We start from the raw sequence: 67,017 nt of genomic DNA, 5'->3' as shown, positions 1-67,017 counted from the left end.
TATAGATACACTGAAAATTATGTTACTTTTTAAGCAACACTAAAAGTATCTTCATTTTTGGAAGCTGATTTGTTAGTTATTGAGTTTTTTCCAAAAGAAGAAATGAAAAAATGAGTTACAAAGAATTAACCACTTTTTTTTTTTTTTTTTAGTTCTGAATTTGAAAATAGTGCGCATGTAATGATTCTCCCTTAGGTAATTACTGCTGACTTCCATAAGGGTTCTCAGTAATGAAGGACCATGGGCTTCTGCAGCTGTTAATGGACAAAAATTTACATGTTGACAAACATATTTGTATTTTTTCAGCTGTTTAGGTGTCGTTTGGGTGTTTAAATAGGTGTTCTACATGAACTAGGGAAAGGAAAAAAGCCTAATAAGAATGAACAAACAGGAAAATGTGATTACACTCTTAATACCTACAGAACTTCCTCTGAGACCCATGATGTAACCCGTGCAGGATAATCTCAGCCATTGCACGGAGGACTGTCTTTCATTTCAACCTTGGGTAATTTTTTGTTCTGTTTACTTTGAAATTTTTAAACAAACAGTTAATCACACTGTTGAGGTATACATAATTCTCACTGATTTCAATAAAATAATTTCTCTGTTTGTGGTTATTAGTTCCAATGACTTAATATAAGCCACATACCTATATCTTGTATTTAAATAAGGGATATTTCTGTCAGGCATAGCCATATGTATAACCTATAAAAATCCACAAAAATCCATAATGCATATATTACTCAGCAGGCTCCTAATCTTCATTGATAGTAAAACTGATGTCCTCACTTAACAGAACAATTAAAGAGTAAAATTTAAAGACTATTTCTAGATGTTGCTGTAATATAGGTATTAGGTAGCTATATAATGGTCTTCTCAATGAATATTTATGTAATGGAGCTCATAAAATAATAACAATGGAAATTATTTTGAATTTTAAAATTTCATGTAAGTTTCCAGTTACTAGAAAAACAAATCAACTCTTTTTACCTATATTTTTAAATTAACATCTTTACGAATTGTGCCATTGAAAACTGAAGAGTCAGGAAAGAAAATACTGTGTCATGCAACAGATGTTTGTTTATCTAAGATATAGCTGAATCTGATTTCATCAACATCAGACCTGTATGAAGCCAGTGATGTTTTAAAATGTCCGCTCACACAGTGCCCACAAAATTTCCATATACACTTACTGACTGTACAGAAACTAGTATTTGCATGAGAGATATATAAAATATATTTCCAAATTTAGTAATTGTGTCTGAGGTCATATTTACACATGTAAAGCATCCGTTCTGTGTAAGAAGATTCCTATTTCCTTATGTATATACTCCCATGGAAGAAGTTCCTTCGGGTGTCACAGTGGGATAGTTTAGGTGTCATATTCTTCTACTTACAGGTTAGTTCCTATACATTCTCCATCCTAGAATGAATTTTTCCATTAATATGTTTCTCAGTAAGAAACAAGAAGGAAATTTTTAAAATCCAATGTGCTAAAACCAATTCTTAGCTATTTTTTGTTATAGGATTCTATGACTTAATACACAGTGAATTAATCTAACTGCAGAATTTAATAGTGAAGTGCTGTGGTTTATATTATGTGGTTGCCCAGACTCCTAAACTTCTTGACCTTTTAACATGTTAATCTAGACATATACTTCTCAGATAGTCCACTTATTACTCTTTCCATTACTTTATGATAGAATTTACTTGTATGAGGCAATTTGTTTAAGCTAGTTGTTTCTTTGTTGTTGACTTTGACATCCGTTCCAAAGAAAGAAAATACTAGGAATAGAAACATTTGTAGTTCACTGTAGTTTTAACGGATGCTGGAACTCATTCTAGAATAACCTAGTCATACTCACACAGTGATTACTCAATTTTAATTTACTGTGGATCAAATTCTGAAAGGTCTTAAACAAGAAACTACTATGTGTCATCTCACTATTCTGTTTAAGTCAGAGATACCTGAGGATTTAATGTTGATAGTGAAACCACTGCTGAACCTAATTTCTTTGAAAGAGGAAGAAGTCTGATACATGTGCTTCAGCATGCCATTCAGGATGATTAGGAAAATGGGAGGTTTGAATATCGCATCTGATGTATGGCATCTGCTACATGAGGGCAATTATTGTAGCAGCAGTTAACAGTTAATTATAAATAATACTAGTTTCACTTGACATTTAAATGATAATTTATGCAAAAAGTTTAAAGAATTAAAAAAAAATTAAGATTTTCCAAAATGTAACTCAGATTTCCTTTGGATAATTTATTCCTGTGGGAATGAAAAGTAATTTGCATCGACATAAACTTGTTTAGTTACAGCTGTGCCAAACTTTCTAGCAATTCTGCATTTTTCTTCCTCCTTTACTTTCTCACCCTTTCAACCACTTTACTGTCCTAACCAGCCAATCTACCTATTGGCATCACCTCTGTTTCCCAGGGAACGGAGTACCAGAACAACAGGAATGCCTGACATGACCTCCTTGTCTGAATGCCGGAATCTGACCATATTCTGCCTTTTTCTATCCCTCAGTTTTGATACCAGCATAGCTAGAAAATAAACTACTTTCATTAGACCTTTACTATACCTCTTGACCTAAGTTAAGCCCATAGATCATATCAGAGTCTAGGAAGAAATTAAATCAAATCCTGCAGGTACAGAAAATAGGCATGTTTAAGAGTAGTAGTCCGCAGAGGAGCAAGGCCGTACCAGCAATTCCTTAAACAGAGATTTCTTATGAATCTCTGCCATACAGTTCTGTGCATCTGTGCCTCCTGCAACTTCCACAAGATCACCATCTCTTTTGTTCTTCTCTAAATACTGACTGCAAAGGAGAAAGGATAAGATGTAGGGAATTCTGGACTACTGGTGAACTATTTGAAAGCCTGATGTGGACTTGAGTCTTTTCTCTCAGGGGCAGGAGGAAGGAGAATTGGCTTTTAGGGGTCCTTTCACCTTGCCTTAGCTTCTCTATAACTTGTGGAAAAGTGATTACTTCCAAGTCCTGGTGAAGACTGGGTCAGCATTGGGCCATTAGGAGAAGTCATATGTTTCTCCATATTGGAGAAGTCATATGTTTTCACAAACACATGCAGCATGGCCATATAGTCTTAGGGAGCAAGGCTAAAAGTGATTGCCTGTCAAATGTTATAGATAGTATTATTGGCTTATGCAGTACCTGCAGGTTTTAATCATGGAAGGAATTACTCCAGTTATTTGCTGTAACTTACCCAAAACATTTTATCAGTAAGTAAAATCTTAGTAAGTTACCTTTTAGTAACATCAATTTTAGGGTATTTTAATCAAAAGAAATTCCCGTCTGTATTTGTTTAGCTTACTAAAAAGCTTTCGGAGCAATATGAAAAATTCACATCAATGTTGTGTCACATGGAGAATTTTAAATGTTAACAATGGCTTAAGATCCTAAATTGCTGCAACTCATTGAAAAACAACAATCCTGGTAACATACACTTTAAGCCAGTCACAGGGTACAAGACATCATATTTTAGATGTAAAAAATGCCATATTAAAGCTGTAGGAACTGCCTATCTCCATGTTACTAAATATGCAAATATGCCTTCCAGCAACCCAGAATATAAGCATTCTGTTGGGTGATAGCAATTTGTACAAAGGGCCAACATGGGCCCACACATGGAAGGAGCGTTGCTTAGCTGTGTCATGAAATCCATTAACACTTTTTTCATTGTCAACAGAGGGGGAAGTAGGGAGATGGGAACCATATTTTTCTGAGTTTTATTTTTCTACCTTTGCTTGAATTTTTTTGTCATGTCTTCCTTAGCCTTCCTGAAGAGTGATTTTTTTCCTTTACTGTTTTATTGCATGGATTAGCAAAATATCTCAACATTAAGAATCATGTAGAATGATTAAAAAAACAAGCCTCAGAAGGAAAACTACCCTTAACTTAATGCCATGCTCTAATTATTTTTGAATTGAAAGATGGCACCCAAGATCTGTGCCACCTTTGTTGTTATTATTTTAAATGCAGAACAGCACATCTGTCATCAAATGTGTCCAATATGGCATATAGGCTGTACTCAGCTAATGGCAATATCCCTGATATAGGTGGTTTCACAGCATACTTTTAAAGTACACAGAAAGAGAGGTAGAGAGGGATTTACCTTCATTATTTAAAAACAAACAAATGAAACAAACAAAAGAACCAAGCAACACAAGCAAGGTTCTGGGAAGACAAAAGTTGTGCTAACATTCTTCAGTCTTTAGTGTTATGGAAATTTAATATTGCAGACTGTTGTCCAAATCCTGAAAAGCACTAATGTTAGCTGCAGCTCATTTGTTTTAAAAAGGCAACAGCATAATAAAGGTTAATAGAACTACTGAAAACTTAGAAGAATGTGAAAAGTTAGCTCAGCAATTTATAGAATCATGGACCCACAGAATGGCTAGGGTTAAAAGGGAACTCAAAGACCATCTCATTCCAACTCCTTGCCATGGGGCAGGGACACCTTCCACTAGACCTGGTTGCACTGTCCAACCTGGCCTTGAAAACTTCCAAGGACGAAGCAACCACAGCTTCCCTGGGCAACCTGTTCTAGTGCCTCACCAGCCTCACAGGGTAAAAATTTTTCATAATATTTAATCTAACCCTGTTCACTGACAATTTAAAGCCATTTCCCCTTGTCCTGTCACTCCATGCACTTGACAAAAATCTCTCTCCAGCTCTTTTGGAGCCCCTTTTGGCTCTAAGGTCTCCCAGGAGCCTTCTCTTCTTCAGGGTTTACAATCCTGTCTCAGCCTGCCTCCATAGCAGAGGAGCTCCAGACCCTGACCATCTTTGTGGTCTCCTCTGGACTAGCTCCAACAGGCCCACATCATTCTTAAAAAGGAGACCTCAGAGCTGGACACAGTACTGCAGGTGGGGTCTTGCCAGAGCAGAGTAGGGAGTCAAAGGCTGGTGAGGAGGGGTTTGTCTGATTGGTGCACAAGACTCTCAGGCCTTGATAATGAGGGGAAAGGAAAAAATACGTGACCCACTCGGTCACAGAAAGTGTCTGCTTGTCTCATAAAATTGTTAGCTATGCTGACTATGTTAACAGGGGGTACTGGTGACATGCAAGTAAATACTGGTTTTGGTGTTTGTGGTCCATGGGGCCACATTCCACCATTTTCCTCACTGGAATTCTGATTCAGTCACAGCAGCCTGATAGGCATGTTAACTCTACAGGAAAATGACATAGGAAATAAATGCCATAAATGGACATCACAGAGTAAAATTGTGAATATATTTGAAAAAAAAGTGCTTCTTTTCCGAAGCAGGAACACAGACATGCTCCTGACTGGCCAAGGGAGAACTGCCATAGAAAACAGATTTCAGCTCTGCAAAATTTTCTCCTTTTCTTCTCAGGTGTCACGTGGGACTGATGATGCACATTCTCATTTTTCAAAGAAGGTATTGCTTGCTGCCTTGAGATTCCTGATCACGCTTACTGTTTACCCATCAGTTTCCCAAGAGCATACCCCTCTCTCATGCTGCATCTCATTTTGTGACAGTTAATTCTTTTCCAATCTGATTAAAAGGTTCCGTCTGCCATACTGCTGGAGGACAGGCAAAGAGCTCTGGAATAGTGAAAGGATGCCAACACCATTTGTTTCCAAAGTACAACTTTTGCTGACAACTCAGTCTTTTTCCATTATGGTGAACAGGTGAGAATGCTGTGAAATTTCAAATTACAGAGCTTTTAGGCTGACGAGCAATAATGCTAACGGAACTTATAAAAGCAATGAGGCTTTAGAAGACACTGAAGAATAGTACCTTAGTATAAAAGAGTTCATATATAAACTCAGCTGTTTGGTTGGATTGGGACAGCTAGGATCAAAGGCTGGCGTTAGTGTTCATATTTTTAAATATTCCTCCAAGTATAGTAAGACCTCCAGTGGAAGAAAAAATGGGGAGAAAAAGAAGGGAAAAAAAAATTGAAGTTTTTACTGCATAGAAATACTGTGAATGTTTTAGTTCAGTTAGTATATGCCTATAGTCTCTTTTTAATTGTCAGATTGGAAAATCGACAATTAAAGTAATTTCACTGCCATGCAGTTGGATAAAGTATTAAGATCTCTTCACTGTGAATTATATATAAAGCTGAGTATGTATGCAGAATTCATAGAATTACGTAAACATCTGTGCAATGCTTCAGGTTTATGCACAATGCTTTCAGTAAAGCTCTTTCCATGTGTAAATGGACTGATTCAAATAATCCACAGACCACCAGTCTCAACTGTTTTTCCAGTTTCTTGAAAGTACAGAAAAATGTACAAAAAATGTCACCCTCTCAAGTCACATGTAATCCCGTATAACTCCTTCCACAACAGGAGAAGCAATCATTGTTAAAGAGCTATAGTGCAATTCTTAGAGTTTGAATAATTTAGTTCCTCTAATTTAGAAGTTTGTGTATAAATTACTTAATGACCAAAAGACAATTCTTATAATACTATATATAATATTTCTCAGATGCCAATACACAGCAAATTGGAATAGATTAATTTTGAGCATGAGCTAATACAAAGTGATATGAGCATACAGTAACTTTTAAAAGCTATTTATACTTTTCATGTCTTATTTTTCAAATGTGGTTTATTTTTTCACTGATATAACCAATACTTTACACGTACACAAACTAGTAAAACATATAAAGTGTTGCCTTACTCAGTTCTGTCACCACAGTATGCCATTCAGTGCCAAAGATAAAAGGTATGGTAATGTGTATAAGAAATTCATGTGGGATGATGGCCAATCAGCTATGAAAAAACAGTTCACTAAAATCATATACTTGATGTGGGATTAAACAATAGATGTTTCAATTTAAACACATTTCTAGGCTGTCTCAGCAATTTTAAGATGTAATTTTTTAACCTATTCTAAGCAATCTCTTTTTTCTAGAACTGTTTCACATCATTCATAGAAATGCAAGATGAAGGGTGACCAAGAGACCCAGGTGGGATGTGTCATTCCTTAAAACCTATTAGATAAGATAAGGAACAAAACATTCTAACAGCATTCCAGTACAGACCCATTCAATTTAGAAGAATCATTTCAGTGGAACATCAGAGTTGTGCAAAATGGGCAATACTGACACATTTTAAAAGCCTCTGGGATCACTTTCAAATCTTTAAGCTCTGGAACCAAGGATGGATATTGACTCACCCTGGTTTTGACTGCTCTGTTGCTTTTGAAAAGAAATGTTTGTATTCATTTGAAATAGTTTGGTTCTGTTTTGATTTTCATATTGCATAGCAAATACAACATATCATACTGAAAAGTTTTTATCAGTCTGTTGAATTTTCTTTCTCAGAGAATTTGATAGAGCCAGATTTTCATTCTGACTTCAAGCAAAGCCAACTGTCAAAGCCTCTGTATTTTAAGAAATATTTCAACCTTTTTAGATTTTCACTCACTATAGATAAAAACGGCATCATAGCCTCTCCCTCACATAAGCTGGTGTCAAAATGGTTGTTCAAATGGAGTCTGATCCACTACAGGCTTCTCTGTCTGCTGTAGTGAAAACCACATATAATTTGACTCATGGTTACAGAGGACGTGTTACACAATTGCTAATGCCCTCTGAATGTATAATTATGCCTTTTTTTTTTTTCTTTGCATGAAGATCAGCTTGTCTCTTATGCAGATAACACAAACTGCTTGGAAGTATGCCAATTTGACACATGTCAAATTGGCTGACATTTACATGGAAACAAAAGAAGAGGTAGTTGTGAGAGCAGGGATTGAAATAATTCAAAATATTGTCTGAAATAAAAAATGTACAAATGTTCCATCTGAAGTACTATATCACAGCCTTTTCTTCAAAAAACTGAATTCTTTGAGTGCAAGCATCTGTAGATCTGTAGTCCCTTACTGGATAGAGGTATATATGAACTACAAAAAAAATAGCAAAACAATTTATATGAAAACATTCAAATCCTTTGCAGCGAAACACAACACTAAAATCTATTGAAGTGTGCATCTAGGGGCACGTTAGATTCCCTAAAACCAATACGTAATAGGTCTTGAATAAGTATAGTTATTTGAATAGTTGTGAGTACATTTGAAGCACAGGAGATGAGAAAGTACATGAAAAGGAGATAACGAGAAAGACAAAGAGGAGACTGGATAAACTGCTTTAAATCTATATGCTGCTGTTAGGACAACAACAAAAAAAAGGTCTTATATATCTTAGATGACTAATGTCGAGTTATTTTTCTGCTTGTGGCAGTTACAACTTAATTCTGGTTTTATTAAAAAGCAATACTTCATGTTTAATCAATGTGAAATGTGGGAATAATTTTTTTCAAATTAATAAATGTTACTGCAATTATTTAATATATGTTATAACAGACGTGAAATTTAGTTCTAAGCATTCTCACTCAGGCAAAATCACACTCCACCAAAGGAAGAGTATCTTTGCTTCTCTTTAGATCTTGGCTACACTTTATATATATGTGTATATTCATATACACACTTCATATATATGGTTATACTTGGCCGTACTTCAATACAGCTGTCCCATTGGAGTAAAAAGGGGGAGGCAGGTGAAGCTTTCATGTTCAGAAGGTGGATGGGCTGATAGTAAAAAATAGCAGACCTGTGTATAGTATTTGTTTTAAGATTTTTTTTCAGCTGACTGTCTGTCATTTGTCTGACAGAACCATATCCCACACTGTCCATCTGTAGTTTTAGAGGAAGCCATGACTAAAGACACTGTGTTAACTGATTCCTGTATCTGGGAATGTTCTTAAATCAGCTTTGCAATTCTCAGTAAAAACCCAAAGCCTTCATTAATCAGCTACTGTGCCATTGAACAAAGGCATTATTTTTCACTGAAAACCTCAGTAACTTTTTTTTTTATACTTATATTTCAGAAGAATGCCACTGTGTCTCACTGATGAGAGAATTAGTGTTCTTTATATTTTCTCTCCCACTCGGTTTTAAAGGTAACAGTAAAGGTTTTACATTTGCAGGTGAAAGACTGTAGCTTTTACATGTTTATTTGTTTATATTCTACATTTACTGCAGTACAGGTATATTGTCATTATTTAGTGTTCCATTTGTCCAATAAGAGCTAGCATTATAGAAAGGGGAGATGTTTGTTCACACACATCCTTCTTAAAATAAATATTTGATTGCTAATCAAACAAGATAGTGATTTCTCTTTCCATTTGTTGTCTTTCATGGGTTTAGTTTGGTCTATCTCATTGCTCTTTAAAGGAAAAGCAAAAAGGAAGTGGAAATAAATGTCCTCTCTTCTCACTTGAAGTTCTTTATTAGGTGGATAACATTTATTTTCCTAAGTATGTCTTTTAACCTTTAGTTTTGTTTTACAATATTGAAATATTGAAATATCAGTTCCTACAAAGAGCAAATCTAGCCATTCTGAGTGAAATATACCCAGCTTTTAACAAATGCAAGGGAACACCTAATGCTTCTAATGGAATACAGAGAACCTATTTTCTGGCTTTCGGGAGATTAACCTGAAAGGGAAAAAGCTGTCAAGGGCATAAAAAATGAAGTGCTGTAGCATTAAAGGAGGTTATGTTAATTCTGTTTATTAGAATAAGTCTACTATGTCTTGTATACTGAGCTATATATTTATAATTAATCATTAAAAACTTTTCCTTGTTCTACGTGTCACTAGCAGATTTTACAAACTGGAGCAAAATGCTCCAATGTAATTTTTATATGTAAAATCCCAGAAGGAAGAGGGAAGAAAATGTACAAAGTAGTTAATAACCAACTTCATAACATATATACACATTAAAAAGAAAAAAAAAAGAAAAGAAAAAAATAAAGTTTGGACCATTATTCTCAGTTCTGCCATTTTATGACTCTGGAGTCCTTGCTTTAACAACCTCACTGATGGTCAACTTCTAGTCCAACAGGACCCCTGGGTCCTTCACTGCAGAGCTGCTTTCCAACTAGGTGTCTCCCAGTACGTACTGGTACCTGGGGTTGTTGTTCCCAGGTGCAGGATTTTGCATTTGTTGAACTACACAGTCTTTCTGTCAGCCCATTTCTCCATCCCTCTGGATGACAAAACAACCCTTTGGCATATAAGGCACTCCTCCAAATATCAGCCAGCCCTCCCAGTGTAGTAGCAGCAGCAAGTTGAAGGTGCGCTCTCTCCCACCACACAGATCATTTACAGAGATCTTAACTCCTTTTGTGTGACTTGAGCGTGGGCAAGCACTGAATTAATGAGTTATTACCTCTTCTTGTAAGAATTCAGGTATAAAAATGCAATCTCACAAGACCAGTAATAACTGGCTGGTTTGTCGTTTGATTTTGAGGTTAAATTAAGATGTTTGTATCATACAAAATTCTAAAATAATGTTAGCTTACTAGGGTCTTCCTCCAGAGTCCAACGCCTTTCTAAATGATAGAGAATGATAGAGTCTGACTTTTCTTCTCTAAGTCTATGTGCAAGACAGAATTCAGCAAGTTCTCCATCCATATGAAAGCTGTGAGCTCTAACATTTGAAACCCACCAGGCTGGAGGTTCAACAAAACAACATAAACCATGTCCCATTGCTGTTTTCATTGATCCTGTGTTTATTCAAGCAAATGGTTAGGGGGAGGAATCAAGTCTCATCAGAAGAGTCTGCAACTTCTCCTTTAAAGCCAGAACTTTCTCACTGTGAAGGCTAGTTCAAGGCAAAGAAGGGAAAAGATAATTTTTTGTTGCAGGAGAACTAAGATAAGGTACAAATTTCTTTTCTCCTGCTCCTGCAATGGCAATTTTGAGAAATGTGCTAAGTACTTCGTGCAGTTTTTCTGCAACCATAAGTGATTTCATTAGAGCCCTGAGTATAAATATGGTGCAGTGTCATGTGACAGTTGATATCCTTTCCTTCCCTACAGAAATAACCACTTCCTTTTGAAAGGTAATTCAGAATATCTGAGTCATTAAAGGTCTGTCTCAGAATGAAATTTCCGCCGTGATGCTGTTTCTGTGATTCGCTTAACATGTGAGTTATCTACACCAGACTTTTCAGTTTCCGAATCATGCCATTGTCACCTCTAGAGAAAAACAAAACAAAACAAAACAAAAGAGATAACATTTTGAAGCAAAATATCACAAAATCACAGAATAGTTAGGGTTGGAAGGAAGCTCTGGAGATCATCTAGTCCAACTCCCTTGCCAAGCTATGTTCACAAATGGGTTTTGAATGTCTTCAGAGAGGGAGACTCCACAACTTCCTTAGGCAGCCTGTTCCAGTGCTCTGCCACCCTCAGTGTAAAGAAGTTCTGCCTCATGCTGAGGTGTCATTTGTGTTTTCGTTCATGGCCATTGCTCCTCATCCCACCACTGGGCATCACTGAAAAGTGGATGGCACCATTCTCCTGACACACACCTTTGAGATATTTATATGCATTGATGAGATCCTCTCTCAGTCTTCTCTTCTCCGGACTAAGAGGCCCAGCTCTCACAATCTGTCCTTGTAAGAGACATGCTCCAGATCCCTCATCATCTTTGTGGCCCTCCACTGGACCCTCTCCAGTAACTCCTTGTCTTTCTTGTGCGGTGGAGACCAGAATTGAACATAATACTCAAGATGTGGCCTCACTCAGTACAATATATTATGAATTATTGTAGATATTTGTTCCTCCCCTCCACCCCCCCATATTGTTATCTGACTTACTGGAGTTATATCAGTGATGGAATTGGCACTTTGTCTCCAATTGTTTGACAGGAGGAGGCTGTTCCTTACAGCAGTAGTAAAAGTAATCAACAAGAAACCTGTTGAGTAAATCAGGTAGGATAATTTCAGGATACAATGACTGAACTAGCACTACTAGTTAATCTTCTTTACTAGTAACACTGATAACAATAACAATAATAATAATAAAAACAAAAATTGGAAGGTGTGATAGTAGTACCAACCTTCTTTTAATTTCATCCAGTACCCCTTCTCTCTCTTCTCTTTTACTGTTTTCAGTGTCTTAACTGTCTTTTTTTATATCAAAGGCCCAATAGAATTGAACAAACAAGTAGTGCAGCTTTTGAATCCTCTCTCTGTATAGCTTTCTGCCCAACCTTCCATGTAGACATATAACTTCCTCTTCTAGGAAAGTGTTTCTAGGTAGTTACAGTATTGCTTTAAATGCTGTAGCCTAAAGGTGTAAGAAGTATGAGTAGAAGGTCAGCTATCATTGATGTATATATCCTATGAGCATGTACTCAGCTTAGAGATTTGGGACAGGTATTTTGCAGCTAAACCTGGAAATTTAAGTCAGGACCTGAAGTTCAATAGATTCTTGGAGGTGGCAGAACCTGTGGTGCAATGCATTAAACAGTGAAAGTATAATTCTATTGTGAAACAAACGTGTTAAATCTCCATCAATAAATTATTCTCCACACATAGTACTGTATTTCTTAAAACAAGCAGATAAGCTGAAGTATGATCCCTGTGCTGAAAAGCCATGGAAGCAATTTTCAGAGGTGTATGCCCCCCCAAACAGATTCTAGGAACAGAAATGTTACACAGAGCAGCTCCTTTCTTTGTGAGGAAGAATGTGCATGAGACATTGCACTCTTCATTTGTGCTTCTTCTTACAAGCCTCAAATAAAGAAACAGTAGACCAAAAGAAAAAGCACAAAGAGCTGATACAGCTGCTGCACAATGAAAGCATATTTCAATTCTATGTGTGGCATTCAGAGAGAAGAAAAAAAAGACCTTGTATAGAATTTGATTATATTGGGTAAAAATAATCAGCAATAACTTCCTGAAATTAATAGAGTTCAGTGCTGTGGAGTTTTGTGGGGTATTTTTGTTAATTTGTTTTTGTTCTGGGGAGATTTTTCTGAGTCAAAGAAATATTACTTTTACATTTTAGTAAATACCAAAGTAGTGTTTAGTGCAATGTGAAGTCTGAGATTTTATATAAATATAATTTATGGCATTCATATTTAGCCTTTCCTGTGAAGCTACTTTATTAATGGGACCAAATATATTACATAAACAAAAAATTTAATTTAATTGTTCACCTTCTTGCCACTGTCAGATTAAGATCTATAAAAGTAAAATGCACCTGGTTCTATTTATTTATTTTTAATTTTCCATTATCTGAGATTTTTTTGTTGCAGGTAATGAGTTAGAGCTTGAAGCCTAAAGAACTTGCTCTCAGTTCATTTAATGTTTCTGAAACAGAAAAGATAAAGAAGAACAAAGAAATAATTTCTTCCTGCCACTTGTGCTGAATTGAAGTTAGTTTACCCTTTTTATTTGTATTAAATAATCTGGAAGTCCTGCCTTTTTTTTTTTTTTTTTTAGTGAGTTATTTCAGGGCTGTATGTGGCACCCTCCACCCCCTCTTTTCCCTCATAAACTTCAGTGGTGGTGTCTCTTTCTTTGTTACAGATAAAAGGAAGTTTTGCTGTTTTTATTCAAATTCCAGTGAGCTGGGCATCTGCCTGAGTTTCTTTCAGATGCCTTCAGCTCTAACTACTCTCAGCTCATTTGGAGCTTCAGTTCAGCTGTGACATAAGAAACAAAAATATTTACTAACTCAAATCTTTAAGCTTTTATAATGCATGACATCAGTAATCATTAGCATCTCCTGGGCTACTATTCATGTGTTTTGAGTGCATAGCTAAAAACAGTAAAGCAATTAGATATGTCCCCAGCCTATGTGAAAAGAGTACAATAACTGACGTTTTTCTTTCTCCTTTTTACAGACATAGTATTTTGCATTAGCAGCGTATTGAGATATGTTGGAAGTGTTCAAGACCAGGTTGGATGAGGTTTGGAGCAACTCGGTCTAGTGGACGGTGTTCCTGCCCATGGCAGGGGTGCTGGAACTAGATGACCTTTGAGGTCACTTCCAACCCAGAGCATTCTGTGATTCTGTGATTATATGATATAGCAGTACTCTAGAAAGACTGATATACATTAAAAGGCTGATGGAGCAGGTTAATAATTAAAAATGCACTGAGGACATAGAACCTAGTTCTTAAAAATTACTTCTTCATTTCATTTTTATGTCTTCAAAAAGCTACTCAGAATGAGTACATGGGGGAAAAAAATGCACCCATGTGGGGAAAAAAAAAAAAAAGTGTGCTTTCTTATCTAAGCCTAACAAGCAAGGTAATAAATTGTGTCACAGACCATTAGATACATGACTCATAAATACCCAGTGTTTAATTGCTATGTAAGTACCAAGGCAGATCTGAAAGAAATGGATGCTCATAACTAAGAATATTATCTGGAAGAGGATAAAGATTGAGACAATCCTATGCTTAAAGACACTAATTTTTTTTTGAGATTCCACAGAAACAGGACCAAGAAGATTTTTTTCCTCAATATCTGTACAATTCCCCAGTTTCTGTACAATATCTCACACCATGCTGATCAGCCTCAGTTATGTCACAGTTGATGCCTTAAGGTCCATCTGTTTTTTTGATTTAGAAGTAGACTGAGAAGCAGCAGGACTTATTCCCTTACCCTCAGCACAAAAACTACCCTCTAACCCTCTAACCCCATTCTACGCTCCCCATATCAATTCTGCCCCTGGATTCCATTAGAACACGTTTAGTCTCACTCTAAGATAGGCCTGTTCTGTTTGGAGAATGCTTGTATCTTAGCCTAAACCGCAGAACATGGTCAGAAACTGAGTCACTGTGTACCCTCTGTACCCTGAAGAAGATGAAGACTGATGAAGAGAGGGTCTCAAAAAGCCCCCAGCCCCAATTCCCAGGGGATAGGATGGGGGTGGATAGGGGCAAAGGCCAGGGGTGGATAAAATCATTGATTGGATGGAGAGTCTTATAAAATTGTAACATTTGAGATAGAGAGCGTGTGTCTTGTAACTTTATGCGTAGGCACAAATTAAATCCTTTCCTTATCTCACCTTCAAAACTAAATTGTCTCGGAGTTTCTTCTCCCTGAATTTCTTTTAGGCAACACAGTGGAAGGTTAAAATAGTGCCACTTTCTATTTTACTGAAGGTAACACATTCTTGTGGAGAAATGTTTGCTGTGCAACCACCCTTTGTTGCTTGGTGTGGACTTGGCAATGACAGTCAAGTTGTTTATTGCTTTTCATCCTTTTCTACTTTGTAGCAATCTTCTCTTTTCTGTAATTCAATTACATTACTATCTGTAGTGTTACATTTTATGTATGACAATATTTGATCTTTGCTTCAGAGAGTAAGGTATGCTTGAAAATTGAGCATTCTGATGTAGCATATGAGATGAACAAAACTTAGATACAGCCCTCAAGTAGTTTATGGGAATGTTACTCTGGCCACTGTGAAGCAAATAGTTCTGTAGGTGATCCTGCAAGTTTTAAACTAATGATATACTTTTAAATCTTTCAGTATACATTGTGCATTTGGACTTCGGTCATGTAAAATATGTAAATAGAACAGCTAAATAAAAGATATCAGAAAACATCAACCATGAGAACTTTGCTGCACATCACTCTTCATTGAGGTCTCTTGCTTTTTTCAGAACACACACAGCACCAGTGCCACCGCCACCAAACAAAATGTTACCATAATCTTCCCAATTTACATTTTCTTGTTTAAACACCCAGGAATCACAGTAAATTTTTCATTTTACAGCTGTGTTCTGGAAAGTCCACTTAGGATTATTCATCTGTCATGACCAGCAAGTCTGGCTACTGAAGGCTGGGGATGGTGGCTCCCAAAACCAGCAGGAAATTGGGGTGTCATGTCAGCTGACAGCCTTGTTTGCCACCCATGCAGACGTGTAGTAACAGCCCAGCACTCTGTGGCAAAGGCAGGAAGATGCATTTGGCTTTCTCTGGAAGTTGGGTGAAGCACACCTGGGTGTTTGCTCATGTTCACATGAGGGTAGGGGTGGGCTGTTTCTGTATCAGAAAGAAGAAGTTGCCCGACCCCTGGATATGGCCACAGCAATTGCCACACTTTAATACTCTTTGATATTAACAGGAAAGACAGAGTTCATGGCAAAGGAACAAAATTCAGTTAAATGAAGAAAGAAATGTATCTAAAACTTGAGAGCCCGTTTCATTGGGGGGATATAGTATTGGTTTTTAGTCAAGAGGTCTAGCTATTTCTGAGTAACTTTCAAAAATACCTAGTTTTTCCTCAGATTGTGATGCATTTCAATGATAATGGCTTTACCCTGTACCTAATAGTGAGTCATTAAAATTGACATGTCATTTGCACCACCTTTACAAAATGCTGTCAGAGAATTTGTAGTTATTTTTGATGCATTCAGACTCACCATGCTGGTAGAAATCAGATTTTTCTGCTGATACAGCTATGTATTAGAATTGTCTTGCACTGATATAGTGGCAAATGTGTTTTATCTCATTCCCATGGAGGCAACATGAAGTGATGTTAAAATAAAATCTGTCATTTGACCTAATAGGAACTTTATTTCTTTTCTATTATTAAACTACTTATTGTCATGATGTTTTGATGAGAGGAAAAGAGAGAAAACACTTTTTTTATAATGAAGTGTGAATTAGGATTTTATAGCTGCAGTGAAATGCAGAAAAAGAAAAGGTGTACATTGACTTCAGCAGGCTTTGAATCTTGTCTTCAAATGTTAGCAAGAGACCATGTGAATAGATTCATCGATGGTGTCAAGTACTAGCGCTTGCTATACAAAATTGATCAAAGCTTCATCTCATAAGATCATTTGTCTTTGAGACCTTATGTTTTGGGGATTGTTAGGTTGCTGGAACATCAGAATGTCATATTACAGCAAATGAGAAATTATTGCTCTCAGTGAGGGTAATCAACTCGTGTCTGTGTTAGTCACCAAGGAGCTGTCTGGGTGCAGTACAGTAATAAACGTAAAGCAGATCATCCTTCATGCATTTGTTTTGTAAAAGTATCAGAAATACATATATTTGAAAGAGAATCAAAGTCAAGAAACAGAAGCAAACATCCCCATAGGAATGCGGCCCAATTTCTTCAAATTCGTTTCATCTTTTTCTAAAGTGAAAGTATTTTTGTTCGCTCCAAGCATGACGTGCAGCCTTACATACCTTTTAGTACTGCTGTTAGTTTCATTCTCTCATATTCAGTGTCTTCTACAATGTACAATTATGATATGATTCTGATTTTATTTATTTTATACTCACTGAAAGTAAGTATACACCTAGTGGAAGGTGTCCCTGCCAATGACAGTGGGGTCAGAAGGTTGGAACAAGATGACCTTTGCTTTCCTGATATTTCAGCAATCATTTTCTCTCAGGTTTTAGCTTCCACTGTTTATAGAAATATCTGGCTCTTCTAGTGGTTTCTCTGATGCAGTCCTTGTCCTCTAGGGATGCCACTGAAAACATTCATGAGGCTATCAAACAGCTACCAGTTAAAAATAAATTTTTGCACTTAACATGGTGTTATTCTTCTTAAGAGGAGACCCAAAACGCTTGCTGAAGGACATTATTCCCCACATCTTAATGCTTTTCAGTGTAAGACTGTCTTTAGCTTACTCCCTTTTATATTTATTTATATAGTACAGTATAGTATAGCCATGGGAATATTAAGAAAAATAAATCAGTGGAATAATTAATTGGTAGACCCAAGTGTCTGTTACCCTCTGTCTTCTCTTCTACAAAATGTTTGCTTCAAGGGGATCAGTAAGACTAACTGACCATTTGGATCAGTCCTAAGTCTTTTCAGACTTGCAACTCTCTCACAAAGTGTTCTTTCTTGCCCAAGTTTAATGCTGTCATGATGTCCTATGGCGGGGGGTATCACTTTGGTTGGTTTGGGTCAGCTGACCTGGCTGTGTCCCCTCCCATCTGACTGTGTCTGTCACAGTTGAAAGATGTAACAACCTCCTGATTGCTGACCTGGGGACAATTTATAGTTTAAAATTTTAAGCTTTCATTAAAATCCAGCTGATTCAGCTTTACTTAAGTTATATATACATGCAAGTTCATTCCAGCTAGCAACACTATGGCTTCTCAGTAAACGGTAAGCATGTTTCAGTGTTGAGTGTCAGAAATTTGAAGAATTGGGTTCAAGAGAATGGAAAATAAAGAAAAATTTAAGTATAAGATCTGAAAGCCACTTCAAACCCCCAACGTACAATGTGGTATTTCGTATACCAGAACTAGTTTAATACAAATAGAGCTCATTAAAAAAAAAATCTGAAATTATCTCTTTTTAAAATGAGAAAAATCCGGGTGAATACAAGAGTTGATGTTGAACTTATTTTCAAGTCAGGAGAAGGAAACACTAATAGCGGAATAACCTGAATAAATCATCATAGAACATTGCTACTTAAACAGTTGATACTGTTAATTACTATTAATTCAACCTGTAGATTTTCAAATCTGAACCTTGCTTGAAGGAGTTGGATATTTTAAATTTTTAGAGTTTTGGGTCCTTGTTTAATTCTATATAGAACCATGTGAAAATCTGAGGAAAAAACCCAACAGATTTTTATGTCCTTTTTTTTTGTCTTACCGTTTGCTTACCATAAGGATGAAGTCAATATAGCCTTTAAGAGAAGAAAAGTTATAAATTCTTTCTATTTCCTCTAAGAACTGACAAAGCTATCATCTATGAAAGATTATTACACCATTTTATATCCATGTTTGTTATCCCGTTAAGAGCATGGCTGTTTGCTTTGCTAGTAAATTGCTAATAAAATGGAATTTTGAAGTTAAATCCATTCACATGTATATTTAAATATTCACAATCTCAGTTCTTGCTGCTACAACAAATTGCAATAATTGAGAAATAATCTGTTGTTTGTTTTGTTTAATATGTGGGCAGAAAGATCTTTCCCAATTTACAAAGCTGTTTTTAAGAGAGATGAAGAACTGAAGTCTGAATTCAGTATAGAAAACTGACTCTTTTTGGAAACATACAAATTACCTCACAAGATGCAAAAGTAAAAAAAAAAATTTAAAAAATAAATGCAGTTCTTTCCATAAGAAGAGGAAATAATGTGGTTTCTGATGCTTTATTGAGTATTACAGTGCAGCTGTGCAGTAGGACTTGGTCTCAGAGTTATGTGAACACAGCAATGCTAGTGTAAGTATTGAATCCACTCACATGATAAGAGCTGGATTAACAAAGTAATCTGCAAGGAATGCACAAATATCTGCTTAGTTTCATTAAAAAATGGGATGTGAATTTTTTATCTTCTGCACACATCTTTGAAATGCATTCCTTCATTTTTCCTTGTGCATTTCTGAAGCCTCAAACAGCTGACAGGTAGGATGTGCCTGCATTGTTAAAAGTTACTGCTCAAAAAATTTGCACTGAATATTTGCAGCCTCTGAACAGAATCACTAGAGCCATGTGGTAACAACTCTAAAAACTTATTTTGAGGGTGAAAAGTGAAAACTTTAAAGCTGTATATACAGCATGTCTCAGTAATTTATAGGCATCAAAACATGGAAGATTACTTACATTTACTTTTCAAAGATCTGTATCTAAATGCCCAGGTTTGCATCCAGGGATGACATTTGTTTTTCCAGAAGGACTGTCCTGCCTTCAGCCACCACGGTAACACATGCTAAGCTTGTCTTTACTGCTCTGCTTGATGCATAAGACCTAAACTATGATGTATCAAAGGGCTGGAGAATGAGAAAAGACTAAAGATTCCCCATCACAACAGATTTTCCAGATGTGAATGAAAGGGTGCTAGATAATCACATCTAGGCTCCCTTTTCCATGAAAGGTTGGACCAGGTGATCTCTTGAGGACCTCTCCAGCAGGAGCCGTTCTGTGATCCTTAGTAACATGTTGAGTGGAGCAGTGTTTTCAAGATGCCTGTAGCCATCTTCCTTCTTCCCAGTGACCTTTATAAAGGTGGAAATGATTACAGAGAAGCCTCTTGTACGATCTTGATGGTAAATGTTAATGTTGTTCTCTGTTTAATTCCATTAAATAACACCAAATCTCTTGTGGGGCATTGCAATATTTTTGACTCAGTTGGTTTTGTTTCAGAACAGTTTGTTGGAGGTTGCTTTCAGAATTTCTGTGTTCACAGAGTTCAGATTTAAAAGAATACAAACTTGATGTGCTTGGCATGGTGCATTCCAGCAGCAACTTTAAAGCACCTGCTGTACATGTGGTATTCAAGGAGGACATCTAGATAGATACCAGGTGGCAATAACAATTCACAGTGTTTCCTTCAAGAGGGCAGGTGGTCTGGGACTTAAGGAGTTAGCACAGCTGCCCTGGCATTAAGACTCAAAACCTGTTAAAATTAGTGTGGTTTTGGTTCATAGGATTTGCTAAGAAACTGAAAATATTCTGCTGTTAGAGCTGAACTCCAAATGGCTGTGAGTGACTCCAGTCCTCATCCAGTTAAGACTTGCTGACACCCAGTGGAAGGGCTGCTCAATTCTGGTTGTGGAGGATCAGGCTATTTGGTGCCATTTTGAATTGCTAGTGTTAATGTTAGTGTGCTTGTGGTGGAGGTTTGATATGCCCTTAAATGTTTATCTACTAACTGTGATTGTGGGAAATGTGCCCAAAATAACAATTTCTTTATTTTTTTTCTCCCCAAAGGTCATGTATCTGAACTGGATTTGAGTATCCATGAAGACAATGATAAATGATAAATTATAACATTTAAATTTAAAATAGCTTGTAAGTTTGAATGGTGGCAATTTTACATCAGTGCTGTATGAGGTTGAAGGGTTACATATGTTACCAACCAAAACTTTATATCCCTCCTTCAGGTAATATGTATTTCAGAAAAGAAATTCTCTTAAAATTCCTGAATGGGAAATTGTTTTCAAGCCTTTGAAGGTGTCTTCTCAAAGTGTACTCTGAAAATTACATTGAGTGATGTTCTCATTTAGGCTCTGTCTAAACTTCCCATAAGTAAATGTTCTCTGAGCGTCACACCGAGTGGTATTCAAACTCCCTTAGTTTAAATATTCTCTATAGAATTAATGGTCACAAGCAGCCCTTTCTTTACTGGGATTTAACTCCTAGTTGTGGTTCTGATTTGTCACTTCAAAGGTATTCAGACCTTACATTAGCACAGTGATTTCTACCTATTTCATGGGCCAGGTTTCATTTTAGTTCCTCAAAGAGTAATTATTTCACCTGTTTTTATGGCCTTTCATAGGATTTGAGTGAATTCTTTTTAAGAGAACCAGACAATTTTCATTCTGGTTGAGTGTCTGTACTGAAAACTCTACAACCACCTTAGGCTGCCTTCAAAATAAACATTATGTCACAGTTTTTGCCTGAAAAGGAATGCCATTTCAATGGCCCTTTGTCTGTGGTCCTCAATTCTGCTTCTAGCACGAAGAGGAAACTCATTAATATGAAAATAAAAGAAAAGATAGTGAAGACATTTATGATTAGCATTCTAAATTCTGCTGTTTTGTTTGGGTGTGATGCAAATACAAAGGGCTTTTTGGAGAAATAATCACTGTAAATATGTGTCTTGCAGATAAGCCAAAAATTTATGAGTTTTATTTCTATTTGGGTGATCTTCTATTTAAATATTCCCTTTATGCTGCAGTTTATATATGTCCTAAGTGGAAACTGTCATTGCACATCATAAAACCAAAATTATACTACAGAGAAATAAATAATCCACAATAAATTATAGCAAATGTGGAGTATCCTATATATGCATCACAAACAACTGACAATGTCATTCTCCAGTACACAGTGTCAAGAAATCCCCTTCCAGAGTAATTATTAACATTAAACTATTCTGCATGTAGCTGTTGTTTTTATCTTCTCTGCTTAAATGAGTTCCTGCAGGACAGCCAAAGGAAGTGGTGAACCACCCCCAAGGAAGACTTTATATTTGGTTTTAAGAATACTTTTACACAAGCTTACTGTGGTTGTTTCAGCAGCTACTGCTAATATTTTACCCTGCTAATATTTTACCTTCTTTTCAAGTGCAAAAAAAAATCCTGGAAGTGACAAAATATTAGCAGTCTTGCAAGTACCAAAAGTTATGCATTAGGTTTGATAGAATTTCTGTTCAAGGGGAAGTAATATAGGCAACGATTTGATATTTTCCAAGCTACTGATGTGATATTGCTATACAAAACCTGATAAAAAAATCCTCTGTGTTTCCTGTTGAAGTGTTGTCTCAGTTTGAAGAGACTTGAATGTTTGCTAAAGAGGATGAGTTATTAAACAGACCAAACTTCTCTCTCTCAGCAATCGGAAATTCAAAAATTAAGGGGCTTTAATCAAGGAAGTGCGGAAAAAAAGAAGAAATAACAACCCTTTATTAAAAGATATTATATTGGCAAGAACAGTAACAGAACATAAAAACAACTAAACAATATTCCTGTACCCAGAAGTTCCCTTCAAACCAACAAAAAAGTCTGAACACTTCTCTGTCCTTCAGCGCAGTTCCAATCCCGGCCGGCAGGGGGCGCTGTTGGATCGCTGGAGATGCAGAGCCTGCAGTGCTCGGTGTTGCCCTGCAGGGGGCGCTGTCGGGCTCTGGCGGTCACCGCGCGGGAGGGGGGTCTGGGGGGTGTCTCGGGTCGCGGGAGGAGCCGAAAAGAGAATGGGGACCCTTCCCCCAGTGGGAGAAAGGGGAAAGGAAAACAGTCCACCCCCAATGGAACTCACTGTCGTTCCCAGATGACGGTGTCTCAAGGCTCCTCTTCTCTCTGCCTCAGTGGGCACAGAGCTCTCCGATGAAAACACGGTAGGCTCCGGCTGGAGTCACGAGGCAGTGTGCAAAGCCAGCCGAGACCAGTGATTCTGGCTTCACCAGGGCGAGAAGCCAGAAAGACAGGCCTCTAGGCCTTTTCTCTAAATGCACCCACGCAGACCTCCATATCCATCCCAGCAAGAGAGCTCAGCAGTCTGACCTGTCCTGTGTGAAGGCGGCCAGCAACTCCCCCTGTGAGCCGGGCCAGCTACCGAAATCCCAAACTCCTTCCCCCCCCCACTCCAGCCTTTGATGGGCCATTAGCTAGGAATGTGGCCTTGCTGGCTAGACTTTTTGTAAAGCTAGTTGATTCCCTTCCCCCTCCCTATTCGAACTCCGTTCTTCCCACAGCAGAGCAGGGGAAGAAAAATACCACTCCTGGGATTTATAGCCTATAACAAGTGTATTTTCTAGGTGAAAGGTTCTATGTTGCTGCACTGTGGATGTGTGCATTGTATTGTTTCATGACCTTTCCTGGTGTATAACCTCCAAGGGCTTTCACTATTGAACTTCTAATTTAATTTGAGAGAGCAAAGTGCTCTTGGACTGTGGTTGCTGTCAGCCTAATAAATTGGAAAAATAATACTGCCATGTACCAGCATGTGATACTTGTCTTCTTAGTTCAAAAGAGCTGTGGCTTGATGAGAGAACTGTGTAATTTTTTGTTTCTCACTATTGCTCTTTCAGTACTCTGTACAGTTTGTTTGTTCAGGATGATGGAAAATATTCATAAATTTGGATCAAATTTGCTGAACAGCTTTGGTCACAGTGCACATTTCCTTTGTTAAAAATTCTTCCAAACCTCAGACCACAGAATGATGCAATACTAGTTGTAAGTCAAATGAGCAACTCTGAAGCTAAAAGATATTGACATCAATGAGTCTCACTTGAGTAGGTGGGAAGTGCTGCTTTCCTGTATGATGAGATGGTTCTTTTTTTGAAGTCCCACTTACAATGCCTCTGAGGTGTGATTGTCCCAAAAGAATCATGTAATAAATGGAAAATCCAATCACTTAAAGATACTTTTAGTAGCAGAAAGATAGTTAATACCTGAGGTATATAACTGACAACAACAATATAGGTAAGAGGTTATCAGTTGGGAAGAGTCTTACAGTGTCCTTCTCCCACAGGTTGAGACTTATTCCAATAGTCTAATTCTACTTCTGCCAGTTTCTACCTCTTTGGTAGAGCCCATCCTGAGATCACTGAGACCAGTGTTGGATAATGAAAAATTCTGCTGTGAGACAGAGCCTTCAGTGAGCAAACACTCACCATACATGGATGGGCCTGATCTCAAGGCACCAAATAGCCTGATCCTCCACAACCAGAATTGAGCAGCCCTTCCACTGGGTGCCAGCAAGTGTTAACTAGATGAGGACTGGAGCCACTCACAGCCATTTGGAGTTCAGCTCTAATAGCAGAATATTTTCAGTTTCTTAGCAAATCCTGTTCACATGGGCTAGGACTCAGAATTTTAAATGCCACCATTACCTAGACTGTGAAGTGAGTGGTCAAGGGAGCACACCAAGTATTTTTCAAGAATCTGCTGTGACCTGATGTTTGCAGACCCACTCAGACTACCCAACTTTTGTGATCAAGTCACATTTTTACACCTTGCATCATTTTATATATGAAATATGTTCAGATAAACTGTAAAGATTCCAATCTAGAATTTAAAAATTGTTTCTTTGGTATTTTTTATATATATTTTTAGAGACAATTTCTCTCTATTCATTGAACTCCAGAACCTTGTCAAATATCTCACTTAGCTGTTAATGCTGCTACCCTTAGTCATATGAGAGGTAATGTGTGAATCTGTCCCATTCCAAGCCTACAATTTTGGAAATGTGGTAAACAGGTAAAAAACCACAGTGGTAGCTGTTTTGCTGCTAATGGTTGGAAGTGAATTTATAAGCTATCAATTCCTGTGCAGTGCAATCCCTGGCAGCACCAATTCTAAAACACTGTCTGGCACAAAAGCTGTGTCTGCTCACTGACATCTGCTGAGGATCCTAAAACCAACCACGACCTTAGAATTCACCTGGTTACTTTTACCAGCCCTAAGTGGTCTGCTGAGTTAACAAGCTTGCTGCCTTGACCCTGAAGCTTAACTGTGTCTTTTAAGCTAGTGTTGCCTTTCACTTTTATCACAATTCTTGCCTGTTCTTAGCCTAATCTTAGCCTATTTATGTAGACACAATAGTAACCCAAATCAATGGAGAAGTCAACTGATTCCTTGGCAGTCCAAATTTAATTCTGATTATTAAACACTACTATAGCTTTTCCGGTTGGAATGTGGGCCTATAGAGTAGACTGACCTATCTCTGCCTAATGAAGACATCAGAGAAGGGTACTTATTAATTTTTTATTTACTTATGGCTACAATTACTCTTAAATGCCAGATCTAGGCCCAACCTCAGCCTTTGCTCAAGATCTGCCTCATTTAGCAGAGGCAGTTTCAGATATTACCACATCCGTCTCTCTACTTCACTCCTTTGCTGGGTGTTACCACTTTCATAACTGAAGGGACAACATGAAATGTATCCTCACTTCTGTCTAGCCCAGTCTATTAACACTTTTTGGTATTTAAAAAAAAAATAATTCAGGCTGTAAAGTATGATAGCTGTAGTTCAGAAATGCTTTTTGCTCTAAGGCCTGCTATACAAATCCGCTCCTGTCAAATACCAGCTGTGGAGCATGTAAGGGAGGATATGTTCAGAATAACACCCAAGCCCTGAGTTAGAAATCAGTATAATATATCCTTATTTTGCATCAAGGGCATCTATCTAGGGAAGGACATAAAACAATTATCAAGAAGTTAATTAACACCTATGTTTACAGCACTCTGATTTCTGCAGATAGGCAAACTGTGGGAGACTAGTAATTGGCAATAGGTATGATCTTATTCAGCGATTTCATAAGTTTTCCAGAAAGGGGAACAAGCACCACATTGAGGAAATATGCTGATTTTTTTCTAAGCCAGGAGGAGTTGTGAGCTTTTTAAAAAGAGGAGTACCACAAAGGAACCTAGAAGGAATAAAAACCTCAAAATATATACTGGTGTTTCAACTAATAAAAATAAACCCCACTACATTTTAAGATGAGTTTGAAGCATGAGACTGTGAAGCTGCAAAACATGACTTCAGCTGCTAAGCATCATACAAGAAATGAGTTTTCAAAGACATAATTAATTATGTTCAGTCATATTTCCTAGTACTTACAACCAAAATCACTTTTCATGTCATAGACATCGAAGAGAAGGCTTCAAAATACGTGGTTCAGCTGCAATGTAGGCAGAATTTACTGCAGAAGAAAGAGGCAGATGCAAGCTGTAGGCTTGCCTTAATGCTGACACAAAACAGTTGTGTCAGTAAGAACATTCAATACAATTTCATGGTCATTTAATCCACAAAATAAAGCAAGGAGATAATGTGTTATATAAGATCACTTTTTGAACCACCTTCTTGATAATGTCTGGAACATTCTGTTCAATGTTTATTACTAGAATATTAGAAATAAACTTACTTCCAGGAAAAATCTGAAGTGATAAGGCCATTATAAGGAAAGGTTTATGAAGTAAGAGAAAGGGTTAAGCTAGCAAAGTTGGCAAACTGCTGAGAAATGAAATGGGAGTTACCAGAACCATGAAAGAAATAGCTAATAGCTAATACATAATATGGAAATAAATAGGGATGGAATCAGCCAAAATTGAGTGCTTAGTCTTTTGCATAGATGAATACCCAAGGTCAATGGATGAAATGTAGAAATAAAGGCTAATTCGTAATATTTCTTTTAGCTGTAGAAAAGGGAAGTGATGCAAATCCTCGTAAATTTACTATTTATAGACTTACTGTATCAGTCTTACAGTTCCTAATTATATGATGAGTCCACATATATGATCTATTATGCCCATATGTGTTTTCATCTCGTGACTCTTTTCAGCTCAGTTAAAATATCTTCTATTCAGCCTTAAAGATCTGAGTCTGTTCTGAAGACTTCTGCTTTGTGTAAAAAAATCTAAGACTTTGTTTAACCCTTCCTTTTTGGGTCACTTTTCTCAAATAGCTTTACCTGTGTGCAAGAGAACTCTGCATGCAAGATGTGTACGCATTTTGAAAGTATGAGGCACATGCAAAAGAGAGCTAGGATTTCCTAGGTGATCAGGCAAAGCATTATTTGCTCACTATCCTGATAAAAAACTTCTATGGTGACAGGGTTGGTATGTGTCTTCCTTATATGTGCCTTCTAGCAGTGACTAAAAGATAGGAAAAAAAGAGAGGAAAATGTCATGTAGGAAGAAAATGGAAATGAAGAGCTGATAGTTTCAACAGACTTCTACTTAGAAATTATTTTTAAAAAATCCCTTTATTCCACTGTCTGACATCAACATCAACAAAGTGGATGATGCAGACTTTATAGTTACTGTGAAATTATCTAGTAAGTATAGGAGATTCCAGGAGATCCCAGGAAATTCCAGGAAATTCCAGGAAATTTATTTATGTTTGCAGTTTTCCATTATTTTCAAAAAGTAGAGCAGCAGGAACAAGCTGAGGTTTACCATATCTCACCTATCTGAATGTAAGTTCTTGTTCTAGCTGGGGCTGGCTTTCCAGCTATTTTTCATTTTTTATAGTTTCTGATGTTTCTGATCTAGGCTATGCTGCAACGGTTAGTTAGTGCTACAAATATCTTATTCTTCTATTCAGAAATGTAAATTTGTAATTCTTACAAGATTTCATGTCAGAAAACATATTAAAAACTAATTGATGCATCTCAGTTAAAAAAGTCTGTTGAGGAAAAGAGAAGCAGGGCCAAATGTTACAAATAAAAGAGGCTTTAAGGTTATCACATTTACCTCAACATTAGGGCAGCATCATATGCACTGTTGAGGAATTGTTTTCCTCTGTTTCCAAACACCAGGCTGCTTCTGGTTCAGTTGTTTTATAAATTCTCTCACTCTCAAAGTTCTTTCTCAGTTTCACTTTAGTTCTACAACCCATTTCTTTCTGAGACTGAAATGCAATATCCCACTAAATTACCCTTCATCTTGGATGTCTAATTCTCAATCCTGGTCTGCATTGCAACCCTTTATAATATTTCTTTGTTGTTAACTATATTGGTGGGTAGCTAGAATATAGCTGAACTGGAAAAGAGTAAGAGCCAGCACCACCAGCTGCAACAGCAGAAAGAACAAACCCTCTCCAAAATAGGTCTCTGACACTGCTTAATCTCTATAATTTCCCCTAATAGCACAATGTTTCATAAGCAGCAATTTAAGCATCTCATAAATAAATACTGATTCTACACTCACTGCTTAGGTAACATTTGTGTTAGGTTATAAGGAACATTGGTTCTTAATTCATGTCTTTTTTTGTCAGTCTTTAAATTGTACTAGGATGGGATCAGTTACATGCTGAAATCCCAGCAGTTTATGTTTCTCACATTTTAGTTCTATACATAAAAATAGGATTCCTGAAATATGTTATAGACTGAGCTACATGAATATCTCTAAAATATTTCATAAATGTCAAAGATGAGAAGGAGCAGAAGACACAGGGGCTTTCCAATAGAATCTCATCTTGCTTTCACAATTATGAAGCAGAATTTTTCCAAAATGCAAATCTCTTTATTTGAATTGTCTAAAAATTTAAGCACCAAGTATATAATACTGTATTCTCACTTCTTTTTGAAATGTCTTCTAAGAATATCTGAAACAAAAGCAATAAAAGCAATGTTTGTTGGCAAGCCTAACATCTAATTATATTTTCAGAAGAAAATAAGTACTTCTGCCGTTTTACACTGAACCTCAAATCCTCTCTTCACAAGAGACCACAGTTTTTAAAATAAAATATCAAAGGTAGTTTTTGTCTCTAACTGCCATTTGTATTATTCTGCAAAGTGTCATAGGCCATTCTAAAATTTCTTTTCTTGAACTTCAATATGATGATTTGATTTTAGTAGCATTTTTTTCACTAGTGGTTAATAAATCACATAATTCTATGGATAGAATGACTTCAGGATATTTAATTAATTATGAGGTAAAGGATTCACCCTATTGTCCAAGTTTTGCACGTGCAGAAAACTGTGAAAACTAATCCCTCTGAAGTGAGAAGCAACACATGACAACAACACACAGAATAAACTGGTGCTACATGGTCTTAAATCATGGTCTTTAGGTGGATAGAAACTGATGTCCTACAGTTTGAATGTCGGCATAAAAGTTCCCTATTTATTTGCTAAAAGTAGGTAAGTTCCATAATGTATTTTGTGCCATAGAGAACAAATCTGTGGAAGAATGATGACAATAGATAAGTTTCCTCCTGGGGTCTGAAAAAATATTGGTCAGCTGGATGGATGGTGGTTCAGTACAGGGTAAGATCTTAAAAAATATCTTTTGCCAAAGTGAGATACAGTTGTGAAAGAAATAAAGTATAATGTTTCTTTCTAATCAGCAGTGATCTTAACTTGAAATCAGGGTCCCAGTCTCTCCTAGAGAATTTGCTTATAACTAAACTTTAAGGAGTGCAGCTTTATATTCATCTGTATTTATTTCAATGGAAATAGGAAGGTTCTGTGCAGGGTTTCCATGCAAAAAGGATCCATACTTATGACTTAATAAGTCAGTGAAACAATACAGTTTTTTAATCTTGTGTACTCAAATAATTTGGATTTTTTACCCCTCCGGTAAAAGGAAAAATGTCTACACTCCACTGATCTAAGAAAGTCAAAAGAAAGAGCAGAACATATATGGAATTATTTTATAAAACTCAAAAATAAAAATAAATACACAAGATGATGTAAGTGTCTAGGAGCTTCTTATCAGGTAATTTCCTGGACTTCAAAAAAATATGTCTTAACATCTACTTCAATCCCATTTATAATAATTATTATAATAAACTATTTAAATTAATAGACTTTCCCCATATTTTATCTTTTTCTTATGATTTTTTTTTCTAGGTAATGGAAAAGAAAGAATATAAAAAAAAAAAACCAAACAGACTCAAAATTTAAACAGGAGGATTAAAATATTCTATTATGAAGAAAAAAAGAAAGACTTTCAAAACTGAAAGGCTGTAACAAACTTCCATATAGATATGTTTACATGTCTATATGGAAGTTCAAGAATCAAGTGGGATTGTTTTATGTCTGTAGAGCCAAAAATGAACCTCATTGTCAGGACGTAATTCCTTAGACAACAGGTTCTTTCTTCTGCTGACCAGGCTTCAGATGCCAAGTGTCATCTGTTTGTCACTGTCCTGAGCTGTATGTCATATTTTTACACACAAAATTTCTATTTATACATCACTCACTACCATAGTCCCACAAAATGACATGAGGGGAGAGGAAGGGAGGAGAAGGGAGGGAAGGGAGGAGAGGGGAGAACAGAACATGAGCCAGCAGTATGCCCACGTGGCCAAGAAGGCCAAGGGCATCTTGTCTTTTATCAGCAATAGTGTGGCCAGGAGGACCAGGAAGTGACCGTCCCATGTACTCAGCAATGATGAGACTATTTCAAATCCTGGATTCGATTTTGGGCTCCTCACAACAAGAAAGACATTGTCTTTGTAAGGATGATGCGGTCTACTATCTGCTGGTGCCCCTGAAGCCCTCCTGTGGACACTTCTGTAGCTGAGCACTTAAGGGAAGCGACCAGCAAAGGACTTGTTCCTCCTCCACATAGAGTTGCTTTGTACCTGGATGAGGGAGCAGCTGCTGGAGAACATGCTTCCTTCACCATATCGAGGAGCAGCTGAATCTGGGTCCCAGTCTCCTAAGCACCCTCTGCTCCAGCCCCCACCTGGCCATGGAGAAAACACCCTCTAGTTCCAGATGTTAAATTCAGCTTGGCGTGCTTTGAATCTGCCGGGACCCTGCCGTCTGACGGTGCTGCCTCCCAGGTGACCCTGCAAGCTCGGGCTGACAACCGCTTTGCATAGAACCCTCCCGAGGGAGCTGATGCTTGGGTTGCAGCAGGGTGACTCGGGCACTTTCCTAAGCCTTGAGTATAAAGAAGCCAATGCTTCCAGCAGCACCTATCCTGGGACCTGATGCAGCTGAAAAAACCATTTGCAAGAAGCCTTGCAAGAGAGAATCCCCCGCCCTGCTGGGATGGGGAGGAGAATTGGTTTTAATAGGTTGTTGAAGCTAGACACCAAGTTAACTTGCTTGGTAAACAAAAGAGCGATCGCACTGTGGTTTTCCGGACTAGGCGGGATGGAGAAGCCGTGGCAACAGCTGCGTCTGAGCCGCCCTGCACCCCGGGCTCGGTGCTGGTGCTCGCAGCCACCCGGTGCCGCTGTGAGACAAGGAACTGGCGGCTCCGGCCCTGCTCAGCCCCTGCCCGGGCTCACCAGCGCCCACCGCCTGTGTCCACCAACATAAGGAAGTGGCCGGAATTTTAAAGATGGAATTGGTGGTTTCCCCAGTTTACATTCCGCCCCCCCTCCCTCCCTCTTTTTAAGCCATTCTTTTCCATTTCTGGCAGCTTTTAGATTAGTCCTTTCTTCTCTTTGAAAAATCTACCTTCTGTTGATAGCCCCTCTCAGCTTCTGTCCTTTCTCCACCATGATGCTGCACTGCTGCTTCTGGGAATGAACTCTCTCCTATGCTAATCTAGAATCATAGAATCACAGAATGGTTTGGGTTGGAAGGGACCTTTAGAGATCATCTAATCCAACCCCCTGCCATGGACAGGGGCACCTTCCACTAGATCAGGTTGCTCCAAGCCCCATCCAACCTGGCCTTGAACACTTCAAGGGACGGAGCATCCACGGATTGTCTGGGCAATCTGTGCCAGTGCCTCACCACCCTCACAGGGAAGAATTTCTTCCTAAATTGTTCAAAGAAATGTTCGCCACAAGTTTCTCCCATGAGCTTAAAAATACATTTTTCTTATTCATGGCAGTCCTGTTTTGACTCTTGTTTTCAAAAACCTGAGCCAGAGGCAGTGATTGTGCATATAGAGGTTACACTTATGACAGGACTGTCATGTTAACTTTAACGAAAAACAATTTAAATGCAGGGGTTAATAGCGAGTCTATTAGTTCCCAGGATAAAGATATTGACTGGGCAAGCTTTCAGGTGTATCCTTGGTGATAAGGAAGTCAGTACGCAGCCCTAATGGAGAAAACAAAGGCAGGCTGTAAAGTTGGTAAGCCTAGGATGTGGGAACCACAATAAGGCCTTGAGCTTTGCCAAATGTATCACCAATAGATCCTAGCCAATGAAAACACTGTTGCTTGTTTACCTAAAATAAGGTTACTGCTTGCTGCTAGCAAGGGGTATAAAAAGGCAGATGAGAAAATAAAGTTAGACATCTTTTCTGCACACAACTAAACTCTTTGTGTCTTTATCTACCGCCATGACTCTACACCAACATTTAAAGTTTGTCAGCTTTAATGAGAAACATGCAGGCCTCATAACTTTTTACATTTGTTTTAGAATTTAATTGTTTTCCAGAAAAAACAACTTCCTTATCTGCTCCATTTTCATCCATACAACATCTTTCTTATTTTCTAATCCTCTTTGTCTTCTCCCATTCCTAGTGGTTTGGTAAGGACTTAGCTGGATGCTTTGAATTTTTGCCTTTTAATTTTGAAAGACACTGTGCCCGTAATTATGATTGAAAAATTTCTAAAGTCTCGAAGCCTTTGTGGAGATTTCCTCTTCACTTTTAATACTGCTCATTCACATATTATAATTTTTTTACAATAAATGAGGCTGATGTTCTTTGATCCTGGAGTGGCAAAGTTTTTCAACTTAACTTGAAATTACTGGAAAGTACTGGAAATTGTATGATGCAGAAGGTATCTGAGTATTTAATAATTTTTGGTAAATGTAGTTTGATTACATTTTTAACCCATGTTGCAACTTGGTGTGTCTTCACTGAAACTACATCAATTTGTATCACAAAAAGAATCAAGCTTGGCATAAAAGGTACCAGCAATTTTGAAATATTAATAGACATGGGCATAAGCAGGGACCTGAGTATGGTACATTTGTACTTGTAACACATACTTTTATTTTTATGTATGTCATGGTTTAACCCCAACCAATGCACCATGCAGCGCCTTGCTCACTTCCCCCTCCCTCTCCCAATAGGATGGAGAAGAGAATCAGGGGAAAAAAACCCAAAAAGGTGAAACTCCTAGTTTGAGGTAAGAAAAGTTTAATAATAGAAACAAAGTAAAATATAACATTTGTAATAATAATAATAATAATAAATTAGTAGTAGTGATGCCTCAGAGATTTTTGGTTTTTTAACTTTTGTAGATTTTAGTAGTTGTGTAGTGAATGTAGATTTTAATGTAGTTGTATTATATCCCTTACCCTTAACATAGTAGTTACACATACCCAGCTCTGTTACCCCATTCCATATCAATCCTTCTAAATTCTGTCAGCGTGTTTAGTCTTCTTTTCAAGGTAGAATTGTAGAAAAACACCCTAAGGCGTGGATCAGAAGATATCACACAGACACAACGACCTTCAAGCCCAGAACTCTGGAGGAACTCCAAGGACTGTGTGTGCTGTGAAGAAGATGAAGATGAGGAAGAAGGGGTCCCAAAGACCCCAGACACAATTCCCGAAGGGCTGTGGTGGGGGGCAGAACCGGGGTGGACAGATCTGGGATTGGATGGACCTTATTACAAAATCATAGAACCACTGTCTGAGGTGCATGCATCATGTGTATTCCCTGGGCCTCAGGCCTGAGATTAAAAGGCCTACTCTCTTTATCTTATATACTAAATTGGCCTGGAGTCTGTTTTTCTCCGCAGTCGCTTAAGGTAACAGTAGACACAGAGTCTAGCTGTCTGCTACATCAGGCAATAGCTCATCTAAACTGATGAGAGCTGATCCTGCTCTGTCTTGTAAATGTATATGTTACACACTAACTTCACCATGTGTTTTGTCAGCATCTTTCTCTTCTGATGATTAAAGCTGATAATTTCCAGATAGATTTTTTTCACAGCTGTTTTTTTTTGTTTGTGTATAATATGTGTCCATGTGGATAATTTGACTCAAGATCACACCAAACCAACATCAGATATACTTTGCTCACTATTTAAAAGTCTCTAGTCAGCCAAAACATGAGTTTCCTCATAGTGCTTGGATTGATAGGAATATTGGTGCCAGTGCCAGTACACCACTGTAGTGGGTTGACCCTGGCCAGATGCCAGGTACCCACTAAAGCCACTCTCTCACTTTCCCTCTGCAACTGGACAGAGGAGAGAGAAAAATAACCAGCTAAGGATTCATGAGTTGAGACAACAGCTGGGAGAGGTCAGTTACTGATTACCTTCATGGGCAAAACAGACTCAAAGTGGGGATAGTATTTATATTTATTAGTAACAGGATAAGAGCCAAAGAGTGAGAAATAAAACAGTCTTAAAAACACCTTCCCCCCACCCTCCTTCCATGTTCTCCCTCCTCCCCCCCAGCGGCGCAGGGGGACGGGGAATGGGGGTTGTGGTCAGTCGTTGTTTCTGCTGCTGCTCAGACAGAGAGGAGTTCTTCCCCTGCTCCTGTGGGGTCCCTCCCATGGGAGACAGTCCTTGATGGACCTCTCTGGCGTGAGTCCATCCCTTGGGCAGGAGTCCTTCCCAAACTGCTGTCCCATGGGTCACTCCTCCATGGGGTGCAGTCCTTCACAAATGAACTGTACCAGCGTGGGTCCCCCACAGGGGCCACAAGTCCTACCCAGGAAAAACCTGCTCCAGCGTGGGCTTCCCTCTCCATGGGCTGCAGGTCTCCAGCAGGACCCTGCTTCATCCTGGGCTTCCCACGGGGTCACAGCCTCCTTCAGGCATCCACCTGCTCCAGCATGGGCTCCTCCAGGGGCTGCAGGTGGGTCTCTGCACCCCGATGGTCCTCCCTGGGCTGCAGGGGCACAGCTGCCCCACCATGGTCTGCACCACGGGCTGCAGGGGAACCTCAGCTCTGGTGCCTGGAGCACCTCCTGCCCCTCCTTCTGCACTGACCTTGGTGTCTACTTTGTTGTTCCCATGTTCTCACTCCACTCTTCCCTGGCTGGAATTGCTTCTGCACAACAACCTTCTGTTCTTAAATATGTAATCACAGAGGTGTTACTATTACTCCTGATTGGCTTGGCCTTGGCCAGTGGCAGGAAGTTCATCCTGAGCTGGATGGCATTGGCTCCACAAGACAGGGAAAGCTTCTAGCAGCTTCTAACAGAAGCCATCCCTCTAGTCCCCTGCTGGTTACCAAAACCCAGCCACAGAAACCCACTACACCTACCTTATGTTTGGTTGATGTGAAAAGTAGAACCCAAGTTCTGGGAAGGAACATGAACTCGTCATGCTGTACTTACATGACAATCAGTATTTTAAGCAAACCTTGCAGCAGTGAAATAGCCTAAGGTTCATTAGGTCTATATCTGCCCAGCCTGATCTCATAAATGCCTCTAAATTTATTCTTTCAGAGGTATTTGTTCAAAGCAGATCCTGCGGGTGTCCACCTGCAAAAAACAGCTTTCTAGGTACAGACTCACAGAGTCAGGCACTCTTTAACAGAATGACCAGTAAGAGACAAATAACTGGTGAGTCCAGATTAGAAATTTCTGTTCATGCTTTCTGCCAGAACTGCTGTGTTCTGACCTCTTTGTCCAGTTCTCATGTTCTTCTCATTTATTCACAAAGTAACCTAGAAATGGACAACCTAACCCCAAAAACAGACTTCATGGATGAAAGTCCATCTACTCAAATACCACTGTTACCTGGGATGTAATTTTAGTCATTCTAATAAAATTTGAGAAGAGATAATTGTTGGAATAAAATCTCCTTAGGCAGTATTGAAGGCAACTCAAATGAAGGGAATAATTGTCACATAATTGTTATGTTTGTCTTTGGACTGTAAGCATATGCCTTTTTCTGTTGGTTCAATATATTTTTGATAATGAGACATACATGGTAAGTTTTTAGGTTTTATTAGATGTAAAAATAGCTGTTTAAAATAACAGAAAACTCACAGCACAATATTTCTTCTACTTGTCTACATGTTAATTATTCTGGTTGAACTCATGCTAATTTTTAAATAGCATAAAAAGTTTAAAATTTTGAGAACTATGTCAGTAAAAGTCCCTGAATGATTTTCTCTGAGACTTTGTTTGCCGCTTTGAAAGTATATGTTCTCTAACTTGGTAATAAACCACCTTGAATTCAGAAGTTCTTTGAAAATTATGTAGAGTGCAGAGAAGTAATTTTAGAACATTTCTTGGCAGGAAACAAAACACAGTGTTTTACTTGTATAGCCATAGTGTTATTTAATCCAGACACATAAACTTTTGCATCTTATCTACAGGCCATTTGGAGAACACTGGTTTTTTTGCCTATGAAAATAACTTTAAAATTCACCAACTACTAGGAAGGGGAATTCCATGTTTTAAAAAGTTAATTCTCCAGATTACAAAGTAATGCATAAAATCCAGCCAAGAAACTAAATTACGACACAGTAATATATATGTGATGTGATATGCAAACAAGCCAATTCATAAAACTCATATCTGGGAAATTTACAAGTGTCTTGTAAATAAATGTCTTGTAAAACATAGGTTAGATTATAAAAGAACAGATCTACATTTTTAAAACAATGAAAGCCCCAATCCTGCTAAATTCTAGGCATTAAAATAATCTGAGTGCATTAAGTTCTTTGATGGGTTAAGGACTAAACCAAAATTTGTTTTTCAAAGATCAACAAAAATTATTATCAAAGATGATAAAAAAATACACCAACTGTACCATTAAAGCAAATGCTTAGTATTCAACCGTAAATATTTTTTTATTCTTGAATCTTAAAGCAATTTATTTTCTTTTAACAGTTTTGTAAACTCCTTAGTTATTTCTTTCTTCTGCTTTTGTCAAAATATCGTAAAACCATTTCCATCAGGCCTATGACTCTTTTCTATGCTTTCATTTAAGAACAATATTATAAAATACCATTATGTTTTAAAATCCCTAGTTCTTGAAGCTGTATAACTTATGTTTTTATATCAATATTTAATACTTCCCATTTTACCATATTTTTTAGGTAGTAGAAGGCTTCATATTTTCAAATAGTATAATACCATACTTTCTGTCTATATGACATCACTGTTTCACCCACAGAAAGCTAAGCTTTCGGATCTTTATCAAGCTTCTTTTCCACACTGTAGAAAAATTAAGGAACGTGGTGGAAGATCTGAATGTTTTTTATGACCATATAGAACAGTATATAACACATGAGGTTTTTAGGAGTTTATTTAGTTAAGAACATGTAAAAAACACCAAGATTTTTGATGTATGACAAGAAATGTATTTCCATCTAACAGATGAGAAAGGAATGTTTGAGAATAAGAGCAAGTAGAAACCTTTAAATCAAGCGTTATTTCTTTCTCCATTAATTTGACACTAAGAATTTTGATTCCTTTCTTCAGTCTCTGTTGTTTCAGAATAAAGGTTTGGACTTTGGCGGTTTGGACTGTCTGGAAAGGTCCCAGCAGAAAAGGGCCTGGGGGTGCTGGTTCGCACCGGCTGAAAATGAGTCAGTGTGTGCCCAGGTGCCAAGAAGGCCAACGGCATCCTGGCTTGGGTCAGGAATAGTGTGCCCAGCAGGACCACGACAGTGATCATCAGGACACTGGTGAGGCCACACCTCGAATCCTGAGTTCAGTTTTTGTCCCCTCACAGCAAGCAAGACACTGAGGTGCTGGAACATGTTCAAGAAGGGCAATGGAGCTGGGAAAGAGTCTGGAGCAGCTGAGGGAGCTGAGGGGGCTCAGCCTGGAGAAAAGGAGGCTCAGGGGAACCTTATGAGGTGGGGGTTGGTCTCTTCTCCCAAGTAACATGTGACAGGACAAGAGGAAATGGCCTCAAGTTGCACTAGAAAATGTTTAGATTGAATACTAGGAAAAACGTCTTCACTGAAAGGGGTTGTCAAGTCCTGGGACAAGTTGCTCAAGGCAGTGGTGCAGTCACCAGGAGGGATTTAAAAGATGTGCAGATAGACATAGAGCACTTGTGGACATGATTTAGTGGTGGACTTGGCAATGCTGGGTTAAGGGTTGGACTTGATGATATTAAGGGTCTCTTCCAACCTAATTGATTCCATGATTCTAAGACATGGAAAAGCAGTTTATTCCAAGAATATGTAACTTGATTTCCTAGGCGGCAGATAAAGTGTTAAATTTCTTGGAGTCTGATGAGCTGAAAGACTTCGCTTTGGATTTGGTCTGACATCCAGGTTAGGCCCATAATCTTCCATCTGACCCCTGTTGGTTAAACAAGGGAAATTCAGACCTGCTGTGTAGAGCACCCAGCAGGAATAACTGTTTATCAGTTCAACAGAAGTTTCAGTTCACCAGAATTTTAAGTTCATGGCTATTAGACATGTGAGATGCCAAGACCACTCAGTTACTATGAGAAATAAAATAGTCTGGGTTTATTATAAGTAGAATTAAGTAGAAAGCGGGGGTGTTGGGATTTTTTTCTTTTCCTATCTCTCATTTGACTACAGGAATTTAGGCGCCCCGCGAAGATTGTAAGGTGGAAGAGTCCCATCAGGGCTTGACACCAAGGGAATGTTGCGGCAGAGGTAGGATACAATATATAAAAATGAAAAATTTACTCCGGTCACATGGTAGGTCTTTGTGTGCAAAACACCCCCCTGTACTGTACAGAGGGATACGTCATCAACCAATCAGGCGGGAGGGCAACACCCCTCCCCAGTTTGAAAAATTACCTTTTAAGGTAAAATACCTGTTACCTGTTGAATATTCAACATCTTAGGTGGCCAAGAGTACAAAGGGGCATGCATTTTTGAATTCGAGGTGCTTTTTCCAGGCATGTAGCTTGGGACTGCACCCAGCGCTGCAATGAAGTATTCTTTCTTGTAAGTTTCCCTGTCCTGCACGTGTTTTTGCCAGTTCATAAATTGGAAGAAGAGATTTTTCTCACATTACAGATACAGCAAAGACAAAATATGTCTTTGGACTATTCTGTCTAGGCTTTCTGCGTATGTTTCATTTATCTTTACCAGCCAGTGAAGCAATACAAGCCATATTGATAATTGCAGTTGAGTTAGTCTTGTATCTGTTCAATAAAATCCACTTGTTCAGACAAAAAAACCAAAGTACCAGCAACGGTTGCGGAGGGTACTACATGTTTTCTTGCGTATTTTTATGTCAAGGAATTCATGCACAACACAATCTTCTCTTTGCAGCATATCAAAAGCCAAAAAGGAGGCCAACGCTGACAGGTGCGCTGAAAGGCTCTGTAGAAGCAGAGGACGACTCAGAGAACTACAGAACAGCTCTGCAAGCCATCCACAGGTCTGCAGAAAGGAGTAAAAAAAGCCTTCTGACCTCCAGCACTACCACATGGCCCTTTGACAAGGGCACTGCCCGGTCCAACAGATACAGCTTCACTGAGCCAAGAAGCCAGATGCCCACCCGGATGCACCAGCTTTTTGGTCTCACCTGATGGACTTGCTCTTGCATTTCTGCCTTCTCCTCTGCCATCATCATCGGATCCACCTGCAGCTCCTCCTGTTTCTCCTCTGCTTTCTGGAGTTGCTCTTGGATTTCTGCCTTCTCATCAGCCATGATCAGCAGATCCACCCGCAGCTCCTCCTGTTTCTCCTCTGCCTCCTCCAGCAGCTGCTCCAAGTAGGTCTTCTTCACACAGATCCCTTTGTTTCCTCTTTCACGCAAGTTCATCTTCTTTGCCATAGGGATCTTTGTTCTCTCCGTCTTGTCCACTTCAGCTGATGGAACTTCCTTCTCTTGCTCCAGCTACACTTGGAAGCACGGAGGAAATCAAATACAGGAAGATTTACCATGAAGAACATTTGGCTCTCACAAAAAAAGGAACATTGCCATAGTCAGTCAGTCATGCTGCCAGAAGGCAAGAGGTCTGAGGAGGAGAAGCAGCTGTAGACAAACAGCCGGAAAGTCCCTTGGCAGCTCTGCTCACCTGCAGCACACACCGGTTCAGGTGAACACAACGCAGTGCAAGAGCCCCAACGATGCCACTCATCTTCACTGCCGCAAGATGGAGATCTGCTATTTCTGCGCTCAGCTGACTCTGAGCCCCTGTCAGCTCTGCTACTGACTGCTCCACCTGAGGAGACCAAAGAACAGCATGACAACAAAGGCAGCAAAATCCCTGACTTCAAGGAGCAACTCCACATCCCCAGTGTGTCTCTGACGTACTCTCAGCTCAGTGCTCCCAATAAGCTCGTGGACACTAACCACCCCAGGGAGCCTGTGTAGTTGGATTGCCATTTTCCAAGAAGGAGAACAACACTGTCCCCGTCTTCTACTGCCCCAAACACCATCCATCTGTGGTGGTCTGGCTACCACAAAATCTTCTCCCACAAGTGCTGCCTAGGAAGAAGGTGACCATACCTTCAGCAGTTCCAGGCCAAACTCCTCCTTCTCTTCTCTATCTCTCAGCAGATCCCTCTGAAGCTGTGGTTGCTCCAGTGTCTCTCTCACAACTCCCAGCTCCCTCTGTAATAGGGAGTGCTTCCTCTCAAGGGCAGCTAAGCCTTTCAGTCTATGAGAAGGGGAAAGACAAACAAGCTTTTAAATAGCAAAACAGTCTAATTTCCAAAACCAAGACTACGCCCATCACACACTTAGAACTCATATTCATAGCAACACGTCCTGTTATGGGGGTTGAAATAAATATTTTTCAAAGGAGGTACCCCTTTCATAGCACTTTGAACAAAAACAGACTATCCCAGTGCATTGATCTCAGTCAAAAAAGGTTACAAGTAGAAAAAAGGGAAACAGAAATTCAGCAAAAGCAGGCTGGTGTATTTTCTTGGCCTTTGTATCTGTGTACACATTCACATCTGAGCAGTTTGCCCAGAAATATCCACTATATAGTTAAACCAAGCGTGTAGTCTGACAAAAAAGAAGTAACTTTACTGTGATTCATATGCCTTCTTTCACATCCTCCCTGCTCTTTCATGTCCTCCTTTCAATCAGTCTTACATAACATAATGGTCTTGTCCAAGATTTGTTCTTAAATCACACCAATTGACCTGTGCTATATCTAGAGCTCTGGACCCATGCAGCACAGTGGGATGTATTAGAGAGCAATGCATAAGTAGCCAAAGAATCTGCCCATCTTCTAAGGAGACTACTTCACATTCAGCATTGCAAATGCTACTCTATACTTCCTTAATCATTATTTTCTGGAAGAATGGAAAGCTTGCTGTAAATTCAATTATACATTTTTAATGTGATTAACAGATTGATACACTAACTTATAAGCTCTATCTTACCAAGCCAAACACAGACTAATAGATTAGGAGAACCAAAAATACATTCTTGAGAAGCAAAGATAAATTTTACTCTACACCTTAGTTTATGCCTTATATACCTAAGGACTTGTGTTTCAGTACTTTCGTTATAGCTTTCCTCTGTTCATTAAAAAATCCTATTAAACAATGAAACAGCTGGAAAAAAATAGCAAAGTAAGCACTTAAAGCAGGCACATCATGAATCAGATACACTCAATAAAACAAGCCATACTGGTACAAGTGTTTTCTGTCCACTACACTCAGCTTGCACACAGAAACACAACATAACTCTTACACTCATAACTGTTAAAGCAATAATTTTATTAAAAGCATTTAAAAAAAAAAAACAACAAAACAAACATTGTATCAGAAGTTTATCTTCCAGTGAACTCTTTTGCATTTTTGAAATCAAGAAGTCTCTTAGGAAGAGACTACTCTCTATTTTAAAATTTTTAAAATCTATTTTATGAGGTGAAAAAACAAAAAATAAACTTCTTGCTTTATCAAGAACATGAATTTCTACAAGCAGAACAGCCAGCCTCATTTCCTTATGAGGGTGTTCTTACACAGGATCACAGTGACAGCTGTCTCTTCAATCTCACCCCACACAACTTATATGAAGTCCAGAAAATTAATGTGTTTGTTTGGAGGGAAGGGTGTCAATCAGGACAGGGGAGGAGACAGAACAGAAAGGGGTTTGTTTTGTTACTTGGATTGTAGGCTGTTTTTTTCAAATGGTGTTGGTTGATAAGTCCATATCAGAAGACACACTGAACATACCAGATTCAACAGCACATGCATTTCCTCACTCCATCTTTGGCAGAAGTTTCGTGTGTTCTTTATTTGCGACAGGAAAACTGAATTAATCTCCATACAGCATACTTTGTATGGAGAGCCAAGTCATAAAGCCCACTACAGACTAGTTCTGATACATCCTTCTTCCTTACAGTCAGGTATCGATTTGCTCGTTTTCTGGGAGGGGAAAAAAAAGTATTTTAGGAGTAAGTAACCTACTCTAGGTTCACTTTTATCTGTCAATGTACGAGGTTCTATGCAAAACCCTTGAAAAAAAACAGAGCAGGTCATGGTGAGAAGTCTTTTTTATGGACCCATGAAATCCACAAAACAGTATAAGCACAGGCTATCTCAAACTAGCATGTCACATGCTCCACTGGGGAGAGGAGTGGGAGTGTGTGGCTGAAGGCAGAGGGTTGGAACAGGATGATCTCTAAGGTTCCTTCTAACCCAAGCCTTTCTATGAGTCTGTGATAATCAGCCCTTCAAGTAGTGAAGAACTTTGGAGAGACTTTTTCTGTTTTAACTAAACAAAACCAAACAATTTCTAGCAGTAAAACCTAGTACTACATGGCAACATTTATGTTAAGAACATCACATTCTTTTAGTTGTTTTTTTTGTTTGTTTGTTTTTGTTTTTTGGGTTTTTTTAAACAGAAGCTATTTCTACTTGAAAGATCATTAAAAGAAAACTCCTTACACTGAAGTTTTACATACCAAAAAAAACAGCTGTTAAGGTAAGAACAAACATGCACTTAAGAACTTCTATGGCATCCACCTAAGTCCAGAATGACAATTAATTATTTTTAAATACTTCACTGCCTTCTTTTTACAGCACTAAAACTGTGTGCATTTTTCTGCCAAGCCAGAAAAAATATTACAAATAAATATATAAAACATTTCACTGTTTCACTCTGGCCATGAAATAGCAAATATTGATACCAACTTTCAAAAATACCACCTCATTCTGCAATATTTTTGGAAATAATTGCACTATTGCATGGATAAGTGTCCTGGTTCTGGCCAGGATAGGGTTAATTTTTGCAGTAGCCAGGAGGGGGCATGGCTAGGACACAGACGTTATTCCATGCCACCTCATGTCATTGCCAGATAGAGGGGAAAGGGACTCATTTCCAAAGAAGTTCCTTCAGGTCCAGAAAATGTGGCAGGTGGAGCTGCCCAAAGTTGTCTATTGTCGGAGGGTTTTTCCTATCTGAGTTGTTTATTTTCTTATACTCTCTGTCATTGGTATTGTTGCTGTTATTGTTCGTTTTCTTACCCCATTGCTGTTTCCAGTAAATTATTCTTAGCTAAGCCCGTGATCTTTTCGTTTTGTGCCTCCAATTCTCCTCTCCATCCTGCTACAGCAGAGGAAGATAGGAGAGCAAGAGAGCGGTGCATGATTTGGAGAATCTAGGTGGAGCCACTGAACTGGGGAGTACCATTCCTAAAGCATGACACATGGATCTTCTGAGGATAAACACCTCTGAGACAGAAGATAGACAGTAACTTAGCTGTGCCATGCACAAATACAGCTACATGGCTTCTGGAACACAGAGAGAATAGGCAGGGTGAGCCCATATCAGCCTACAAAAGACATATGTAGATGTACCCTTGCTGTGACAACATACAAAATCAAAGTCAGCTTCAGTGAATGCAAGTAGCTGTTACTACCTTATGATTATGAAATTATTATTATTCTGCTAGAGCAATACCAAATGAAAAGGAGGTAGGTGTTGCCTCTTAGCACAGGAGAAAAGCATGAGTATCTCTTGGAGAACATTGAAAAAAAAAGCAAACCATATGTGACATTTGTTCTCACAACCACAGCTCCACTGATGAATATCAAGTGATTTACAGTAAAAGTCAAAGGTTTTCTTCCTAGGTTGTGGTAATTTACATTAATTTTAATGGCTAATGAAGCTAAGATTTTTGTTTTGTTCTGAGGTTTTTGTTTGCTTTGTTGATTTTTCTTTTTTTTGTTGTTGTTGTTATAGACATAGTTGATAAAATGAAGATTTTCTCTCTTGGACTTTTGTTTTCAGAAGCTTTCCTAATAAAGAGGAATCCAAGGGAATCAGTTTATCTCTGTATTTTGTATATATATTTTGTATACACTATTTTGTATATTGACTATGCTTTTCCTGAGGAACCATATCACAGATTCACAGAATCATCAAGGTTGGAAGAGACCTTCAAGATTATCTAGTCCAACCATCAACCCAGCATCACCATAGTCACCCCTAAAACATATTTCCAAGTGCAATTTCCAGAACACTTCTAGAGACGGTGGGTCCACCACCTCCCTGGACAACTTTTTCCAAACATAACCACTTACTCAGTGAAAAGATTTTTTCTAATACCTAATCTGAACCTCCCTTGGTGCAATTTAAGACCATTTCCTCTCGTCATTTCACTTGAGACATGGCAGAAGAGGTCGACCCCCACCTCATTACACTTTCCTTTCAGGTAGTTGTAGAAAGCAATGAGGTCCCCCCAGAGTCTCCTTTTCTCCAGGCTAAACACCCCAGCTTCCTCACCCAATCCCCATCATACTTGTGCTGCAGACCCTTCACCAGCTCCACTGCCCTTCTCTGGACTTGCACCTTAATGTCCCTTTTGAAGTGAGGGAACAAAAACTGAACACAGGATTCAAGGTGTGACTTCACCAGTGCCCAGTACAGGGGCATGATCACTGCCCTGGTCCTGCTGGCCACATTATTGCTGATCCAAGCCAGGATGCCCTTGGCCTTCTTGGTCACCCGGGCACACGTTGCCTCATGTTCACCCATCTGTCAACCAGCACCCACAGGTCCTTTTCCGCTGGGCAGCTTTCCAGCCACTTTTCCCTAAGCTAGGAGTGTTGCCTGGGCTTGTGACCCAAATGCGGGACTTGGCACTTGGCCTTACTGAACCACATCCAATTGGCCTCAGCCCATCAATCCAGCCTATCCAGATGCCTCTGCAGAGCCTTCCTGCCCTCCATCAGATCAATAATTCTGCCCAACTTCACGCCATCTGCAAACTGACTGAGGGTGCACTCAAGCTCCTTGTCCACATTATCAATGAAGATATTAAACAGGACTGGCCACAGGACTGAGCTTTGGGGAATACCACTGGTAACTGGTCCTAGCTGGATGTAACTCCATTTACCACCATTCTCTGGGCCTGTCTGTCCAGACAGTTTTTTTATCCAGTGAACAGTACACCTGTCAAGGCATGGGCAGCCAGTTTCTCCGGAGATGATGTGGGAGATGGTGTCATATGCTTTACTGAAGCATGCACAGACACACCCTTTCCCCCATCTACTGAGCAGGTCACTTTGTCACATATATTGTCACTGGTAGAGGTTGCTGGAGGTAGACAAAAAGTGGTCTTTAAAAGGCCTGCTTTATTTCTATGATGCCTCCTGTACTTAAACCTGGTATAGAAGCACAGGGTGGTGTAGGAAGTACTGTGTGGTTCACCATACAGTACATGTATCTTTATATCATGAAGTATCTAAACTGATGTCTTCTAATGCATATCACACACGCTGAATGTAAAATAAAACTGTTCAGATTTAGGCTTTTTGTTACTGTGATTCAATATGTAAGTAGAAAAAAAACCTGATACTAAAAACGGTCTTGGATACTTGCATCACTTCTTCTTTTAGTGATCATTACTTTTTTCCACAACTTTGTAGGACTTCACCTTTAAATGGGAATTTAGTTTTGCATGTTATGATCAATTTCTTAAATCCAGGTCTGCTATGCCTAGAAGAAAATTGTGATGAGCACATATAGATCAGGCAAACTTCCAAGCATACATATATATAAAGATGGGGTCAGGAAATTGCTAAATTGATACAACGCATGGCAGTAAAGATAACATTAATGTATTTGAACTCTCTGACAGAGTCCTATGTAATTCCCAAAACATAAAGTATATTTTCTAGTGTTTTTTCTCCTTTAAAGACCTATAAAAGTACACCATGCCTATATCAAAGAAAGTTACTTTTACCCTTCATTTAGGCTTGCTGTAGAACTGGTCAAAGTCTTCTCCCACGTCAAGTCTCTTACACGCACACATACACCCAGAAAAACAAAATTCTGCCTTTGCTCGTAAAGTAAACCTGCGGTGCGCAAGTCGGGCGGGAAGAGCCGTCCGCGGTGGGACTGGTGATGCCGTGCACAGGGGAGCAGCTCCCGGCTCAGGCATCCCACCTGCCTTCTGGAAAACAAACCACGGCTACTTCCAAACCCAGCAGCTCTTCTTGTACCGGCAGCGCCCCCTGGTGGCCGCGTGCGGCCCCTCCCGCTACTCAGGGCCCGTTGAGCGCGGTGCGGGCGCGCGCGCGGCCGCGGTGACGCACGGGGGTGGGCGGGGCAAGGCCACGGGAGGGCGCCGGGAGTGGGGGGTCACTCGTGACAGACAGCAGGGGAAGCCAATGGAAAGCGGCATGGCGGGCGGGGCGGGGCCGCAGCGCGCTCGGAGCCGCGGTGACGCAGCGGGTCCGGCCCTTTGTGCGCGTACAGACCCGGCCCGGCCTGTCCTCTGACGGGGCCGCCCCGTGGAGCGGGAGGAGGAGCGGGAGCAGGAAGGGCTGAGGAGGAGGGCGAAGGAGAAGCACGGAGGAGGACGTCGCCCGCCCGCTCGCGCCGCCGCCGCCTCATGCCGCGGCCCCGTCCTGCCGCCGGGGCTGAGCCGCGGCTGAGCCTCCGGCCGCTCCTGGCCCCGCTGGGGCTGCTGCTGCTGCTGCCGGGCGCAGGTACCGCGGGGGGCGGGCGGCGTTGGGGCGGGAGCGCAGCCGGAGCCCCTTTCCGTCAGGTAGAACCTCTCCTGAGGAGAGACGCGGGAGCTGGGCCTGTTTATCTAGCTGAGAGGGAATCTCGTTAAAATGTCTCCAAGGCGATGCCGAGAGGATGGTGCCAGAGTCCTCTCGGTGGTGCCCAGCGACAGGACGAGCAGCAGTGACCATGAACTAAAACACAAGAAGTTCCACCTCTACATAAGGAAAACTTCTTTACATTGAGGGTGGCAGAGCCCTGGAACAGGCTGCCAAGGAAGGTCTCCAACTCTGGAGACATTACAAACCCACCTGGACGCGTTCCTGTGTCACCTGGTTTAGGTGACCCTGCCTCGGCAAGGGGGTTGGACTGGAGCATCTCCAGAGGTCCCTTCCAACCTTAACAGTTCTGTGAATCTGTGATTTATTCAACTGTTGACTTGACTGATTTGCTCAGCTAGCCTGATTTATATATGCTCAAAACAATATCACGAACACAATGGAGGGGAAATAAATTGATACTTCGAAAGTCTGTCTCTGAACCCACGATTACCTGTTATTTTACCTGCCATAGGGTGTTTTTGTTTGTGTATCAGAAAACACAGAATTTGATTGGATTTTGTGCAGTTTTTTTCTGTTTTTTGCAAAGGTACATACAACTCTACGGTTGCACAATGATGCACAAAGATGAAGAGAAAAACTTTCTGCTTACACAATTCATGGTCACACTTCGCTGTAGGTGTAGAGTGCCTCATTCTACTCTGTGTTGTTCTGGGATTTTGACAGGAGATTTGTGTTAGCTGTGCATCACTGGGAAAACATATTGCCCTTATAAATTCATGGTTTGGATATTCACAGTAAGTCATGTGAGTACCGGCTCAGGAGGGTCAGCTAAGGGGCAAGCAAAGAAATTGCTAATATCCTCTCATCACTGTGAATTGCAGAAGACAGCTTTTTAAGAATGAAAGTGCTACAAGACTACTCTGCAGTCTGTTTTTTGACTTCTCATGTCTCAGGAGTTTCTGTTAAATATATTGCATTTTCCCTTTTTTTTTCACACTTCCATTTATCTTTGGAGGCATTTTTGTGGTGTTCAAAATCTGTTTTATGACAGTTTGAAATTACAGATTAATGTTTCCACAGTTGAGTTTTATAGGTCATAAAAATAACAATGCATCATGTTTTTAGTACGTAGTTTTGCTTGCCTGGAGAGCTGTTGCATGAAGTTGTGCACATATTCTTTATGAAGGGTCTTTGGATGGGAGGGAATCCTAGACTAGAATCCTAGACTAGGGTCCTCCTGGTTTTAAGCCCTGTGAACCCTGTGGCTCCGTTTCCCTTAGTGTGTGTGCAGTCTTGTTCATTTGGTTTCTGCTCCTGGTAAGTTCTTGGGTAAAAGTCACCAGCAGAAGACCATTGCTATGTGCCATGAGAATCTGGAAGGATTTTAGATCATGACTGTGAGAACTGTGGAGGAGAGGACTGTACAACTCCAGTTTGCTTACTGGGATGGTAATTGTGCTCTTTTGTGGAAATCAGGTGATCAGATAAGGCCAAACTGCTTTTTTCATGTAAAGTGAACTGTGTACCTGTTGTGTACATCTGGTAAGTACTTCAGGCTGTTGCGGGGAAAGCGTTTCTTTGGCCCTAGTCTTATTATTGAATTACTGTGTAAGAGAGGCTGCTATTGTTTAGATGTCTTAGCTGGAAACTTGCACACTGGACAGCTGTGGGTTTTTTTCACTTATTAGCTTCCAAAAAATGAGCAGTGAAGCTTTAGGTATGATAGTGCCAGAGAAATAAAGCAAACTGCCTGCCCAGTTTCCTACCATCCTCCCCTCTGCCCTGCTTTCTAGAAGAGAAACTTCGATTTCTGCTTCATTCATTCTATTTTCACTTGAACGTATATTGCTTTGCTGCCTTTACCACATTCTTCTGAGGGGCAGCATTCTGTAACTTGTGTAAAGCATTGAATGACTAAATGGAGACTTTCTTACTGACTAAGTGATTAATTGAAGCACAGAATTGCATCATCACCTTGATATCTGAAAAGAAATGTTTGGCTTATACTTGGCAGGACCTAGTGCTCTTTATTTTCATCTAGACAATATCAGGTGATGGATTAAGACATGCGTGGGTCCTGTCATCATCTGAGATACTCTCTCTTCTCTATCTTTCTGTCTCACAACACCTTTTTCTTTATTATGTATTGTTTCCCTAACGGGTGAGCACTGTAAGTTTCGTTCAGGTTGTTTTCTACAGCGCTTGTGGGTGTGGAATGGGGTATTGCCACCCAAGAGGTTTGCTTGATTTCTCTCTGCCGTCTCTTTTTGTGCTTAGGTGACTGCCAACTGCACGCATCTTGTGGAATCCAGAAGTGCACCACTGATTTTGTGTCCTTCACTTCCCATCTAAACGCAGCTCTTGAGGACTTTGATCTGGAGTTCTGCAAGGCCCTGCGCGCGTACTCTGCGTGTACCTATCGCAATTCCAAAGTATGCCGTGGAAACCTGGTCTACCATTCCGCAGTACTTGGGATCAGCGACCTCATGGCCCAGAGGAACTGTACCAAAGATGGACCAACGTCCTCCACCAACCCTGGAATGACCCATGATCCTTGCAATTACAGCAGCCACACAGAAGCCAGAGAACATCAGGGAGGGGAGAAGACTCCTGCTCCTACTTATCTGTTTTGTGGCTTATTTGGTGATCCACATCTGAGGACTTTTAAGGATCACTTCCAGACATGCAAAGTGGAAGGTGCTTGGCCCCTCATAGACAATAACTACTTGTCAGTGCAAGTGACCAACGTGCCTGTGGTCCCAGGATCCAGTGCTACTGCTACAAATAAGGTACGGATTTATTTTAAGCTCTGTGCATGCATGGAGAAATAAAAGGCCGAGACAGCGAAGTAAGTCATTTAGCTCTTAACTGTTAAAGAAGTATAACAGCTTGAGAATCTTCTGTGCAGTAGTACAATAGAGTAAAACTCTTACCCTCTTTCCTTCTGAGCATCAAACAAAACTTGAAACAGGTTCCTTTTTCCCTCTGCTGCTGCCCATGGCAGGAAAACTTGTGCTTATCACCACATAAGCCTGTAAGGACACTAGATGTAACACTTCAAAACAGTTATCAGATTATTGTGCATCTGTGACTGCCTCTGCATTCATTAAGTAGAAATTTTAAAAAATCATAGAATGCTTTGGGTTGGAAGAAACCTTAAAGAAGGAAAGAGTGTAAGTCTTTGCTTTTCATTAACTCTAAACGGTATGGCTATAACAGTAGAAAATGAAAAATACTGACAGTGGCACAACAAACAGGTTATTAAAACACAGATGGTTCAGAGCAGAAACAAAAAGGGAACTGCAGAGAATTAAAGGAAGCAAAACAGTTACGTGGAAGCTATATGGTTGTCAGGTCTTAGCTCCCTGGCTTTACTAAAGAAGCAGTACCCTTAAAATTATGCTGAGCATATTAAGCCCCTGCTGAGACAGGCAAGACTTAAGATTGCTCTCCTCTTACGTACTTGAGGAATAAATGCACTAGTATTGCTAACTTAAGCCATTTCCTTAACTTAAGAAAAATACTTGTCTCTCTCTGCTGAATGCAGGCAGCAGATGTCTCTGTCAATAAAAGAAATTACTTAAGTGTACATTTGAAGCTGATGCTGTCACATACCTTGTTCCCTTTTTGGAGTGAAATGGCCTTTTTTAAGATGTGGTAGTGTAGCTCTTGTATTGTGAAGGTCAGGCTGTGCGAACACCGTTTCAACACTATCTGTGTTGGAGAATTTTCATCATTTAGGTAAGCCTGGAAGTAGGTTTTTTATTACAGAGTTTGGAAGCAGGAGTTGCTGGTCACAGTAAGTTAGAGCCTGCACATCTTCCATGGAGTTGGCTGTACAGGAGTATTAATAAGGGAAAATCAGCTTTGCTATTAAATTTGTGCTGGATCCTGAGGTACTGACTAATGTCATTGCATGTGTGAGTGAGCAGAGGTTGGACTGAAACTCGGATTAACTTGTGCCTGTTCCAAGAACAGTCTGCATTGTGAATGAATTCTGAAGGTTTATAAAATAAGGCAATGAGGCTAACCTGAGTAAGCTTTGCAAAAGATGTCCCTTGCAACCTGTTCTAGTGGCTTTTTAAGACTCCTAAAGAACTGCAAGAAAAAGCTGTATTTCATAATCTGCAGTAAGCTTTTATCCTCAGTTTTACTAAACTCTTGCAAAATTTTCTTTATTTCCTTGTTCCTGGTAGTAGTAGAGGAAAATGTTGAGACTCTTGTGTACAAATTGTGTGGGTGTGATGGTTGTTAGATAGGTGATCTTAACTTTAGCCACATTCTGAAAATGATTGACTATGTAGCATGTTATGCTGGTTATATATCTTTTCCAACAGATAAGAGGACGACCCAAGGAGATAAATGTTTGTACATACTGAGGGAAAATATGGTTTTAAAGGGCATGCCTTCTATCTTTATTTATTGTCCTTTTTTGGTGTTTTTCTTTGACTTTTCATTCTGGGAAAAGCAGCAAAACATTTTTCTCTTCTGTAGTAGTGCTTTATCACCCCTGTCATTGCACAAGTGTGAAGTGTGAAGAAGCAATTAAATAAGACATATAGCTTAGGATATTAGAAATGTCTTTATCAGAAGTATACATGTCTTTCCTTGAATTTTTTTTTTTTTGGCAGGTAATCAAACTTACCACACCTGTTTGTAGGCAATGGAGGTTGTTTGAATGTACAAGTAACTTAGCAAGATAAGTTTAAGTATCTCTAATGCATCCTTCTGCCTCTTTTGTTTCTTTATGGAACAGGCTGCTATAAAAGAAATACAAAAGGCTTGTTAAACTGTACTACTACTGCTAATTTCATTCCTGTAACATTTTCCTCTGCAAGAATTCCATTTTTACTATAGTACACTATCTGCTGCTGGGTGTACTTGACTAATTTTGGCCACAGGGTAGCTTAAAGGACTTTTAAAGAGGTACAGTTCTGTGATATCTACATAGTGTAATCCCTAGCTAAGAGCATCCAAATAGGTCTTCTACCTTCACAAGAAAAGTTTCCAAAACATTATCCGTTGTTAGTCTGGCTGTTTTTTCATTGCAGTATTTGAAATATAAGTTTGTTAGGAAATAAGAACAAAGGTATATGCTGGACTTAAATTGTGTAGAAGCCAAAGCAAATACTAACCTAATTAGCCTACTCTAAAGCAGACCTAATGAAAGAAAGGGCAATAAGAGTAGAAGATTTAGTTTTTCCTGTATGCATTTTTCTTAGGGTGATTTATGAAGCTGTAGAAACAGAATATTTAATCTCCACCCCATATGTAGTGTGCTTTTGAAAGGTGCGAACCGTCAGTTGCCCTTGTAGGAAGTTGGTACTTTCGGATTTGTCTGAGCTTTCTGGTGTACCAACCTTTGAGGGAGTCAGCGACTAAGTGAACATTATTTGTAAAGTAAGTTTTCCTCTCTCTCCAGAACCTATGAGACTTGAATAACCCCAGTAGTGTGAGGGCTATCCATTAAATTCTTGAAGGACAAGAGAAGCTCAGGAGGACACCTCAAGTAAGAACATGAAGAATAAAAGTATACTGTTCCTCCCCCACCCCCCAGTGTGCATCTGGCATGAAAGTATGAAAAGCAGGACTTGGAAGGGCATGTCTTGTGAGAGTTGTGTAGTTATTCACAAAATGCTCTTGGCAATTTGTTTGTAGGTGTTTTGCATATTTGTGTTGCCAAAAAAACATCTGTTTTTCCGCTGTGAACAAAGCTATTGTATATTCTGTGGTTGAGCTGAAACTTGAAACTCCAGGTTTTTTGAGCTTGCCTGATGTTCTTATGCCCCTGAGGATAGGATCCTAGGGCTTTTTACGTGGAGAATGAAGGATCATCAGCAAGGAGCCTGGGAAACTGAGTTCGAGCTCCTCTTTTCTTTTTCTTTCTGCCAGACTTCTTGTATGGGTTTTGAGTAGGTCACTGGCATCTTTTATGTGTGATTTCTCCAGCTATAGATAAAGAGGTCCCCTTTCTTGGAACTGGTTTTGCAATTTCCTGAGGATAAATGTCTGTTACAAGGGGCTGTAGAGGGAGTAAGTTAGAAGAGTATTGCAGAATGCATTGCATAAAAGGTTGGAGTTTTTTTATTTTATTTATTGTTTGCTTTATTTGGAGGTGTATAAAGTCTCTATTGCCTTTCATCTCTGTGACAGGTGTTCTGGATATCTCTAGAGTAGTTGTCCCTGAATAGCAGATGAAGCAGAAGCTTGGGCTTGCCAGTGGAAAACTTTCCTTCTTGTTTGCATTAATTGGAAATGGAGGTTTTCCTATCCAGGTGTTTTGTAGTAGATAGCTTGAGGGTGAGAGTGTGAGTGTAAGGACATAGAGAAGGAAAAAACCAGCAAACTTTTTACTGCTTTTGCAGCACGGTTTCTATTTTTGCAGGAAATCATTGCAGAGTGATCACTGTGTACTTAGTCTCCTGTAAGTAGTATTAAAATGTTTATCTCCAACCTTTCAGTTGTTTTTTTAAGTAGGAGCATCAGATGTCTGGTTATGTGTCATTATTCTTTTTATTTTTGTGGACATCTTGCCTAAGGTGGAGATGAATTTGTCTTTCTTGGAAGTAGTACATACTACAGTTTTGTTGGAGGATATCATAGAATCATTTAGGTTGGAAAAGACCGTTAAGACCATTGAGTCCCATCACAAACCTAACACTGTGAATTCCACAGCTAAACTCGGTCCTTGAGTGCCACATGCCTTTTAAACATTTTTGAGGATGATGACTCAAGAGGCTGGGCAACCAGTTTCAGTGCTTGACAACTCTTTTTCAGTGAAGAAGTTTTCCCTAATCTGAACCTCTCTTGTACAGCTTGTGGCCATTTCCTCTTATCATGTCACTTGCTACTTGAGAGGATGATACCCCCCTGTCTACAACCTCCCTTCAGGTGCCTGTTGAGAGTGATAAGGTTATCCCTGAGCCTCCCTTTCTGCAGGCTGAGCAGCCCCAGCTCCCTCAGACATTCCTTGTAGGACCTGTGCTCAGATCCTTCCCCAGCTCTGTTGCCCTTCTCTGGACACATTCCAGCACCTCAATGTCTTTCTGCACGTGAGGGGCCAAGAACTGAACATGATGCTTGAGGTGTAGCCTCACTGCTGCCCAATACAGGGGAACAATCACTGCTGTGATCCTGCTCCCACAGTACTGCTGATCCAAGCCAGGATGCCCTTGGCCTTCTTGGCCACCTAGGCACACAGCAGTTCATGTACAGACAGCTGTCAACCAGCGCCCCTAGGTCCTTTTCTGCTGGGCTGTTTTCCACTCTCACTCTTTTCCAAGCTTGGCAGTGCTACATTAATGGTTGGAGTCCATGATCTTAAAGGTCTTCTTCAACCTGAACAATTCTAGGATTCTATTAAATGCATAGTAAAATAGCAACATATAGGGATACCTACAGCACTGTGATTGCCTTATAGCACTAGGGAAGACCAGTACAAGAACTCAGAGTTGAAAGTCTTGATTTTGTTTGAGGCACAAAAGCCAGGCACCATTAACAAATACATTAAGGTCATCTAGAAACTGCAGTTTGACATCTCAGTAACACCATGTTTGAAAGGCCTTGGATGTGCAGTGGAATTTAGAAAATTTTTGTGATCAGTGCACTCATCAGTACTGGTATCAGTAGCAGTGGGAGGATGAAGTCCAAAATGAAATGTGCAGATTGGATGTGTGTGTTGTTTGTTTTTGATTTAGTACTCTTACTATAGCTGATGTTTGTTTACTGTATCTTCAGGTAAGTCTCTGGAAACCTTTGTATTCATCTTTCAGAGTTCCTCGCTGCAGAAGAGCTCTGTATGTGACCACAGAACAAGGCTGAGATACCAGTACTTTCAAAAGTCTTTCTTCATCTGGTATTTGGATTTTTCAGTCCTAGGTTTAGAAAGGGCAGCTAGTCTCTAGTCTGTAAACAGTAGCCCATAAGCAGTTTTGTGGAGGTATTCTTGCAACCCAGAGTGAGTGTAAAAAGTGCTGTAGGTACATAGACACATGTAACACACGTTAAATTTGTTTGAAATAATTTTTTCACTTTCTAGTGCTTTCTGTTACCTTAAGAACTTAGATTAAAGCTTTGTAAGGAAATTTGCTTTATTTCCCTTTGCAACAAGCTCTGGAGTATCTCTTAATACCAGGGCATGATATTGAGGTAGGAGTATGTGATAAGGGAAAGACTATGCAGAACTCTGGTTTTACTAATCTAGCCTATGGATTAGATGGATGTCATGTGACATACAACACAATATTCAAAACTAATGTCTTGAGCTGCAGTGTTTAAATACAAGTATGTCCTTGGAAAGTCTTAATCTCTTGATTCTCTGGAGTGTTCTTGCAGCCTACATGGAGGCCTTTATTTATTTTGTAGTCATTCAGCTCTCATTCACCATGTAATGTTATTGCTAATCTTGAGTTAGGGTGCAGGCTTCTCTTCTCCCTCTGTGTATCTGAAATTGTGTGCATTTCATTGTTGCAGAGGAGGGGGTTTTGGAGAGAACAGTTTGGTGGCTGCTTGCTGATAAATTTTGCCAGGTGCCTTGCTTAAATGTTTTTATCCAGCAGCCGGTTCTGTGTCTCATTAAAACAATTAACTCTTTTTGACTTCAGGCTTCTTCAGGTGCTGAGCAGACTTAGAGCTTTACTTCTCAAGATGTGTAAATCATTCTCTTCTGGCAGAGCAATACAAATGTGCTCAAGGAAAGAGGAATGCTTCTTTGTCTGAGCAGGTGGAGATAGAAGTCTTTTTCATCAAAACTGCATTATACAAAATAAAAGACCAGATTTACTGCATGAAGGTCTGGATTATATGCAGAAATACTAATTCCTTGAGAGATCTCAGGTTTCTCTTCTCTGAGTTGCTGAGATTACTTTACTAAGCACAGAGTTGTGAGGTTGTCTTTACAGCGGTGAGGGCACTTGTGTGTTTTCTGGATTTTGAATGTAGGCATTCCACAGCTTAGCTGTGGTCCACAGACATCAGTTTACTAAATGACTTGACTACAGGTGGTCTTAAGCTATATAGCTGACACAGCTCAAGCTGTGTAACTGATTGACAGAAGGAAAAACCATTGGAAAAATACAGTCATCACCAGTGGGAACATACAAAACCAAAATAGGAAGTATTGTCTGTGTTGTGAGACAGAAAGATGGACAAAACATCAGCCACCTGGGACAAACCAAACAGTGAAAATAAATGTAATACTCTTATTGCAGTAAGAAGTCTGCACACTCCACAGGAGAAACTGTTGCAATGGGAGGAGGGAGATGGGGAGACTTTTGTTTTATACAAGTAATATGGAGAGGTGAGGCTAATGAGGGTAGAGGTTTTATCTGAATTGTCTGTAATCGGCTCTTTTTGAACCTCTACCGCTTACTTCAAAACAGAGGGGCAGGAGACAAAAGCTGTTGTGCAGAAGTGTGCTGGTTAACTGATACTAGTTGTTCTTCCTGGTCGTGATTGTACCTTTCCGTGATTTGGCACAGTCTCATTCTGGTTTTGCCACAGTGGCCAATGTTGTGGGAATTACTTGGCACTTACACTTCTCTGTCATTGCAGGAGGCATTCCAGAGCTTTAAAAAACTATCAGGCAGGAGGGAGTTCTGATACCTAATTAAATAGAAAGCCTTTTCCTTTCCAGACATCACAGCTGTTGCCACATGTTACTAGTCCTTCTTCCAGGACAACCTAAGAAAAAAATCTAACAATTGGTAAAATATTACTTTAAGCATGTGTACAGTCTGTTTTGCTTTAAGACATGACTTGTGGACAACTACCAGGCTCTGAGGTAGTGGTCAGTCCCAGACGTATTCAGCTGCAAAATGGAAAAGGGGTTGAGATAATGTTTTTTTTTCCAATAACTTTGCTTTTTTTTTCCCCCTTCCCCTCCAGATAACTATTATCTTTAAATCATACCAAGACTGTACAGAACAGAAAGTGTATCAAGCGGTGACTGATGACTTGCCTGCAGCTTTTGTGGATGGTACAACGAGTGGAGGTGATGGGAACACCAGGAGCTTGAACATCGTGGAGAAGGTCAGTGGGAAGTACATCGAGATGCACGCCCGGCACATCGGGACCACGGTGTATGTGCGGCAGCTCGGACACTACCTGACGCTGGCCATCCAAATGCCTCGGGAACTGGTCATGGCCTACGAGGAGGGCCAGGACCTGCAGCTCTGTGTCAACGGCTGCCCCTCCAGCGAACGCATTGATGACAGCGGTCACTTGCCATTGCCTGTGATGAGCAAATTGCTTCCTCAGGGCAGTGCTGCCCATCCCCGATCAGGGTACACACTGGAAACCGCCGCCACCAAATGCCATGAGAAGATGCTGGTGAAGGACATCTATTTTTACTCATGTGTATTTGACCTGCTCACTACAGGTGATGCCAACTTCACAGCTGCTGCTCACAGTGCCTTGCAGGATGTGGAAGCGCTGCATCCCAGAAAAGAGCACTGGCATATCTTTCCCAGAAGCAGAGCTGGTGTTGTGGGGAGGGATAGCAAATTCTTTGTCCATCTTGGACTTGTGTCCTTTATCCTTGTTGTGTTTTTGTAGTTTGTTTTTTTTTTTTGTCTGTAAACAAAGTTTTGAAATATATATTGTCATAATATATTGAGTAAAGAGGAGTATATATGTATATACCATGTATATGAAGGGATGTTTTGTCTTGGGACACCCACCAGATTGTACATATTGTGTTAACTGTTTTCATATATGTTTGATGCAGTGTTCTTTGTATCTATTTGTTTTACAGTTGTTGAAATGTTTTATAATGTCCCTGCACTGGGACCTGATAGAGAGCACTTTATTTTTTACATATTAAATATTTAAGTGTGTATCTGAGTAACTGTGTATTACACATAAAATACTCAGTGCTCCCTCTAAGTACTACTTGGTTTAACACATTTTTTTAAATTGAATTAACTTGTGGGTTTTTCCAGGAGAGCTTTACTTAATGCCAAACGTGGATATTTTGAAGCTAGTGAATGGTCTCTGGAGAGAGCTTAAACTTAAAGGGAACGCTTGCTTTTTTTCACAGGCCCTCCAGTTGTCTGTCTTTTAGAAGCCTACAGATTTATATTTTTTTCATGCTTGGAAACCCCACAGTGTGTCAGTCTTTGCAAAACATTTTAGATGTGGTTCATCAGTATACCAGTAAGTATATGTGTGTATGTGAAAGAGTGGCTATGCAGTGTATAAATATTTTGAATTATTACAGTAGAAGAATAGTTGCCTGCCCTGCTGAGGAACGTCAGTAATGTGGTGTGACCCCTGGTGGGGTGCAGAGAAATTGGGGATGTAGGCCACATACTGGGCAGGCAATTTATAAATAAAGGCTGTTTGTCTCCTAGCCAAATAGTATGGATAGGATATTGGATAGGAATGTGCTGAATACAGTTCTTATACTTCTTGCAGATGGTTGTTTTCCCTCTACTAAATAAGATGTGTAGTTAAATTTATGACCAGCAGCTGTAAACCAGGCCAGTTTATTAAAGAGATAGTGTGTGAGGAACCAAGAGCAGGAACCATCCCCTCAGGATACCAGTTGTACAGTTCCTTTACAGTGTTTGTGGAGATACTTAGAAGAGCTTTAGCACAGTTATCTGTGTTACTGCTGCATTCCTCCTGAGAGGTGTTATAAAAATCCTCTTTTTAAGTTATTGGAGAACGCTCAGACCAGAAGAACCCTGGAATAGAAAATTATTTGCCATAAAACTAAAGAAGAGATGGTGAAGTTGGAAGAAAAAATTATATAGAAGAGTCCATAAAATTACAGAACAGGATGACCTGCTAAGTATATATGGAAGCTATAATATTTCATCTGCAGGGCTAATCACACAGTGTGAAGGTAAATTGAAAGTGCCAAAAGTCAGATACATACCAAGACAGACCTAAAAACGACGACTTTGAATGTTACTTTGCTAAGCTCGTGTTACAGCTAGGATTTGAGCTGTGTGAGGAACAATCTTATGTGGTAAATATATCAGTAAAATGATCTGTGGAAATTGCTGTAGAAAGCAAAGGGAGCTTTAAATATATATATGTTTACTATACACAGAAGGCAGCTGTCATACCTGCAAGGATTCACTCTCCCACGTGTTGATCTATCACCACAAGCTCTGCAGAAGGCAGTGTGACATGTTTATGAGTATTTTAGTGCCACGGCCTGTCAGCTGTTACTGACACTACATGTTGTTTGCCTTTGTCTTCAACAAGCTAGGCAATGCCTTGGATATTAGTGGCTTATCCAAAACAGTTTTTTAAGTATCTTCTTAACCAGAATGTTTCCTAACCGTATGCTAACAATGGCTGAGGATGGTTCTCTGTAGTTGTGGAATCTGGCAACTTCTATAGGAAGCATGTTGCAGGACTGAGCAGAGACTGTGTGCTTAATCCTTCATTTTGTATGTACAGAAGACTCCTAAACAAGGGTATTATGAAAGGAAATAATAGGCTTAACTGCCTGTCAAACCAAAAATACTTTTTTATTTCCTGACTGGAAGAAAAATCTGTGTAGAGCATCTGTTAAGTGGAACGCAACCTGAGAGAACAACCTGGCTTTTGTTCTTATGGTCAAGTTACAGCCCTTCAGTATTGCATTTCCTTTCAGACTGCTGCTGTACTGCCAGAAAATAGATCATCAACTATTTACATTTTCTTACCTTGGCATTGTGGTTACCATGCATTTGTTTTATGAGTTTTGAGGCTGTGCAAGTGCCTATTTACTTATATACACTGCAAAGTGAAGCAAGCAATGTTGCAAGCTTTGTACTGTCTAATGAGAGTTTCATTAGTGGACATGTTTTGAAAAAAAGCCCAGGAGTCTTGTGGCTTTCTTCTGTTTTGACAGACACACAGAACAGTTTACAATCTTGCATTTGTTTTCTTCATGTAAGTGCAGCTGTGGTGTTTTACTGAAATTTTCATGCTTAGGTTATTTAATTCCCATCTATATCTTGACTGGTACGAATTCTTTTCTGTCTTTCCCTATTCCAGTTATTACAGACTGCTATCTACACAATGTCCAAACAGGACTAGTAATGATTCCCTTTTTTTTAAAAGGTGTTTTTTACAAGATAAATGTTCTCTGTGTTGTGCTGCTACTTCTCTCCAGATGTATTCAAAACAAACAAGAATTGTGGGGATCAGTGTTGTTCATTAGATTTTATCATTGTTATTAGTTATCATCTTGTGGAGAGCAAAATAGCCACGGATCAAGTACAAGTATGCAGGTAAATTTGTGATGCTGATGTAGAACAATTGCATCTGATCTGATTCTGAATTCTTTATCTTTGTAAAGTTCATTGAAATTAAAAGCTGCTGATAGTAAACAACTGTGAACAGTAAGATTGATTACAGTCTTCGTGCTGGGCTGTGTATCAGAACTCATAATTAGATATAAAAAGGACATTGTGTCATATGTGGAGTGCCAATAACATTTACAGGGATTATTTTCATGATTACACTAGTTTTAAAGCTTAATTTCCACTTTTATCTACACTCCAACAGTAGACAAATACTCCATTAAATACACAAAACATGTACATGTCATTGATTCTAGTATGTGCTGAGGGCTGGATCTATGAAAGATTTTATATGTATGTTTGGTGTGTCAAGCATTTAAATCTGAAACTGAGACACACAGTTTCAGCTTGAACCCAGATGTTTCTTTAGGATCTCTGCTTTCCTTCTTAGTCCAGTAAAGCCTCTCAAGGAATCTGTATTTTGCTGCTGAGCAGAGGAAACAAATGCGGTCTTGAGTTTGTATCTGCACACTAGTCAGATTTAAATGTTGTTCATTTGTCTGGTTTACTTGTGGGACTTTTTTGGCAGTCACCTGACCTGCTCACTCGTGTTTGGCAGAGATAATGGTAAGAGTTATTTAGACTGTAGTGGTGTTAAGCACTCTGCTGGAGTTTGGGAGAGGCAAGTTGAAACTCCTCTTCTGTCTTGGTCTTTCACATCTGGTGAGACTAACAGCTGGGAGCTATTATGGAATAGTGCCATTCTGTGGTGTTACCAAGGGATAGCTTTATCCAAACAAGGTCTTAGTTGCCTTAAAGGAGACGAGGCATACTTTAGTGATTGAGAGGTATTTCATCTAAATTAGGTAAACTAAACACGTAAGCCTTCTCTGTATTCGGTGAAGTAAATAGCAATATTGTAGGTTGGGTTGAATTGCCTTCTGGAGATGCCTACTGCTATTGTTCTGTAGAGGGGGAAGCCCAGACAGCTATTTTAAAATGAAATTAGTCTAGCCCTGATGGGTACATTTTAAATTCCAGCCTAGGTTTGTATCCAGCGACAATCTGCTTGCTCGAGACAAGCCAGCTGATCCGGCACTTGCTGCATAGCACCCCATCTGTCTCCCAGGCCTATCTGATGGATAGATACACCTTGGCCTCTGAAAGCCTCACAGCAGACCTGGGCCTGGCCTGTACTCTTTGATTCTCTTGAAAGCAGACCTGAATAAGGCAACAAAGCCCTCCCTTCCTTGCTGTCCTGGCCCCTTCTCCCCTCCCAAGGCAGGTTTGTGCGAGGCAGGGGAAGGCCAGAAAAGAAAAAAAAAAAGCTGAAGTTGGGACAAAGGAGAGAAACTTGAGTGGGTAAAGTCTTAGTGGTAAGGCTTCTGATCTTAATTTTGGCCTTTAAATCCCAGACTGTTTACTTTTTCCAGTGAATGATGCAGAGTATAGAAAAAGGCTGCATAGGAGCAAGGGCTGTATTTTCTAATTAGAGTGTTTTATCTTTTAGGCTGTTCTTTGGTGTCCTGTGCTGCCATTACCATGCAAGTGTTTTACAGAAAGCAAAAGTTTCAACAGCTGAGGTTGCTAAAACCTTAAATACCCTGCAGCCAAATTGTTAATGTGTTTGACTAGAAAGTATGAGATAGTGTGTGTTTGAATCCCCACTCCAAATTGTTTAAAGAAGATGTGTAAACAAGGTTTCTTGCCTTCTCAGGTGACTGTAATAATCTTTATCCTGCTGGGTTTATCAGCTTTTGTCTGGCTAGATCCATCTGTTATCCTTTCTCAGGAAAAATGCTAAGCTTTTTCATACCAGTCTACTTGGAAGTGTATGAGACCTGCCTTCAAAAGGGTGTGTTAGCTTTGAAACACACCCCTCCCACTTCCTGTAGGTGGGATGCATTGGACACATATGGAAAGAGAAATAACTCTTTCCATAACTCTGTCTCTCTGTAGAGAGAGCCTAATGGTACCTACCCTTGTGGTGGATAGGGCAAGTTAAAAAGTGAGGTACATCACTGTTTGTGATGCCATCTCTTATCCCTTGTTCCTGACCTATATGTAGTGCCAGTGGTTTGGCATGACCTGCCTTCATCTAGTTCTTGCTTCTTCAGGTGCTGCCAGTCATCACTCCCCAGCCACCTGAAAACACAGTGAACTGATTCCCTTAAAAATAAGTAAGTTGATCTGAAGGCATGAGAGAGAATTGTTACCAGGGTAGGCTTTTTGAAAAACATTTTTTTTTTCATTTAGTAATTTTACAATCCTTCAGCAATTATAAATTCTGTAAAAAGGCCCTCCTTAATCATTAAAATGTGGCTTGCACAGTAGTGTTTGAGATCTTTGGAATGCCACCATTTTTTTTTCAATACTTACGTAAAAAGTCACAAGTCTCACCTCTTCCTGCAAATGAAGTGGCCTTTATTACGGTAAAGAGATCAATAATTAGTCCCATTGGGAAATCAGATACAGATATTCCTTTATAATAAGAATAATTGCTGAAAAATCAATTCAGATGTGTCTGTGCAATCAGTCTGCCCTTTCTCCACAGCTAGTCAAGGCTCCTCAGTCAAAAAATATCAAGTCCTTCAGGGATTACCCTCTGTGTGTGAGTCCTTGAAAGTTTTCCACATGCATATTTGTTGACAGAAGTGCTAAGAGTTTCTTCTTTGTCAGCAGATCTTCTTGACAGACTATTGATTACTTTTTGACTTTCGTTGGGTACATTGTTTTGTATGGTTGGCAGTCCTGATGTGGCTGATTCACTGACACAAACAGAGAGGGCCTGAACAAGTGGAAACACTTTCTACTTCAGGGTTTAGACTCTGGTAAAAATCAGAAAAGCAAGACAAATAGAGCTTTCTTCAAAAAAGTGTTAGGATATTGCTTCTACATTGTCTGATGGGAGCAGAAGTGTAGTAAGAAATCTCTACTTCTGTTTCTTTGAGTTATTTCTACACTGGCTCAACCAGAGCAAACCGCTGTCAGCAGCTGGAGTGTGTTACATGATCTTCTGAAACATTTCTTCCCATTTAGTTCCACCAGGAAAGATCCATTTCATCCAGTCAGAGATGTGAATCAAAAGCAAGTAAGAGGGAGAGTGTAATAAGGAGGTTGACTTCAAAAGTGAAAACATTACCAGCTCTTTCAGTCTTAAGAGAAAGTCTTGTCTGGTAGTGCTAACAATTATAATGCAAATTCTTAAAATCAACATTATATGTAATACCTCTCTGGGTAAAAAACCAATCAAACCCCACAGCCCTGCAATCTGAAACCAGGTCCTTTATAAGTGAATGAATTATCTAATGACAAGAAGTAAAAGCCCTCCCTGTTTCAGCTTTGCTCAGAAAATATTTTTACTGACTATTTAAAATGCCGGTTAAATGGCAATACATTGGCCTCTGGTGGAGTACTTGCCTTAAACAAAGAGCTGTTAATTGCAGTCTAATTGTGGACAATAAGGGTTATCTGAACAGTCAGTAATGAAACTTCCCCAGGTAACAATGTAAGTATTTGTTTGTTGGTTTTTTTTAAGGTAATTTCCCCTCAGTGGGGGGTTCTTTATTAAATGTGCATATGGGTCACTAGCACATTAGAAAATTAGAAAATATCCAGAGATTAAAAATAAAGGAGACTCTCTATGTACATAGAGTGACTATTTGGTGATTTAGACACACTAAGACAAGTAGGAATTTCTCCATCTTGCCTTTTCATCTCTTCTTTACCCATAGAACCAGCATTCAGTCTACCCACTCACGAAGGAGGAATACGGTTCTTCCATTCTTCATTTATTTCATCCTTACACATAGCTTTGAATATAGGGATTAGAGTATTGTGTATCAGCTTTGGCTGAATCCCTGAATTTTGAGGAAGCTCTTTCCCCTGCCTGTGACCTCCAAAGTTTTGTTTCAAGCTTATAGCACTCACCATTAGCTGCATTTTTCTATAAAGAGACAAAACACTTCTCATAACTTCCTTACAATGAGGAGGAAGCGGAGTTGAAGTTACCATTCTATCTATAGCTATTCAGCAATGCCTTCCCACTCTGCCACCCACAAAATGTAATTCAAGCAAGCAAATATGCAGCCACAAGAAGAAATTCACATTTCATTTTGAAGTTAACAGAGCTTTGCATTTTCGCTTTCCAACTCTTACAGATTTTCTACCTAGACAGAAAAAATCCATAACATAACCTTATACACATGGATAATGCCTATTCTGTTTCTGGGGTTATATCAAGAAAACCCTTGCCAAAGGCTATAGCCCCTGCAAATTTACAAGCCCCAGTTTTTGCATATGAACCTTGATTTTGAACATCCACAAATCCATGGGACCTGATGAGATGCATCCCAAGATCCTGAGGGAGCTGGCAGATGTTGCTAAGCTGTTGAAAAGCCATGGCAATCAGATGAAGTCTGTAGTGACTACATGCTCTGTGCATGTAGAGAGGTGCCCAGTCATCGTGATTTTCTGGAAAGGGGGTGAGAACTTTCACCATCATTCAGTCCTCTTTGCACATCCTTATTTGTGTGGGGCCAGCCTCCTGCCCTGTTTTGCTGGCTGCAAGGTCTCTCTTGTCCACATCACTCTGAGACCTTTGCTTGTGAATCCATGTCACAACTACCTCTCTTGATGGTGGATCATCATCTCCCCCTCCTTGCTGTTCCTAATTCAAAGCTCTTCTCACTAGGCTTGACAGACGTGAGAAGCTGTTCTGCCACAGTCAAGTCACGTGGAACCAATTATCCATCCTTATCTTCAAAATGGCCTGGTGGTCATAAAAGCTGAAGCCTCTGAGACCAGCTGAAAAAGTGGTTGTTGATCCACAGGATCTGTCCACTCCTCAAATTCCTCCTTTTGCTGGCAAATGGCACCACAGGACCCTGGTTCCCTTGGTCCTCACCTCCAGAGTGACACAATCATTCTTGTTCTGCTCCAGGTCCCCCCTGGCCACATGGGTGGTGCTTGAGTTGGCCAAGAACCAGGGAAGCCTTGGCAGCCTCCCCACAGAACCCATGTGAAGCAGCAAACCTCTTTAGACCTGGGTCAGTCTGGTCACCAGAACCTCTGCCCACCACAGGCAGTTCCTCTTTGCTCTCACTTCCCATCTCCCCCTAGCTGCTGCTGCCAGAGGCTCAGAGGCTGCCAGATGTGGGGGTGTCATCAGGTGGTGATATCCCAGCCCCTTATCTGCTACCAGGGCTCTGAATCTCTTCTATAGTACAGATCTGCAGGTGGGGCAGGATACCCTCCAGTCTTTGCCCCCTGTGAGTCTGCATTTCCCACACCTGGATGTATGCACGGACTTTTCCTCCATCCTCCAGTGCAGCAGTTCAGGCTCCTGAGTCAAGCTGACATATCCCTTACTGCTACAGTTCGGAGATATGATTGCCCAAGGTCAGGCACAGGTTAACAAGACTCAGAAGCACTGCCCTGGACTGTAATTAAGATTGGTGAATTGCTGGAAATACTCTCCTTTGCTCTTGTAATCTGTCTGCTTTGCTCTTTTTCATATACCCTAATGGTTCTGCAATTCTATTACAGTATTAACCAAACACATGATGAAAGTTTCACTTTCTTTATCCACCAGCTGCAACATTGATCTTAAAGGTCTTCTCTTAGATTATGTGATTCTTTGCTCTTCTGTTCTTGTCCCTCTTTCTGATGTTGTAAACTCTACCTGAAATATTAATCAATAAAGTACATCAGAAATAGCCATAATGATCTCCTTGTATTTGTGCTATAGTGGTCATTTTAGGTGTTCTGTCAGTGGGACTCACTTCATAGTCTAGAAAGATCTGAAACTAATTGTACCAACCACCTAGTTCTCAAATTGTTAGTTTTTTGATTCATTGCAAGAATGTTTCTCCGTTCTGGAGCTCAAGATACAGTTAACATACGTATTTTACATCTGAATTAGGTTTGAGAGAAATACACAGACCATAGGAAACATGAAAATTTGATGTGTGAAATTTTACTATTCACAAAGCTGAAAATTAATACAAATAATCTCATGGTTAATCATTACAGATTTAACATTAATAAACAGTTGAATATTAACAATGCTTTGGGGAAAGAAATCATCCATATTAAAAGCTTTCAGGGTACTGTATTCTTTGAAATTACTGACCATTGCTAGTAAGTTTAGAGAAATCAGTACTTATTTTTTTACATATCACAGCCCATGCAAACATTTGCAAGTAGATTTCTTTTAACCATTTAGGCATTAAGCTGTCACAGTCACACAGTCTCAAAGAAGAAACCATGCTCTGAATTGTCCAAGGGAAGCATTTCAGCAGCTCACTTGCTGTTCAACACATTTGGAAGTGCAGCTCCTTCCAGTGACTCTTAACTGCTCCTCTGAATATCTGACAAGAGAAGTAACATTCCTCCTCTCCCCACCCCCATCTTCTACTCAAGATGGAATGGAATCCTAATTATAAGAATGTATCTCTATCATATGAGAAGGCTGAATAGCAAAGGAGAACAGAAAGCAAATCAAACAAAGAAAAAAGTGAATTTACAAAGCAAAATGAATCTGAGCTTTGTAAATAAACATCTTGCACTTCAAGTACTTTCTGATTAGAAAACAGTGTAATGCTTGCTGCTCACTCATAAAAACCTCTTCAATTGTAGCTTTCTAAGATCACATTAAAAGGCAAAACCAAGAGCAGTTGGTATCTAAAAAGTGGCCATAGAAATAGTAAAGTGTTTAAGAGACTGAAACTTACAAGAATATATAATAACTTCTATAGGGCTGTTTCTTGGTGACACGTATGCAGGGAAGAAATAATCATGAAGAAGAAATGAGGATAATCCATCAGAACCTCTCCGTTCAGCCACATTCCACTTAACTCCATTCAATAAGTACAGTAATTTTTGTCAAGTTTTACTGGAGAGCAATTATTTTTTATGTAATACAGAATATTTGATGTAAACAGACAGTGCCTCACCATCTCATTAAAATTCTTAATTGATAAGCAAAAAGCTAACAACACCTAAACCAGCTGGTACTGTGGCACATTTGCACCCCTGGGTGGAAGACCTGGAGCAACCACGAAAGCACTGGAGTTGGCACAAAAATGGAGATGTGATATCCCTGCATTGGCCGGAAAGCACCAATTGGGTGAGACCTACCCATGATCATACACTGAATAATTATGAAATAGATACTGAATTTATTTCATGCACTCTGTGC

At 39.6% G+C, this 67,017-nt stretch overlaps 1 protein-coding gene and 1 long non-coding RNA gene across 2 annotated transcripts; one reads left to right on the top strand and one right to left on the bottom strand.

Moving 5' to 3' along the window:
* Positions 1-39,649: 39,649 nt before the first annotated feature.
* Positions 39,650-45,937, bottom strand: LOC120323697. Its single transcript, XR_005564437.1, has 3 exons — positions 45,744-45,937; positions 40,043-40,193; positions 39,650-39,755 (listed from the first exon to the last, which is right to left on the bottom strand). It is a non-coding gene; the product is annotated as an uncharacterized LOC120323697 (long non-coding RNA).
* Positions 45,938-46,243: 306 nt separating this feature from the next.
* On the top strand, positions 46,244-65,535 carry RGMB (repulsive guidance molecule BMP co-receptor b). Its single transcript, XM_027718983.2, has 3 exons — positions 46,244-46,491; positions 48,850-49,361; positions 56,458-65,535. The coding sequence occupies exons 1-3, from the start codon at positions 46,395-46,397 to the stop codon at positions 57,124-57,126; spliced, it is 1,278 nt and encodes a 425-aa protein (XP_027574784.1). The 5' UTR covers positions 46,244-46,394; the 3' UTR covers positions 57,127-65,535.
* Positions 65,536-67,017: the final 1,482 nt, after the last annotated feature.

Source organism: Pipra filicauda, unplaced genomic scaffold, assembly GCF_003945595.2.
Source record: "Pipra filicauda isolate LSUMZ 115617 unplaced genomic scaffold, ASM394559v2 scaffold31_size4109673_pilon, whole genome shotgun sequence".
Classification (NCBI taxonomy): Eukaryota; Metazoa; Chordata; class Aves; order Passeriformes; family Pipridae; genus Pipra; species Pipra filicauda.
This window is presented reverse-complemented; position numbering and strand designations above follow the sequence as displayed.

What these genes read in the sequence shown, in the direction of transcription:
- RGMB (XM_027718983.2), top strand. Translation starts at nt 46,395, where the DNA reads ATGCCGCGGCCCCGTCCTGCCGCCGGGGCTGAGCCGCGGCTGAGCCTC. An exon ending in GCTGCTGCTGCCGGGCGCAG is followed by an intron (nt 46,492 to 48,849) that starts GTACCGCGGGGG and finishes TTTTGTGCTTAG; the next exon opens with GTGACTGCCAACTGCACGCA. An exon ending in GTGCTACTGCTACAAATAAG is followed by an intron (nt 49,362 to 56,457) that starts GTACGGATTTAT and finishes CTTCCCCTCCAG; the next exon opens with ATAACTATTATCTTTAAATC.